At 45.8% G+C, this 55,670-nt stretch overlaps 7 protein-coding genes across 7 annotated transcripts; 3 read left to right on the top strand and 4 right to left on the bottom strand.

The window, feature by feature from the left end:
* The first annotated feature begins 2,974 nt into the window (after positions 1-2,974).
* Positions 2,975-21,537, top strand: LOC108125205 (uncharacterized). The gene is made up of 8 exons (XM_017241318.3): positions 2,975-2,984; positions 4,206-4,501; positions 4,626-4,769; positions 8,507-8,613; positions 10,030-10,203; positions 13,620-13,774; positions 13,834-14,113; positions 19,971-21,537. Exons 1-8 carry the CDS (start codon positions 2,975-2,977, stop codon positions 21,535-21,537), a joined length of 2,733 nt encoding a protein of 910 aa, XP_017096807.3.
* A 1,685-nt stretch (positions 21,538-23,222) lies between these two features.
* Positions 23,223-24,317, top strand: dany (distal antenna-young). Its single transcript, XM_017241321.3, has 2 exons — positions 23,223-23,427; positions 23,500-24,317. The coding sequence occupies exons 1-2, from the start codon at positions 23,223-23,225 to the stop codon at positions 24,162-24,164; spliced, it is 870 nt and encodes a 289-aa protein (XP_017096810.2). The 3' UTR covers positions 24,165-24,317.
* Positions 24,318-30,945: 6,628 nt separating this feature from the next.
* Positions 30,946-32,168, bottom strand: Gr58a (Gustatory receptor 58a). Its single transcript, XM_017240935.2, has 2 exons — positions 31,155-32,168; positions 30,946-31,098 (listed from the first exon to the last, which is right to left on the bottom strand). Exons 1-2 carry the CDS (start codon positions 32,166-32,168, stop codon positions 30,946-30,948), a joined length of 1,167 nt encoding a protein of 388 aa, XP_017096424.2.
* A 185-nt stretch (positions 32,169-32,353) lies between these two features.
* On the top strand, positions 32,354-33,625 carry Gr58b (Gustatory receptor 58b). Its single transcript, XM_017240936.2, has 2 exons — positions 32,354-33,367; positions 33,419-33,625. The coding sequence occupies exons 1-2, from the start codon at positions 32,354-32,356 to the stop codon at positions 33,623-33,625; spliced, it is 1,221 nt and encodes a 406-aa protein (XP_017096425.2).
* Positions 33,626-33,835: 210 nt separating this feature from the next.
* On the bottom strand, positions 33,836-35,174 carry Gr58c (Gustatory receptor 58c). The gene is made up of 2 exons (XM_017240937.3): positions 34,113-35,174; positions 33,836-34,056 (listed from the first exon to the last, which is right to left on the bottom strand). The coding sequence occupies exons 1-2, from the start codon at positions 35,172-35,174 to the stop codon at positions 33,880-33,882; spliced, it is 1,239 nt and encodes a 412-aa protein (XP_017096426.2). The 3' UTR covers positions 33,836-33,879.
* A 207-nt stretch (positions 35,175-35,381) lies between these two features.
* On the bottom strand, positions 35,382-38,348 carry LOC108125242 (uncharacterized). Its single transcript, XM_017241369.3, has 5 exons — positions 37,593-38,348; positions 36,958-37,534; positions 36,827-36,897; positions 36,473-36,762; positions 35,382-36,414 (listed from the first exon to the last, which is right to left on the bottom strand). Exons 1-5 carry the CDS (start codon positions 38,216-38,218, stop codon positions 36,173-36,175), a joined length of 1,806 nt encoding a protein of 601 aa, XP_017096858.2. The 5' UTR covers positions 38,219-38,348; the 3' UTR covers positions 35,382-36,172.
* Positions 38,349-39,916: 1,568 nt separating this feature from the next.
* Positions 39,917-45,972, bottom strand: ppk9 (pickpocket 9). Its single transcript, XM_017241072.3, has 9 exons — positions 45,434-45,972; positions 42,362-42,559; positions 42,017-42,301; positions 41,713-41,949; positions 41,507-41,661; positions 41,198-41,263; positions 40,830-40,921; positions 40,114-40,219; positions 39,917-40,049 (listed from the first exon to the last, which is right to left on the bottom strand). Exons 1-9 carry the CDS (start codon positions 45,970-45,972, stop codon positions 39,940-39,942), a joined length of 1,788 nt encoding a protein of 595 aa, XP_017096561.2. The 3' UTR covers positions 39,917-39,939.
* Positions 45,973-55,670: the final 9,698 nt, after the last annotated feature.

Here is a 55,670-nt window from a genome sequence, read left to right as displayed (position 1 = left end):
ATACTCTAAGGTTATGTTTAAGAAAAAAGGGTGTTAAAGACCATATACTATACTTTCCTTGGTCGGTAGACAGCTCTCCTCCCATCAATCGGGCATTCAATCAGCCTGTCAGTGAAACAGTGAATCATTTAAGGATGCTGGCGGCGGGGCTCTCCATTTGTGTGTGAAATTTGAGTAGGCAATTTTAATAATTTAAGTAAATGATCCATCACCGTTACAGTTAATCTATCAACGACAGCCGGAGGAGCATCCTGGAGGATGGAAGTCTACACTGGCTTTCCTTTTTAACAAATTGTCTTGTTCGAAAGTTTTTTTTTTTCATTTGCACGAAGGAATCCAAAAGAAAAACATCGAACGAGATAAAAAGTGACAGGAAGAATGTTGAGAAATGTTTTTGCTCCGATAAGAGGGAATTTGCTGGCTATTAGTATTTAAAGCGTCAGGTCATTTATATTCATTTGATTTTGGATTTTTCGGTGGGAGGTGGTTGCCGGCTCCAAGTGCTGATGGATAATCTTAATGTCCTTGAAGTGGACAAGCCAGAAAAGAATCCTTGAAAGCCAAAGCTTTCAATAGGAGTTCTGTATTGAGATTAAAGACATGGCAAGTGTTTAATATGTGAGGTTTGAAAAGGAAAAAGGACCTCCTTCCTTTTAATTTAATCTGTCGATGTGTATCCCTTGACAGTGAGTCCTATCAAACCTCACGAAGGACCCACTTCAACCAATTCAGCTTTTGATGGCCATCTATCTTCGGAAAAGTTTCCTACCTATTTTTGAGTACTGCCGCTTGGCAGTTCCTTTTCCAATTTTATGCAAATGCCTTGTTGTCTGAATTTTACGAGTTTCGGGTCCTCTCGTAGCCGTTGTTGTTGCCGTTGTCCTCAAGTGCTAAATCACTTATTTGAATAAGTCAATTTCATTTCATTCGTGTCCCTTTTCGGGCGCCTCCTTCACATTAAACATCAATCTTTGCGCGGGTCTGGGAGCCGGCTCAGCTGCAAAATAGTGAAAGCCGCTTTGGGGACTGAAATTCTATTAAAATATTTATGCAAATGCAAAAAAGAAAAGCGGAGCCAGTGACTCGGTTCTCGATCTGTTTTCCCACTTTGGCTGCTTCCATTTTTCTCTCAGGAAAAGCAACAGCAACAGCAACGGCAGCTTCTGCTGCGTATCTGCGTGAAAAATGTTGAACAAACGATTTTCATAATCGATTTTCATGTCTGCCACGGCAGGGCCTGCTCAATGGCTGTTGACAAGGACGAGGACTGCGATAGGGGCGGTTGGGGGCCACTGGCTTGTCAACCTTTATCAAAAAAAGGGACAAGCCAGAATCGAGGGGGCGGGAAATCCCAACCAGATCCCCCATTCCCAACCCAAACCGCTCCCCTCCTCCGAAAACCAAAGAGGAAAAGCCGAGACAAATGCGATGTGCGTCTGTTGACAATATATCAACATGTGGGCAGCAGAACAGGGCCCAGAAATCGCAAAGGAAGTGACGGGGATATGCAAAGGACCAGCGACTTTCAGCATTTTTCCAGCTTGACTTTCAGCTGCCCCAGGATCTGAAAAAAAAAACAGAAAAGGAGCTTGAAGTCCACTGGTTGTTGCAACTTCTCTGTTCGCCCCAACGCATCTAATCGATTCACTGAAAACCTATTGAGGAACAGGCTTCACAGGAACGATAACCCAGGGTCCTGGCCTCTCTGCAACAGCCCCTTCTTTCCCTCAGTGTACTGTCTTCTATATGTACTAGTTGTTGCTCCTCAATAGTCTTCTTGTAGCCCATTGAGTGGGTGTATCGCATGTGACAATAGTTGTGTGAACTTTCCGGGACGAAGATTAAGAACCAAGGCAGCACGGAGGATGAGGCGTGGAAGGAGTCACAGGACTTAAGGCTTAGCAAGTGAGTGAGTGCCACCAGTTGGACTTTGCCGTCTGGCACTTGGCGAGTGTTTTAATCATGGCTCTCGAGTCCCTCGGTCCTCCAGTCTGCTCTCCTTCGCAGCTGCAACTGCTGACGAGGCCAAAGGCCCCGGGCTGAGTGATGCTTTTCCTTTTTTTGTGGAAGACTCTCCTTCAGAAAGAGTCGGAAATGCTTTAAAGCCTCCTTTCATCAACGTTTGGCAATCGACTTGATTTATTTATGGCATGTTTCAGGCTCCCAAGAAGCAGTTTTATTCCATTTGCTGGGGACTCTCCAGGCCGTATACCTTTCGGGGCTTCTCCCTCTGACCGCTAATTACCAAAAGCTGTGTTTTGGAGCTACAATTTCGGCGTTTATCTTTGACAGGCGACCGCAGGAGGGCGCCCAGTGGGCGGCATTTCCATAGAACGGGTATTACATAATGAAACGGGCTGATAAATTAAACAGATTTGTTAGACGCCATAGCGCCTGTCGCCTTCGGCGATATCCATCGGAGGCCACCACCACCACCACCTCCCATCCGAGGAGATGCCCCCTAATCCTTCTTGATTTCAGCTTAAGAAACCCACAGGACAGGATGGGTAGCCTTGTTAAGCTCCATGGACCACATGCCGCGCTTTTGGCGGTGGCGATATTGGCTGGTGGTTTCAGTGGTTCCGGGTGGGTGGTTCGCCATTGGAGTGGGGTGGTTGGGCGGCGGGGTGGCTCGCTGTGATTGCCTGCAGCTAAGCTGATTGCGTTTCGTCAAAATTCTGATGTACGTTCGCGTATATCGATTTGCACAAAGGCGTCCCTTCCTTTGAAGCGCCATCCGCAGCTACATCCCTTCCGCCGCTTGCGGTTCCCACCCATCAGGACTCGGCTAAAGGAAAGTGTATGATATTTCATTTAATTAAATCCTTTTTGATGTTGCTGTGAGCTCTTTTTGCAAAGCAAAAGCTTTTCTCGTATTAATTAAGTCACCGATTCAATTAGGGGGGCTGCCAGAGATATCCTTGACGTGGATATCCCTTCCTTTTGGCTTGTAATTATGCTAAGCATTCCGAGAATGCTTACGGGTAAGGAGCGGAACAGCACATCGTTGCCCCAATAAGTAGGCAGCGATTCTGTACACTCGATTATCAGAAGTTCAGCATTCGCGGCACATAAACCGAACAAGATTTGTCATTCATAATTCAACTAAGCAAGGCAGAAACGCAAAAAAATTTAAAGAACAGAGGAAAACAATCAGAGAAACACAAAGTGGCAGCCGAAAAAATAAAAGGAATTATTTTGGTCACGTAACCTCCTTGTTTGCGGAGCCAGGCGACCCAACAAACCGCAAACCCAACAAGTTCGCTCTTCTCTGATTAAAAAGTTGGGCGCAAGAATATTTTTGCATTATAGGCGAAAAGATCCCCGGCGAGGCCTTGCACTCGCCTTTGGGGCAATTTATAAGGAAGGCATAAGGGGGAGGCATGCCACACAAACACTCGTCGCGAAACTCGACGCAACTCTCGACGAGGTTCGCTCCTCCGCTTCTCTAACGCTCCGGCCCTCGGTTCTGTCCTCAAAATTTTACGCGCGTTGACTGCTAAAGTGGGCGCTGGCAGAGGGGGGCGGGGCTGTGGCAGGACCTTCTCTCTTTTGGTCTTTGTCACAGTCAGGGGCAGCGACGTCTGCGTCTTTTGCATCAGAGGGGATGTCCTTACACTATTCAAAACCCCTAGAAGCTTTCTTCGAGCTTGAACCTCTCTATATCCTTTTTGAACAAATATTTAGGTATCCAATTATTCTCTCAGTGCATTCCGTAAATACTAAAATTAAAGTGCGAGTGCGGGGGCCACCAAAGCGAGGCATTGTCGACAGCCAGACTTGAATTACAAATTCAGCACAATGTCCTTTTGTCATTTATGCATTTCGCTGTATAAATTAAGGACAATGAATAGAAACGGCCGCAGGAGCTTTGTGCGAGCGTCGTTTTTTGCCTTCAGACAGAGGCGGAGGTGAGCCGGTCCAGAGATTAATAAGCTGGCTGGCTTCTGGGCCAGATTTGTGGCCAGATACACCCACATGGAGGTACGTTTTGGAGATGCCTTTAAGCGATAGTGGCAGCTCGTGTATCCTAGGAGTATATCAAGAAGATTCCTTGGCACAGATAGGACATAACTTGAGAGACTACATACATGTGGCAATTCTAAAATAATTGGTTTACAAATAGGACCCATAAGCTTCAATCTTAAAGTACATCTTTGCAGAGGACTACAAGCATTCAAGTAAACTTATTCTCTTCTTTCCAGGTGGAAGTGGCAGTGGCGGCGGCGGAGGCGGCGGCGGAGGAGGAGGCGGTGGAGGCGGTGGCGGAGGCAGCTCCTCGGACATCTCGAGAGACCACTGCAACAAGACGGTGGACATCTTCGAAGACATCAGCTCCCCAGAGGTCACCAACCAGAACATGGGCCGCCCGCTGACCTGCTGGTACCGATTCCGGACCCTGAAGGGGGCGCCGCGCGACTTTGTGCTGCGTCTGCGGTTCAAGAAGTTCAAAGTGGGTCAACTGCTGAACGCGACCCACTGCGATGGCGGCTACTTGCAGGTGGGTGTGGCTGTGAGATTTATCTCCGCCCAGTCGGAGCTAATTTATATGACTAAGCGATGACATATGGCGACATCCTTGGCCGAATTGAGTTTGCAGCTCTCCTGTTGTTGTGTCCTTGCAGATTGTCGATGGCAACGCCAAGACGGATGTCTCAAATCGCCGGGAACCGGGTATGTTCTGCGGGGAGGCGGAGCAGCCGCAGACATTCATCAGCGAGACCAGCTACGTGAAGGTGCTCTTCCACACGGACAACTTTACGGATCAGGTGAGTCCTCCCTGGACACCTTTGTGAGTCTCTGTCCTCCCACCATTCCCTGGGGATCTCTTGGCGGGACTTTTCATTTTTGTGAAACAGCCAGGAGAGAATTCCAATTACTGTTACGGCAACAAAAGCAGGCATCCTTGAGGTCCTGCCGCTGCCGCCTCTTCTGTCGCCAGAGCCTTGCCACTTACACTAATAAACAAAAGTCTCCTCTCGTCCTGGATCCTTGCATATTTCCAGGCGTTTGCAGATATAACTTATACACTGGGAGAACTCTCTCCCTCTAATTCTATAGTCTGACTAGTTAGTAGTCTGGCTTTTTCTCAGTGTGCCTGTACAAATGTCTGTATATTTATATTTATCACATAATTTAAGGAAAATATTACAGTACACAAGTCCTGGCTGGCTGTCTTCGCCGCTTTCACTCCAGCCCCAACTGGAGCTCCTCGTCCAGGACACCCCTGCTGCCATGTCCTGACCCATGTTGCTCTATCTGCTTGGCTGCATCTATGCAACTCACTTTCGCACTTAGCGAGAGTTATACACACTCACACACCCTGCCACACGGCATCCTGCTGCATATATTTTATTTTTTTTTTGAATATATATATTTTCCCCTTTTTGTGTTGCTTTTTCCCTTTTTTGTGTTTTTGCATGCATTATTCAGGAGTGGGCGACTGCCCCGCCCCGTGTCTGGCCTCCGTCTGTCGGCGTGTCCTGTCTCCTGCATCCTTTTTGGCTGGCTGGCGCCGTCAGTCTCCTTGCTGCACATACACACCCCAGATTCCTGCTATATGTATAGCGACGCGTATCTCTCTGAATTTTCAGTTCACAACTTGAATTCTATTTAGCTTTCGTTGCCCCGTACTGCCTGCCACTCTCTCCCGGATTTTGCCCCACCAGTTTTTGTGAATTATTTTTCGTTTTTTTGCCAACTGCTTGGATGCTTGGATGTTGCGTTTTTGATGCGGTATTTGCATTTATAAAATGAAAGATAAGTTCTTTATGTCACATAAAGAATTTCAATATTTATAATGGGGATTTTTTTTGTTTTTTTTCTTCCGTGGCGGGCAGAAGGACCCTTGAACGGCAACAGATGGGGGAAATTATACGATGAGGCGGGGAAGCACATTATTAGATGGATGAGGTCCTGAAAGGATTTCTGATGATTAACATTTTTTTGGAGGGGAGATGTGATATGCAAATCCGATTTCGCCATGCGAGATGGAGAAAGTTCTGACTGCCAACTCGAATGCCGGCATTTTTCGCAACGATTTCGCATTTTGCAAAACCAATTCCCAATCCCCAGCGTTCCATCATAATCACGTCGTTGTATATCCATAACTCTATTCGGGGCGGAGGTACTGATTCCATTCAATCCCAAAGTCAAATAGTTACCCTCCTCTACTGGAGGCTGCCATCCCACCCATCCTGGCTGGCGTGTCCTTGTGCGTAGTCGATGCAGGCGATTGGCTTTATGGCCCGGCTTACAACAAGTTGCAGGGATGCGCAAACACAAACAACCGACTAAAGCCATGAATGAGTGCTCCAGGAGCAGACGCACACGGGGCAGGGGCAGGACTAGAGGAGCAGGAGTCGGAGCTGGAGGAGGAGCAGTCCTCTGGCAGGGCACCCGCCGGAGTGTGTCTTATGCACACCTTAATGGAGTCATAAATATTTATGAAAACTCTCCAAGCTCGCCGGGAAGTTGCAAGTTGAAAGTTGGCGGATGCTGCGCTTTGTCGTCCTTTTTCCATCTTCCATGTTTTTTTTTTGTTTTCTGGTCCTGCCACACGGACGAAGAGTTTTTGCCACTTATTCGGCGCGAGTGCGTCGGATCGAGAACTGGCACGGGGACGGGACCGGGCACGGGCATTATTCAGTAATAAATAAAAATAAGCGACAGCTCTCTGGCAATGTAATAACGCGATTTAATGAGGGCCGGAGCCGGCGCAAAAACGGAACAAAATAACGAAATAATTTCGCATTCGCATTAACATAAATTCAATGCGAAATAAATCAAAAATAATTTCGCAAAAACGCCGCGAACGCCAAAGAGCAGGCGGCAACAAATCAGTTTGAAATTTTAATTTATTCGAGCGCAAATTTGTCAGGACATTAACAGGAGTCGGCCCAGGGCATCAGCAGCATACTCTGTCCCGAGGACCAGGACAGGACAGGACCAACGCCACAGCCATAATCATCATCGTCATCATAACATCATCGTTAAAATCAGGATCTGCCCTGCCCTGTCGCTGGTCTTGGTCCTTTAGGAAAATATTCGTTGCATTCTGATGATACACTGAGGGAATATTGGATCATATATGAGATTTCTCTTTAGAGAGTATGGATAGATTGTCCTTAAATTCTTGTTCCCTTAATCCGTTGTTTTTATTTAGAACTAAGTCTTTAAAATCTAAAGACAGAGTTCCTTTATATAGCTCTTTAATCCTTTAAATATCAAAAAGATTTTATAAAGTATTACTTTAAATCAGAATCGAAAATGGTATCTCTCTGTGCACTTTACCAGTTATATCGGCCAGGATATTTTGGGATGAGGTGGATCCCCGGGGCATCCGGTGCGACCGGGACAACCGGAGAGGCATCCACGTGAGCAGCATCTGGATAAATCGAACCGAGCCTGCGTCTGCCATTGTTCACATCGTTAAGTGGCGCTAACGTCATTGACGCCGGTAACGCATTTAATATTGACATGTGCATTACGTTCCTCCTGCCTCATCCGCCCACCTGACAACCCCTCCACCACCTGATGGAAAGCGGCCAGCAGGGTTTATGTGGCCATCACGGCAGAGCGAATTGATAACCATGACGTTGACTTTGCGGCATGGCTGAAACTGCGGGGCACGGAGAGGCGGCACGGATCGGAGGTAGACCCAATAAGGAAATCGCTTTGTGGGTGTCTGTTCGATAATTCCGACTTTGATAGCCGTAATTGAAATGAATGTTTTTGGCCAAATCGATTGCCAGCGCAAATGGAGTTGAATCAATTCCGCAAATTGGCTGAAATTATTGCATTTGTTCAGTGCCGGAGCCTGAAATGCATTATCTCTGGCCATAATAGAGGATTTATGTTTCTGATTATGAACCAATAAACCACCATAATCCAGAAGGATACGCCCCTTCCCAATCCAAACTTTTTCTGTTTAAATTAAATGATTTTTTCCCGAAATCCCATCTCCTTTAAAGGGTAAGACCCATTCTTGTTTTGAGTTTTTCCCTTCCAACCGAAACCTTATTTCTTCGGGCCCCAAAAAAAGGGGTGCACTGCCAATGGGCAAAGGGCGGCGTGGGCGTGGCAGCTGCCTACGTCACTGCAGCACGTCATTAGCGCTGATGAGGCAACGGCAACCGTTGCAAGGGAGCCGAGAACAACAAAAACAGCCAACAGGAAAGGCAGCAGGGGCACACGGAAAAACAGAGTGTCTTCAGTGGGAGGGGGTGTCAGGGAGTGTGTCCTTGTGTGTGTTCCGGGTGGCAGGGCAAATGACATTGCACATTTCCATGCGGCAAGCCGTGGCATGGAAAGGAGGTGCGGCAAATGGGGGCGTCGGGGCTTATGCCGGCGAAACACGCAGTTCCCTGCCAGCCGGGAAATTGACAAAATTCATCAGCAACAATGGCAGGCACACAGTGGCACACACACACCCGCACACATGGCGTATACGTGATTTTCTGGCATTGTCCACTCATCCCGCGATTCTGTTCTCTTCCCGTTCCAGACCTACTTCACATTCGATTCACGCGCCGAGCAGCAAACCGAAGTCTATCTGCGATATGGACAGCATCCGGAATTATATCCAAATCGTCGCGGCGAGGTTGTCCAGGGGTAAGTAAGTGGCTTACGAAGAATGTCGGTAATCGAATGGTTTTTTGTATCAGCGCAGGGCCTTTGGCAGATCCTTGCGTTTTACAGCCCGGGCGTTAATTCAATTCTACGACTAGGGCATTGACTGTTTGACGAGGTCCTTGTGTCGGCTGCGTTATCCCCATCATAATCATATGCGAGTCGGAGCCGAAAACAGCCGAAAAATCCAGGCAGCGGCAACAGAAGGTCGCATTAAATTGAATTACTTGTGCTTTCTGCACTGCGGCAAGCATAAAAATTCGCGAGGGCTCGGCGAGGACGAGGAAATCCTCCAGAAAGATGGCTGAAAAAGTCAGCAATTGAAAGCAGGGCCCAAGGACTCCCACTCAGCCTCTGACTCTGACAAAAATGAAACTTTGCAGACATTAAATTTTATTTGATTCTCGTTTTGGAGTTGCTGCCTCTTCCCTGCCTGTCTAACTTTTATCTTAATAAAATAAGTTGCGAGCTTTAAGTAAAGTCCTGGCAGCGAATCCTGCAGGTAGCAGAGGGAGTATGTGGAGGTCCCATAACTTGAAAGGCAGATAAAACTTGGAATAGATAGGGAACTATCCAGCCAGGTAGGGAGTATTCCTTAGAGGAGAAACTCAAAGTAAAAATCCAGCGAATTGATTCAGCTATTAGGGGCTCTTCAGTCGCCGTTTTGGCCAATTCGCTCCTCAATCTTTTTCAAGTTTAAACAAAATCAAGAGCCAGGCCCCAACTCTGGTGGGACTCCCCCCCTGGCCGCACCCACATGGCCAATATGATTTTTATGCTAATTTTGCGGTCACGCGCGCATCCATCGACACCGAAGCCAACGCCAGAGCCAGGGGTAGAGACCCAAACCCAATTGAGGAGCAAAGCAAATTGGCAAAGACAAAGGAAGGAGCAGGGGCAGGGGCATGGAAAGAGGTCCTGGGAGTATCCTAGTAACCCAAGAGAAAAAAAGAAATAAAAATGGTAATCATATTTACGCTGGCTTCGCCTTTGAATGATTTTCCGTTTGTTTTACTTAAACAAATTGAAAATTATACGCAGAGGCTCCCAAAGAACGGGGGTTTTACACAATTGTTCCTGTTGCTGTAATTTAACAACAATTTTACAAGCTCGAAAAAAAGTCCTATACATTAGGCTACGTCCGGGATTCGGGGCTGTCGTGGCCCGAAGGGGGAGCACAAATTTCCAAATCAGTGAACACAATTTTCTGGCTTCCTTGTTCCAGTTAGAAGAGGAGGCTGCGAACCCGAAAAGTCTTGGGGATCATTTAGGACGCCTTCTGGTGAAAACATTTATCGAGGCCTGGCCTGAGTGATACAACCAATTCGAAACAAATGAAATTAAATATTTCCAAGCCTATAATTCAATGATTTTCTACAAACATTCCTCCATCCCTAGATCCTATTGTGAGCGGGAGTATCGGGACTGCCGCCTGCAAACCTGCTACGTCCAGAGTCCCGCCTACCCCGGCCTATATCCCCGGGCCCTGAACTGCCGCTACAAGCTCCACACCCGCCAGCCCTACATAAAGCTGTATCTGCAGAACGAGCAGTTCGCCGTGGACGGTCAGAGGTAAGTTTTTCAAAAAAATAACCAATTAAATCGAATTGAATTAGTTTCTGGCTTTGGTTTTTGGTTTCTGGGCGATAATGTGTTTCTGGTTCGCGTCGCCCGGAGCCAGTAATTCAGCAATTATCGAATCGAATTACATTTTGGTTTCTCTTCCAGTTTAAAAAAGATACGATTCATTTATGCAAATTCATGTCCTCGATTTTTTGCACGTTCCACGTCCGTTCACTTTCCTTTTGATCCGAAATTAGTGTTGGGCCCGACACCCTGTAATTTGTCATTTTGGCACGCCGATTGCACAATCCACAAAATTCCCCGACATCTCGCCCCAAAATGCTGGTTGTTGTCGTCCTTTTATTGTTGTAATGCATTTGGCATGCTGACAATGACAATTTGACAGAGCGCTCGTCGCAAAAATTGGCACCAATTTGCTGGAAAACGTTGGCGACATGTCCTCGGCTTGCAGTTCTCGCCGTGTCTGTATGCGTCACTATCCTCCGCATCCATATCTGTGTCTGTGTCTGTCCCAGTCCTTGTATCTGGCGAAATTGGCTAAAGGATTACGTTTTGAGTGAGGTTGCCCCCACTTGCCGCAGTGAGCTGCAGCCAGGGCCCTCCTTGGATTATTAATGCCAGACGGAGAGGGCTTCTATTGGCTTTTAAAAACCACAGACATCCAGGTTTCCATAATTTGTCAACCCTTTTAGGTCCAGGTCCGTTAATGTAACTACATTTGTTTCTCATTTAAGAGCTCTCTGCCGGCAGTTTGGCCAGCTCTCCGACCTCCCACCTGGCGACCGTTTTCGGCTTAAATCAGTACTTTAATATTTCATGGAAGAGCTCCGGCCTGGGCCGCGACAAATACAATTTACATTTGCTTAACCGGAATGACCTTTTACAAAATATTTGCTTTATCATGGGGACCTTTGGGACATTGAGGGTAGGTCAGAGGTCCTTGCTCCGCCAGCTCCCCCAGGCCGGTGGGGATTTTATGGCTGGGTGGCGAAAACCTTCAGCTTTTAACACTTTGCACTCTCCTGGCCGACGGAGAATGGACAGGCACGAGGATCTTAAAGCCTGTTTGATGTGCAAATTGTGGGAGTCAGCATATTTCCAGCTCCCACCCAGCTACATCCACCCACACCCAGAGTGCCCGCCCAGCACGTGCACATCAAGCAACAGCAAGTCAGAATTAGATAAGCAACATTCAATTTATTTTTATAGATTCAATTTGAATATTTACCTTTGGAAGTCCAAAGGCAGGCAGGACGACAGACGACAGGACGTCAAAGTTGGCAACTTTGAGATGGGTTCTCGACTCGGCAAAGGGTTCAGCAAAGTGGGGCAGCCTCCCCCACTTAAGTACGTATTAATTTGCAAGTCAAAGTTACTCTCTGGCAGGCTGCAGGAAAGGATTAGACAAACAGACCTTCGGTAGAGAGCTAATGATGGTGGCAGACTTTAGTGGCACATGGCTTATATTTAATTAGAGCACTTTATTGCCTCAATTCCAATAATCGAATGGTGGGAAACCACCTAGGCTCAGCCTCTAATCCGGACGAGTCCTGCATGAATCCGCCATAAATCCAGTTCATAAAACCCGACCTGCTTCGCAGCTCCGAATGGATGTGCCGACTCAGCAGAAAAGCACAAAGTTTCCCCTGTGTGGCTGTTGTGTTATTTTATAAATCACTTCATTTTATTGCAGAGCTCCTTTGGCTGTCAAGCCGGCTCCTCCTGGCTGCGAAAAAATGAAATACCCCCAAAGGGAGAAGTACTATACAGACCCCACAACATTCCTAATTTCTTGCGCTTTACCAAAAATATTTTGTGCCCTCCCAGCAGAAAAATTCAGACGGCGAAACTTCGACGGCCGGATGCCAAACAAATGCAAAAGTCATCGAGTAAAAAAGTTTTTTAATATGCCAAAATTATTACCAGTCAGTAGATGTTTTTTTCCCAGCTCGTCCTTTCTGCTTTCTGTGATGATATGTGTGCTGTGTTTGGGGATCTGGGCTTCGCTAAGGAAAAAATAAATGGCAGGAAAAGTTTGGGCCCAGACTAAACAGTCATTTGGATTGCCCCCCCCCCCCTAGCCTTCTTTGTAATCAACTTTCTGGCCAACAACGCATTTATTATCAATAAGTTGGATTAGCTCTTGGCAGAGTCGGTAGAATCGGCAGAAGAAAAACTTGCTGACAAAGTGATTAAATTGACTGAAACGAACTGACTAGCTAATAGAAATCTATCTATCCGCCGGCTACACACAGATATAGATACAAAAGTTGCCAGAACTTTGTTGCCCAACTTTCCGGATTGGCCTGGACAGTGAGCCAAGAAAAAAGACTGCCGATAAAGTGAGAGGCTCAATGGAACTGTCAATTAAATTGCTATTTTTGTTCCACTGGCCAAGTCACACTCGGCCTGCGACCTCTTGCCCTACCACCCTCTCGGACTGTCTGTCGGATGCACTGTCTATTTGATTAAAGTTCAGTTGGTAATTGCCAAAGTTAGCTTTCAATTAGAAAGTTCACACATACACAGGCACCCAGGCACATGGCCAGGTGAGAGGCATTTCATTTGCCTTTTGAACGGAATTGAGGCTCCCCCGCCAATCAGTACGTCCCTCAGGGGCAGGTTTACCTCGGTGGGGCACAAAGGTCACTTTGTCCGGCCGCTGCCCCGCAGGACTCCCGCAGGTCATTCAGGCCTAGGTTATGCCGGCCAGCCAGACAGCCGGCAAAAAATTAAAAGCATCCTCGACTCCTCGTCTGACGCAAGAAATTAGAAAAGGCTTCAAAACAGACGCTTTGGATTCTGCCTGTCTGTCTGTTTGCTTTTTCCACATTTTTTCCTTTTCTGGGAAAGCTGGGAAACTTTTTCCAATGGCCGTCCCTTACCCCGCCGCCGGAAAGTGCAAATGAATGTCATGGCCATGGGCGGCCGCCAGGGGGCTTGGCTTATGAAGCTTGCCAATCACTTATTCATGTTCATTTAAAAGCATTTTAAATCCAAAGAATATTCTTAACTTGTAGTTGAATTTTTGATTCTGTGATTGTGTTATTGGAAAATGAATTATTCTCAGTGATACCTTGAGCTCCGGCTTAGCAAAAACTAAGGTCTGCCCCTTTCGGCCACACCACTGACCGCCCCAACATTTTTTCACGGATTTCCGCCAGACACTAAAAGCTTCAGCACTCAGTCAGTTATTCAATTGCCAGCCCGGCTCTTTATGCATTCCTTTTATCCTTTTATTTTCCTCGTTATTTGTGGAACGTGAGTTTTTTAATTGTTCAGTTTTTCACAATTCCTCAGTCCAGTTTATTGAGTTGTCAGGCGGCGAATGAATTGGATTCATCCCTTTCAACGCCTTCCGCGGCAAATAGAGAGTCTCGACTGACCTCCCGATTGCATTGCAGGTGCGAGAATGTGATGACCTGCCCCATCCGGCCCATCGGATCCGGCAATGAGCACTGCCCCTTCGACTGGCTGGCGGTCTACGATGGCCGGGACGAGCACTCGCCCCTGATTGGAAAGTTCTGCGGCCTGGGCAAGTTCCCCTTCAGCATAATTGGTGAGTGTATTGGCCACTTTAGGCCATGAAGTGCCTTATTAACTATGGTTCTCTTGCAGGCACATCCCAGTACATGTACGTAGAGTTCGTCACCTCGCCGGCGGGTCCTCTCCTAAACACAGGCTTCCATTTCAACGTCGGGAACTGGCCGGGCCACGTGGAGACCGCCGGCATCAAGCATGGCGTGTGCGACTGGCTGCTCAGCTCCGACTCTCTCAAGGACAGCAGTGCCAGCGAGGGCATATTCCTGAGCATTGCCCACTGGTATCCGCCGAACACCTCCTGCAGCTACCACATCAAAGGGCATGTCGGTGAAATCGTTCGCCTCTACTTCCCCAGGTAGGCGCTTGTAACAGTCCGGCATGGTAATGTTTTGTTTCCGGATCCTTAAAATTCCAGGAAGAAAACAATAAATTAGAAAACAAAAAACATAGGCCCCTTCCAGGTCCCTGATCTTTGGTCGCACGTCTCAAGAACAAAGTTTCGGACAACAAAGTTTCAGTTCTAATCAAAAATCAAATAACTTTCAACTTCCTTTGGCTGTACTTTTTAAATTATCCTGTCGGTGTCTCCTGAAAACATCCGCCAGCCCGTCTCAAGATCGGGGTCACCAGCGCCTGCAATCGCTGTGCGTGGCGCAAGTTTTTCCATTAAAATTTCCATTTTTGAACCAGTTATCCCGACAAGAAGCATCCCAAGTTGATCCCTCACCAAGTCCGAAATCCGTTGGCCAGTCCTTGGCTAAAAGTGCAAAGTTTTGCGGCTTTGTGGGAGGACTCCCATCCCATTCCGAAGTCCAAGGACCAAAAACCCATTGCCTTCTATGCTGTAAGCGTATTTTAATGAAATTTTCCGCAAAGATTTATGTGACATTTTAATTTAACGTGTCGAGTTGGAGTTGTCCTTTGTATACAGACCAGTATATATGTAGAAAGGATATATGTATGTAGATTTTTACTTTGTCGCCGGGGCGTTGTTTTCCGTCTGGAATGCCGGCGAGCAGTCTCCGGGCTCCGAACTCTTCGGCCAAGTGTCGCATTGATTGTGCATTTCATTTTGAGTGTTTTCCACTGCATTTTCCCAATGCCCTGCGAAATATTTTATTGTGCTGCGGTTTTCGGCTTCCAGAGACAATGGCAAAGTTTTCCCTTCGCCCTCTGCCCTCTGACACATTGGGGGCGATGGCGTCGGCGTCGGCTATGGCGATGGCAGGAAGTTTTAAACTCGAATTGTGAATAAAATCTCGCATTGAGAGTCGGAGCCGCAGTCGTTGTCGGATTTAAGCTGGCTGAGCGGTAAACGAGCGGAAATAAATAGGAAATCAAAACCCTTGCAGCTCCCATTAAGGAATAAATTTATTAAGAGTTCTTGGCCTTAGTTTTTATTCCGGAAGAGCAATAATAATACTGCTTTATACTGAAGTAAGTAGTTACTAGTAGGGGTTACTTAATACCATCTACTTGGCAGGACAAAAAAAATTTATATTTCCAAGCCGTTTTGCGATCATATCTTAGCTAATAGAAGTCTGATCCAGGAATGGCATGCATTCCCTATTTCAGCTCTTCAAGTACTTACTTTTACTATCAAAAACTACCATACGATAATTTGGTTGATTTTTCGAAATTTTTTCAAGGGGTACCATCATAAAATTGTATCGAAAATCGACCAAAAAATTTTTATTCAGATTTTAATGAAGATAAGTAGGGATTTTTAATGCGATTTCATCGGTGTATCCCTCGGAAGAATCGTTCCAAAACTGACAAAGATATGGCCTTCGGTAGGGGTCGAAATACCCGATCCGGGAAATTCCAGGTCATCAAACAATCTACACATAAAAATGTCATATTTCCTAGCCTTTCCATTACAATATCTTAGCCATTAGAAGTCTGATCCAAGAATGGAATGTACTCCCGATTTCAGCTCTTCAAGTACTTACATTTTCAATCAAAAACTACCATTCGAAAATTTGGTAGATTTTTCGAAATTTTTGCAAGGGGTACCATCATAAAATTTTATTGAAAATTGACCAAAAATTTGTTATCCAGATTTTAATGTAGATAAGTAGGGATTTTTAATACAATTTTATCGGTGTATCCCTCAGAAGAATTGTTCCAAAACTGACAAAGATATGGCCTTTGGTAGGGGTCGAAATACCCCATCCGGGAAATTCCAGGTCATCAATTAATCTATACACTAGAAAGTCATATTTCCAAGCCTTTCCATTACCATATCTTAGCTAATAGAAGTCTGATCAAGGAATGGAATGTACTCCCGATTTCAGCTCTTTGAGTATTTACTTTTACAACCAAAAACTACTAATCGAAAATTTGGTCGAATTTTCGTCATTTTTTCAAGGGGTACCATCATAAAATTTTTTCGAAAATCGACAAAAAATTTGTTGTTCAGATTTTGATGCAGATTAGTGGGTATTTTTAATCTGATATGATTGGTGTATTCCTTAGAAGGATCTCTTAAAAATTGGCAATGATGTGGCATTCCTAAGGGGTCGGAATGGCTGATACAGGGATTTTTTGAACACCTACTAGGCAGGACATAGGAAGTCATTTCTTCAAGCCTTCTCATGATTATAGGGATTATAGGTCATCTAATAGAAGTCTCATTCGGGAATGACACAGAATAAATGAGTGGAAATAAGTTGAAAATAAAAACCATTGCAGTTGGCATTAATGTTTAAGGATTGAATAAAACATCAAACGATTTCTTGGCTTTAGTTTTTATTCTGGATGCTGCTTTGGGTAGATCCTGTAGAGCTCCTCCTCCGAAGAAGGCAAACAACCGCTCTGTAATTTATGCAGAAATTGTTGCCGAACATTGCCAAGTTTTTGCCAAGAAGCGACCAAAGAAAACCAAGTACACATGGTGGATGTACACGATCGGAGGTGCGGGAGGAAGGCTAAAATATCAAACAAGTTTTTGCCAAAAGATAAATATTTATGTCCACCTACAGGACGAGGCAAAGCCGTGCAGCACCCATTGCAGACTCATTGTTGGCCCGGAAAATGGGGAAAAGCGAACGGAGAAGCCGGGGTGGGGCTGGAAAAGTTGTGCGCACGTTTACACCGATTGCCATTAAGAGTTCAGAAGTGGGCAACATGATTGCGTGATTACAGTGCACAAAATGCAACCGAACAGGGTAAACGTAATCGAGAAAGAGAGGGCTGTACCCCATGCGAAAGAGACGGGTAGGCCAGGACTATGCTTTTTTTTTTTTGGGGAGCAGAAAAGTTCAAAGTAAACGAAAAATTCTATGGGAAATTCTGCGTTCGACTTGGCTCACAAACACACACTCATGTTCTGGTGCTTTTTCTAGCCAAGTTTCTGCCACTGTGGTTGTTGTTATGGCCGTTGTTGTTGTGGTTGTTTGGGTGGTTGTTGCGTTGTGTTGTTTCTGCCAACTTCGCTCAAGTTGTAGCTAACGCCCACAATAACAACAGAGAAAGTAGCAATAAGTAGAGGTGGTTCGAAAGGATCCGAAGGTGAAGATACTCTTGGCTTGGTTTTCACAAAATGTGCATTTTTTTTTTTGAATATTCAGAATATAAAGTAGGAACAAACTCAGTTAGGTCATATATTTTGTGTGTTTTAAAGTCGCAACCTTAAATGGGAAATCTAAACTACCTTCTGCCGGAATACATCAACAATTGCAGCCCATTAGGATGGTTTTCTCGCAGTCCTGGCTGTCAGTTTACGTTTGCCTTGCCCTCCACCGAGGACCTCAAGAGTCCCCCCTTTACGTGTGTAGGAGGCTGGCTGTTGTCCTGCCACCGCTCCTGTCGCAGGAGTCTCGAGCTCTAGTCTAGAGTCTAGACGCTGTCGACATTGTTTCCAACAAAGTTGCTCATTTAAGTAACATGTCATGGCTTTGCTTTTGGCTGCTTTCTCGTTTTTTGTTTGCCCGGGCTTTGTCTTCCACAGACTACTGCTCCTGGTCCTGCTACTGCTCCTGCTCCACCTCCCACCACCTATCTCCTGCGATTTTTTCCGAGTGAGATGACCAGATGTTGAACTACTCCTTGAGTATATTGCACTTAAGTTTTCGTGCCAGGAGTGGCGGAGCTGGAGGAAGCAATCCATTTGCTTGTGCTGGGCACACACTTTTCCCAATAATGTTGTGAATGGTCGAGTGGGTGGGTCGCCTGTGTACTATGTAGGTTTACTAGCTACTAACAACTCATCAGCGTCTGCTTCAGGGCCCCATTATCCGATAGATTGTGTTACTACTCTGGATTAATGTCCACTATCGTTTCATTCTCCTTCCCCCCTTGCTCGCTTAAATGTCGCAGCATGAAATCAGGTTTAAAGGATGGCCAACATGTACATTTGCTTTATCTACTCTTACCCAATAATGACTAATAAAAGCAAGCCCTGTACCATTTCTGGCTGGATTCCCCATCCCTCCATGTAGGCCATCTTCCAAATAACCTAAATAAAATCAATTGTATCCATCCAAACTACCTTTTCCCGCCCTGCTCCGCTCCAAGTGCCATTCGGAGCCCCGAAAACGTACCAAAAATCCGCTTGAAATGCGCAAGACATGGCCTATACTTGGGCTATTTATAAGCCTTATGGCCACATAAACTGACGCCCTGGGCTGTGGGCTTTGGGTTTTTGGCCACGGCACCAATCGACTCCCATATGCACATAACCGGGCTAACCAGTTGACAACAATCCCCGCGCGGCCCAGGATTCACTTCCTCTGTCCCCTTGGCTCGTGGCAACCCCACCCACTGAGTCAGCAAAACGGGAAGTTTGGACCGCTAGTTCGAAACTGTGAGATACAGAGAGGAAAATTAATAGAATTTTCAATAAAAGATATCAATAATAAACCTCTAAACCACTAAAACCATGTACCAGTTTTCTGCCCAAAAAAGTATGCTATGGATTTTTCTTTGCTAGGTTTAAAGCCCCTGACCTATACCAATGTTGTATTATTAATATTTTCTCTCTCTGCATCAACTGTAACTGGGCTAGGCAGCAAACGGATTACGAGGACATGCCGCAGGGTGTCGGAGCTTACTTTTCGACAACGCGTACGTGAATAACGGTATGGGCACGTCGAGAGGCGCCATGGGGTGGCCAGGGGCTAGTAGGTTTGGGGCTAGGGGGTGAGCTGGTAAAAAAAAAAAGTAGGAAAATAGTAACTCTGCTCTATTATGAATAGTGAGGGGGAGACTCACGGGCATAAAAAACAAGAACGAAACCAAATGAAATTTGTGCCACACTGCTGCCTGCCAGCAACGTAGATTAGGGGGCGTGCCAGTAGGCCCTCCCCATGCCGCTGGCCCCTTCAAACTGCTGATGATGGTGATTTCGCTTCGTGCCCCCTTCACTGTCCCCGTTTTTGGGCCAACTTTGTGTGAGTTAATAAAATGTTGTATTATGTCATATTTTTGGAGAGAGCCAAATGTAATTGCATAGAATGTATTCACCGCACTCTGAAAAGGATATGCGGCTTTATGGACATGGGAGGCTAAACAGGACTCGAGTTATATAACAATTTGTGGTAAGGCTCGGAAGGCCCCTCGATGGTTATGACTACAATTTCATAAAATGGAATATCCATTTCCAGATACATGCCTGGCTCCCCTTTGTTTGAAAAAATTTGATTTGAATTTTGGAAATATTTGAAAATATTTCGCAACAATGTCCTCTGCCGTTTTCCTTTCATGAGTTTGATCTTTCTATTTCCGCCGAGCCAGCGCGACTGTTTGCGCCCCAGAGTCGAACGGTCGTAATGCAGGAAAACTGCAGAAAATTGGCCTTCCACATCAACTCCTTTCAAATATCCTTGAACCGCCCCAGCTCCCTGCTCCACTCCTGACACAGCCGCAAATAGTTTGGGAATGCAATTTGATGGAGGAAAATGCAACTCACATCGCGACCCCAAAAACCCTAACGAGGCTACGTGTGTGCGACGGAGACGGGGCCGATGGAGCCTTAGAAAGCCAGAGGGGCGGCCAGGATTTACCTGTTGGCAGGCGGAATTTTTATTAAATTGTAGAATGCGGCAGAGCCGGCAGAACGGCCAGAATTGTGGCCGGAAACCTGGCAAAGAGCCAGACGAAGAGTGGAGTGTTATTTCAAAAGAAAATACATATTTCTTTGCAAATTAAGCCCGAATGGATGTTGAATTTTTAAAGTAATAGTCTCCCCCCCAATATCCTTATCTTTTCAGTTTCCGCATCAATCGGATCGAGTCGCCAATCCTTAAGTACGAGGGTGACTGCGGCGAGTCCTTGACCATCTACGACTCGGATCACGCTGACCCCGCCCGCATCATCAAGACCTTCTGTGACACCTTCTCGCGGCCCATGGAGAAGGTGGACTTTGTGAGTACCAGCCCTTCGCTGTACGTTCAGTTTGACTCCAAGACGGGCAGCTACAGCGGCAGCTCACTGTACTACTGGGCGCACTACGACTTCTTTAACAACACCCGCTTCGGTGATCCCGTTCCCAACACCCTCTGCGACGAGGTGATGTACGCCTGGAAGCACCCTGGCGGCCGGTTGCGGTCGCCCCTTAACTCGCTGATCTTCAAGCGCACCGGCGGCAGCGACGTGAGGTGCCAGTACAAGTTCGTGACTGATAAGAGGCTTTACGCCCGGGCCATCATCGAGGTGAACGCCGTGTCCTTCAAGGAGCTGCCATACAACAGCAACGCCTGCACCCGCTGCCACGAGGAGCGCGTCGACAAGCTGGTGATCTGGGAGGAGCGGGACAAGTATCAGAATAACCTGGCCTGCTTCTGCGACAACATCCCCAGGGCGGTACGAGTCATCTCCTCGGCGGACCAGATGAACCTCGAAATGATCGTGCAGGGCCAGCACGCCATCACGTCCTACTTCAAGAATCCCAATCCCCTGTTCGAAGCCACCTACGAGTTCGCCCACGGGCCTCTGTGTGGTCCCATCACCCTGGGTCCTTCGCCAGACGGCGAACTGGTCTTCCCGTACAAGAAGGCTCTGGCCATGGTGGCCGGCCCGATGGCGCCTCCAGAGCACCACTACCGCCGCGAGAAGTGCATTTGGGAGCTGAAGGTGGCCGCCCAGCGAGACCTGTGGCTGAATTTGGAGAAGGCCCGCTTTGCCGACCGCAGCTGCGAGAGCGCCAAGATTGAGGTGTATTTGGCCGGGCGTCTGGAGCCCCGGTTTGTGGTCTGTCCGGAGAACATATCGCTGGCCCGGGACCTGCCCATTCTGACCACAGCAGAGTTGGGAGCTACTGGCGCCGATCAGGAGCCCCTGCCCGTGCTCATCCAGTACACCGGAGACGGCCAGCCAGGTCGCAACATCTTCCGGTTGGTGTGGACGGAGCTCTTCCATCTGCCCCGCAACCCCGACGGCAGCCTGGCCGCCTCTTTGCTCCAGGATGGTGGCTGCGACTTCCGCTGCCCCGGCGACACCGAGGTCTGCATCCCCCGGCACCTGCTCTGCAACGGAGTCGCCAACTGCCCGAATGTAACGCACACCTCGACGCTGGCGCAGCTCACCCGACACATTGAGTGGAATCTGGAGCAGCTGGGGCTGCTGCACCACGCCGGGGAGTACCGGCAGCTGGTGCTGCACGACGAGTCGCCGGAGATCTGCCTGCGGCGGGACCTTAGCGAGCTGCCGTACGGAAAACTGGCTCTAATCACCGTGGGACTGTGTCTCATGTTCGCCCTGCTCTTCGCTATCCTGCGGAGGATGTGCAGGAGGTCGCCCAGCCACCAGGGAAGGCACCACCTAGAGGAGGACTACTAGGGAGAGGTTCACCTGTAAGAGGGATTAATTTGGTATTATTTTGGCGACAATTCATCCCAAGGATTCTGTTGAGTTTGGAACTAGTTCTCCCATAATGCACTGCCAGGCTAAGCAACAATCTCCCTTCTTCACTAAAAGCTATTCCCCCTTTCCCGCATTCAGAGTTCGATATCCTTAATATCCCTATAACTATGTAAGTAGCTCTGCCGGTTGAGTCTATAACTTTTGCTCTACGTGACAGCTAATGAATATTAATTGAAAACCAATGTACGATAAAAACTACGAGGGGAAAAAAAACTGAAACACAAGCCCACAAAACATATAGAGTTTGAAAAACAAATCCAAAAAAAAAAACCAAAAATAAAAAAAAACACAAAGGAAAGAAATTAAAACTGCCCTGCATAAATTAATTAAAGCATAAATTGTCACGTGATAATTGTTGAAATGAAAAAGGAATACTTTAAAAAGGCATAAAGAAACTAGATTTTAATTAAGGTAAACAGGTAGACAGGACGTTGGTCGAGTGGAAAACGCAACCAGAAACCAGAAAAAAGAAAATACACATTCAATTCACAGTAATAGGAGTAATATTGATAAAGAAAATTGTTGGTGGTTTTATTAGTTAATATTATTGATAAACTACAATATGAATACATTGTACTATTATTGGCAAATTGTCAAGCAAATCCAGGCATATATGCGTACACAGACACGTTCATGTGTATATAATGTACGATATACAATACAATACATAGGGTATATTTTTTGCACATAGTTTTACCTAGACCTTAACTGAAATGGAACTTCCCCCGGATTGCGACAAATGCGGCATTTGCGGCAGGACTTTTAGAGCGAGGCATCCCTCGAGCAAGCCCCAGGATAAAATTGTAAATTGCAGCCCTAATGGGGCTCATAGATCGTAAGTCAAGATAGAAACAGATTCTTAAGGACATAGAAGATCCTAATAGGAGCAATTCTTAGTTCCTCCTAGTCCCAGCCCTAGTCCCAGCCCTAACCTCAAAATTTGTGACCCCTACCCAGAGAGTGCTCCACCCTGGAAGGTACAGTAGAGTCCCGAGTTGCAATGAGCTATGTAAAAACCCAATAGAGAGTGGTACGCCACAGATCGTATTTCCAGTCAAATACCCACAAATTGAAATAAAAAGAAAAAAGGAAATTAGGACACATATTTTAGTGTACGTCAGAAATAAATGTATAAATAAAAGTACGAAAATAAACATGATGATGAATAAAAAGTGAAAACTGAAAGCTTCGGGTTTCGATGGGCATGCTACCGCCACTGCGTCGAGTTGGCAGGCCGGAGGGGAAAGCATCCCTGCCGCTCTGCAGAAAGGGTCCAGACCGAAAGAAGGCCGAAAAGAAAGTAAAAAGAATGGAGAGAAACGGTGTAGAAAGAGGCATGTGGCGAACGCGAAGAAAACGGAGATGCCGATGACATCGCCGATTTAAATGTCAGCTGGCCCTGAACCCCGAACAGAACCCTTCGAACCGAGGCGCTGTCAAAAACAGTGTGTCGAGCAAATCAGACCGTCCGGCATAAGGCGACGCGAGTGAAATTGTGAAAAGCCCTTGATTGTAGACTTCCCGAAACCAGTCGAAAGTTCTTCATCGCTTCTTCGTTCGTTCTCCATTTTCGTGCTCTCTTCTTCGCGTTTCTACCGACAATGGAAAGATTCGGCGTGCCACGTGGCAAGCGTCCTCGGGTGCAAGTTTCCATGGACGATAAAGAACGTGCCATAGCCCGTATTCGAGGCGGCGAGACCAAGGCCGGCATCTCACGGGAGCTGGGCGTCCCGGAGTCCACCGTCCGGGGCTGGGTGAAACGGGCCGAGCAGCGGATGACCCGCGACGCGGCTGTGGGGCAGCAAGGTAAGTTTACTTGATGATTAGAATCTCATGTGGGCACCTTCTAACTCCAATGGTGGATCCTTCCTCCTTTAGGTAGCAGCAGTTATCCCTCGATCCTGGCCATGGCCATGGCGAAGCCCCAGATCAGCATCACCCCAGCCAGCGCCACCTCAAATGGCTTCACCCCATCGACGGTCTCCGCGCCAACCCCGAAGCCGCCCCAGAAGCGCACTAGTAACGGTCATCCTGTGCCGCGCCCACTGCCGACTCCAATGCCGCTGACCACCGGTCTCCAGAACCAGATGGCACCTGTGCAGCTGCCGCTACCGCTGGCGCTGCCCGTGCCACTGCCGCTGCCCATGCCAGTGCCCTTCCCTGTGCCGCCGCATAGTGACGACTCGTCGGACAGCCAGCTTCGGATCAACGCCTGGCTGCACATCTTCAACGCAGGCGTCCTGAACTTTACTATGATTACCACCGCTGCCCTATTGCAAGCTCGTGCCCGCGGCGTGGCGGATCGCTTGCCGTTGTGGCAAATCATCACAGACTTCGTGGAGGAAGCGGGTCGCAATGTGGCCGCCAACGGGGGCCGGTACGTGCTGGAGGCTCCACCATCGCCGACCGCCTCTACATCAGTGGCGGCTACGAGTCCACGACATAGGCAGAGCAACAGCTTTTCGGCGCCACGCCTTCACATCACGGCCGAGGACGACGAGGACGACGAGGACGCATCTACGGAGTCCGATGTGGATCCGTGATGACTCTTGGCATCCAGCGACTTAGATTTAGATTCATTACAAGATTAACAACATTTATAAAACACAAGCAACGCAGCTAGTCATAACACACAAAGCTTTCCAATCAGGATGTGATCCTTTTTTTTAAATCTTTAAGACTGCTCCTAATTAAATAAAGTTTTGAGGTAAATAATCTGAGGACACCTTTTCGATATGCAAATAAATCGAAATGCCAGTCAGTGGGATTATATTGTTTAAAGCAAATAATTGCATTTTAATTAGCAGCGAAATAAGTGCGATAATTGGCCTGGAGCCGGATTCTGGATTCAGGATTTCTGGCCGGGAATTGGTGGGGGAGCGGCTGAGCTGTGGCATGGTGTCGGCGGCTAGTGAATGAATCAGATGCGGCTGGCTTTATTAACCATATTATTATTTCATTTCGATGCGTGTCATGCAAATTTTACCTCTTTGGCCACCTCGTCCCTGGCCTGGTCCGGCAGTCGGGCTTCCACACTGCCGGACTGCCAGACTGCCAGCCTCCCAGGCTGTCTGCCTTTTGGCCGTGTCACGTAATTAAGCGGTTTTATTTGCGGCTTTGCCGCACATTAATTGGTCATGTTAAATGTAAAATTTCATTTAAGAAAAAAGTCAACGAAACATTCCATAAATGAAATATATTTGCCTTTTTTTTGCACATATTTGGCCATTTATGAAAATCATTTTGTAGTGGATTATGGATGAACTGGACTACGAACTGTTGTATTTTGTCGGTCGGAGGGGTGTAGGGTTAGGGCGAGAGGTCCTGGTCTGGGTGGGTGCCTGGTATTGCCGCCTCTTTGTGGATTTATCCTTTCGCGACCTGGCCAATTAGTGTGTTGTGACAAAAGCCCTGACAAAATGGCACTCGTTGCCCGGCCGAAAGTTATTCGGTTAGACAGGAATTTAATATGTATTTTTAAGTGATTGCTTTTTATTAGGAATGTTACTTTTCATTAGGGCCATAGAGTTGACAGCTATGTTGGCGTATGGGTTATGGCAATAAAAACAGCCTCCATATAGCCGTGTTTCCTATTTTCAAATTAGCCTCCGAAAAAAAAAACAACTTCAATCGGCAGGACCCTGTGGCTTTGGGCCAGCTCTCACCGATACCGGAACCGTATTAACTTGGCCCACAAACACCACCACAGCTAACGGGCCGAACTAAGCCACTGGAAATGGCCGAGCAGAAGGCCCCGCGATTATCCGCACAGTTCATCGGCGAAGGCGAGAGTGGCTTTAACATAAACTTTTTCCATTTTCCTCCCTGGGCCATAAAAAATATGGATAAGGGACACAGAGGTTCTCGCCGAGGCGCTCGCCTTGGCCCCGTTGATGTTGGCCGGAGATTTGTGCGGCTGCCTTTTCCGGATTTCTTTCGCCTTTTTGCGATTTTCCCAATCATTTTCGGCATTTTAATGCATGGCAGGGCGAAAAAGCCTACAAGGCACAAGAAAGGCCAGGACGAGGGCGATGAGGATGAGGACTCTCGCAAACGTGTACCAAGTTGATTATCGTGGAATATTTTTCAGCATGGATTGAGCCAGAGATTTGTGGTTGTGGCCTGACCTGATTTGCGCCCCAAAATCCTAAGCCCAGGGCTTTGCGCCTAGATTGCCCTTCGAATCCCACCTGCTGTTTGTGTGCTATAACTTTGATGATGAACTTGTTGAGGAAAACTTTTCGTGTTTGTTTCGTTTCTTTTTTTATTGGGTGGCAGTGCCATGGGGTGGCTGGGGTGTTAGTGTTAGTGGCAGTGGGAAAATGCAACTTTAATGGCCACGAAAACAATAAACGCTTAATGGAATGCTCCGGCCAAAGATGCGACGCTAGCAAGGTGCTGGAAATTGTGTGTTGAAACGGAAGCGGAAACGGAAATCATATGGCACATGGCACTCACACACGTGCACCCCCACACACCCACACAACTGCAGGTGCCATAAAGGCTCCTGGTTTTCGGGTCCGGCGTGGAAAAGCGCGGAAAAGCGGCAAACTTTCGGTCTATTCCTCTGTGGAGGAGGACACGAGCTAAAATAAAAGCATTAGGTTTTTGGAATTGGAATTGCGGTTGCAGCTGCCGACTGCCCAGAAAGTCATAAATCAAACACGTTTAATTAAACTTTACGCACAGGACCCCATCCACCCACAGCTCCTGCTCCCCTCCGGCCATTGCCAAGTCAAAGAAACTTTTCGACTCGGCACTAAGTAAAAATGCAATTAGAAATGCCGAGTCCTGAGCCAGAGGACTCGCATGGAAAGCGCTGCTCCTCCTCCCGCAACACCTAGTCACGTGGCAGAACGTGCATAACGGTTACTGGCAATGGCGGAATTGTAAACTTGGCCCAAGTACCCTTAAAGTTGAAGCACCATCGAATGGGATGCTATCTCCTAAATGGATGCAACGGCCACCAGCTGCGGCAGGTTCCCTCAATGCCAAAAATAAGTCGAAGATGCCACTTCAGTTTTTGACTACAGGGGAGGACCCGTAACCCGTAGAAACTATAAATCAGGTTTAAGGAGCTCAATAAAAACCAAAATATTATTCGGTACGAAATGAAATCCCATCAGTTTATTCAGAAGCCAGCTTTTCTTAAATTCCTGCAGCATCCGTTTCGTTCGGCGATCTTTTTTCCCCAAAAAGGAAGCCACAACTTGTTAAAAGCCACACAAATACACTGGCAGAAACTGAATTATGTGGCTGAATGTTTTTTCGCCACCTTCTCGCCTGCTCCTTGCAGTTATCACTCTGCCACTCAGACCGCACGACCCCCCACCACCCACTAAGCCGCCCAGCGCCTGTCATTGCGAAGGAAATCACGCAATAAACTAGCGGCGAAAACAAAACTTTAACTACTTTTTCCGCTGGCCGCAGAACTCTCAGGGAAAACTTTTTTTTGAAACAATACAATTTATATTTATGCGCCGAGGCGACGGGAGCAGCGATGACAACGGGGGGCTAAGGGTGGGGGTGTGGATATTTAGGGGGTGGTGATGACCCAGAAAACGGGCGGCGAAAGAAAGACCCAGGCTTTTGGCAAAGAACTGGAGACTGTGGGCAGGAGTTTATTTTAAGTGTTGAAAATAACTTGACCCACTTCTATGTGGTTCCCCCTGAGCCTCCACCGGGCGACGCCCTCAGTCCCCTGGTGTTGATAACTGTTTTTCCGGTCCCCCACCACCAGTCTCGGAAAACTTATCCATGTCCATTTCGAGGGCTCAATGCTGGGCGAAGCTTAGTCCGAAACTATTGCCAAAAGTTTATAACAAATTAATTGCATTTTAAGGGCATGCAAAAACCAGGGATGCAAAAAGTATTCAGTATCCCATTCAGTTCACTGGCCTGTGATGAAGTCTCCGGGAATCGGATGGGGCACCCGTCTTGCCAGGACGCCAGCGACATTGTCAAACTCTCGTTAAAGTCTGGCTTCTGAAATGATGCTGAAATTACAAAAACATTTCCAACTCAAAGGATATTGATTTTTGAAAAGTTTCAATTTCAAATTATGTATATATTTCTGTGCAAAAGGACTAGTTCATCGGACGAGGTTGCCAGTTAATTGCAATTTCAGAGCTTGATGACTTGGCACTATTTTCGGGACACAAATTTTCATAATTTCCATTTCAGTTTATTAGTGTCAAAGGACTAATTATATTGGTCCAAGGGGGAGGAGGCGTGTTTGCAGGATAAACTTGCCCAGTTTTCTAATTAGTTACCAAAAGAAATCTTATTTGTTCTCGTTTTGTGGTTTCGGCCATGTCACAAGAACAGCTTGCTGCAATCGATACACAAAACCTTGGCCAATTAACCCCATCCCGTCCGTCGGGCCATCCTTTTCCCAATTGGGCCGAGGATGGACGTGGGCTGGAGACCAGGGCTGGGGGCCGGGGGCTGACCTGAACTAGTTCGGAGCCGAAAACAATGGAAACAGAAGGGGCGGCTGGAGAACAGACGAAGAATGATGAAGTAGCAGCTCATAATGACCCAAAATCCTTTCAGTCCAAATGAAAATTCCCCAGTCGTGCGTATAATTGGAATTAATACAAAAAGCAGCTGGCGAATATCGAACCGGGACAGGAGAGTGCGAGAGTGGGTTAAGCAATCGGATAGATGATAGTTTGAGCCCCGCAGGTCAGATTTAATGGCCAAATCCTGCTCGGGGGCCCTGACTTCCTGGCTGCAAGCTTGATTAAATTTGATTTGTCAGCCGACAAAGAGGCACCAGTGTTTCAGGATTAGGACACAGTAGAACCAAGGAGGCAATGTCACCACGCTTCATAAACCTACATTTCCTCACAAGAACCTTATACACTCTTGCAGGTAATGTTTCTTCCAGTGCATGCTCATGTAGGTGATGTATTTTGTCGATATCTGGCTGAATTAATTGGCTCCGGCTGGGGGCGGGTAAATATATTATGATTTTTGGCCCAGGCACACAAACATGCACATATTTATTTATTTATAATCAATGAATCACCTTTCTCCATTTCCTTAGAAGAGTCCACCAGCCCCTCTTGCTCTTCTTCATCCGGGTCTTCCCCGTGAAATGCCTTTGGGGTTTTTGTAGTGGCACGAAAATACATTTGATTAATGGCTTTTAATATTTGATAACCTATGGTATGTGCTGAGCAATACAACAGGAGACAGGAAACAGCCAGAATATTTGGCGAGGTATTATTCCTATCAAGAAATTTTAATAAACCGCCAATAAAGCCAAATAATTAAACAGCATTAAAATGGCTGATTTTCCTTAATTTCCAATATCTCAATAATAAATTTTTTTCTTTTGAAACAAATTTATCTTTTTGGTTGCTTTTTAGTGAATATTTTAGCTAATTCGCAACCGATTCAAAAACGGAATACCATTTATGAATCAGGATTCTAGTCGCCTCCAATCTGCATTTGAATATTATAAAAAATGATAAATAAAATTGTTCACCAATTTTTGGTCAAAATCATGATGTTACCCCTTTGAAAAATTGCAAAAAATGGGCTCAAATTTTTGTTCCCAGGTTTTAATAGAAAAGGATCCCGCCAGAAGAGCTGAGATCGGGAGTGTATAACATTTGTGAATCTGCCAAGTATTAGTCGAGCTATGAACAATTTTCCTCTCAGAAATGCCTAAAATTGGAATAAAGCTTAACATATTTTTTCGGAAAAAAAATTTACCTTTTTAGTCACTTTTTAGTGAATATTTTAGCAAATTCGCAACCGATTCAAAAACGGAATACCATCCCTGAATCAGGGTTTTAGTCGCCTTCAATCTGCATTTAAATAGTGTCAAAGTTAATGAATAAAATTTTTGACCAATTTTTGGCCAAAATCATGATGTTACCCCTTTGAAAAATTGCAAAAACTGGGTCCAAATTTCTTTTTCCAGGTTTTAATAAAAAAGGATCCCGCCAGAAGAGCTGAGATCAGGAGTGTATAACATTTGTGAATCTGCCAAGTATTAGTCGAGCTATGAACAATTTTCCTCTCAGAAATGCCTAAAATTGGAATAAAGCTTAACATATTTTTTCGGAAAAAAAATTTACCTTTTTAGTCACTTTTTAGTGAATATTTTAGCTAATTCGCAACCGATTCAAAAACGGAATACCATCCCTGAATCAGGGTTTTAGTCGCCTTCAATCTGCATTTAAATAGTGTCAAAGTTGATGAATAAAATTTTTGACCATTTTTTGGCCAAAATCATGATGTTACCCCTTTGAAAAATTGCAAAAACTGGGTCAAAATTTCTTTATCCAGGTTTTAATTAAAAAGGATCCCGCCAGAAGAGCTGAGATCGGGAGTGTATAACATTTGTGAATCTGCCAAGTATTAGTCGAGCTATGAACAATTTTCCTCTCAGAAATGCAAAAAATTGGAATAAAGCTTAACATATTTTTTATTGGAAAAAAATGTACCTTTTTAGTCACTTTTTAGTGAATATTTCAATTAATTCGCAACCAATTCAAAAACGGAATACCATTCATGAATCAGGGATCTAGTCGCCTCGAATCTGCATTTAAATAATATAAAAGTTGATGAATAAAATTTTTGACCAATTTTTGCCCAAAATCATGATGTTACCCCTTTGAAAAATTGCAAAAAATGGGCTCAAATTTTTGTTCCCAGGTTTTAATAGAAAAGGATCCCGCCAGAAGAGCTGAGATCGGGAGTGTATTACATTTGTGAATCTGCCAAGTATTAGTCGAGCAACAATTTTCCTCTCAGAAATGCCTAAAATTGGAATAAAGCTTAACATATTTTTTCGGAAAAAAAATTTACCTTTTTAGTCACTTTTTAGTGAATATTTTAGCTAATTCGCAACCGATTCAAAAACGGAATACCATCCCTGAATCAGGGATTTAGTCGCCTTCAATCTGCATTTAAATAGTGTCAAAGTTGATGAATAAAATTTTTGACCAATTTTTGGCCAAAATCATGATGTTACCCCTTTGAAAAATTGCAAAAAATGGGTCCAAATTTTTTTCTTAGGTTTTGGTTGAAAGGGATGCTGCCAGAAGAGCTAAGATCGGGAAAGTATAACATTTGTGGATCTGCCAAGTATTAGTCGAGTTTTGAACATTTTTCCATTAAGAAATGGGAAAAAGTAAAAATGTATTTTCTGAATATTTTTATTGGAAAAATCGTCTAGATCTAGTCTTATTTAAATGGAACATCTTGCGTTGAGGCAGCTTATCAGGTTGCCATGGTGAGTTTCTTTTCCATTGTTCCTCCCAATAAGTGTTGGTAAATATTCCCAATGCACTTTACTAATGTTCTTTACTTGGTCTTCATATCAAATTGAATTAAAACCAAAACCTGCACTAAAACAAAGAAAAAGTAGACCAGGCTTGTCTGCTTGCTGAGCACAAATAGGCCACAGACCTTGTAAGTGGCGGGATGACAACGCAAATGATCCGAAAAGAGTTCCAGCTGAAAGATACTGCAGTGGTGAAAAATGTTGATTCAAATTGTGGCGAAAAGCTTACCTCTAATTGGAAATCGCGTTTGACTAACTCAAGGTGGCTAAATTGTTTTAAAATGTGGCCCGTTTTGGGGCCACTGGCTTGCGTGACATTATTCACAATGTTCATCAGCAATACGGCGCTCCAGTAATGTGAAACCACAACCAGTTGTCCCAAGATTTTGGTCAGGATGGTGGTTTCTATGGAGTGATTCCCGAATTGCACACCATGGTAAACCAGGTTGATGTTGGTCACAAACATTTTCAAGAGCAGCATGGCAATGGGAATGTCCAGCTCCTTGAGAATCTGTCGCAGCAGTCTCCGGTTTTCCGAGTGCAACTGAAGGAGATTCCGCATGACTTGCACTGATTCTGTGGCTATGGTTCTGGACAGGCATAGGGAGTTTCGCTCCTCGTGGTTCAGCGCAGAGTAGAGATCCTGGAGAGCCAAGTTTACCCGCTCCTGCTGCCAGAAGAGCAGCGAAAGGATCACATGCAGAGCTGCCGTCATGATGACAATGTATGTAAACTGCAGGACGTGGACCAATATCATCAGGAGATAGTTGAATTCCTGATCCGTATCTATCCGCATAAGCAGAAGAGTACACACCACAAGCGTGAAGTTCAAGAGAATAAATTGATGAAGCAGCAGGCCGCGAATTCTCCGCCTAAGATTGGAGAAACCAGAAGAATCGTCTTCCAGTTCCCTGACTTCCAGACAGTGGGCTAAGAAAGCCTTTTCCAAAGCTATTAGCTTCTTTCTCTTTCCCCAAGTAAGAAAAAAGCCAGAAAACATGGCCATGATCCTTGTGATGTTGGTGAGGCTGAAGGCCCACTGAAGGACTAGATTCCGTCTCATGTAGCTGGCATCGTACATATATCTGGGAAATGTAAACGGCAGAAGGATCAGGAGCAGTCCATGCAGGCAGGCGGTGTAAATAAGGTAGGTCCTAGAAGCCTTGGAGAACTGCTTATTGTTGATAGGAGCAGGTACGAGTCCACAGGCTAGACCGCAAATATAAAAGTATTTTAGCAGCATTTCGTCCAACTTTCACCGGCAAGCGACGAATGGCAACTGACCGGCAATCGATGGAAGCGCGGGTTATCCTCCCGGAAATCGCACAACCTGTCAACTCATTATCCTTCTAATGGAGCTTGACGGTCGACTTTTTCCTAATGAGTATATTATACAACCAGTTAACCGGCTGCCTTTACCCAAACAACATGTTGCATCCGAAACTGGGTCGCGCGATGAACTTGGTCTACTTTCACGCCCTTGTCTTCGCTCTGCTGGGCACTACCTTGAGGATACGTTCTTGGCGGAGAACTGTTCGCCTGGAGAAGCTTTCCTGGAAATACTTGCTCTACAGTGTCTTCCTGAGCAGCACCCTTTTCCTTAACATCTACTTCCTGTTTCCCAAAGCCATACTCGATGGCTACATTAAGTCCAACATCATACTGCAAGGGAACTTCTTCATGATGACTGGACTCCGGGTAATGGCTCTTCTGGGCTGCTACGGTACCATTTGGGTGAAACGCAAGGAAATCATTGGACTGTACGAGGATGCAATAGATTATTGGAAAAAACACAGAAGCCTTTTGAGGGCCCAAGTGGACAGGAACGACCTTAAGGAGCTTCAACTATCACTAGCCCAGAAGATTCTGACGCAGATACTAGTGAGCTATGCCACAACCATGTTCTCCACGGTAATCCAGTACCAACTCCTCGGAGTTGTCAATAAGTTCAGCCTAATGGCGTTGGCGGCTAGGATATCGCATTTCTTTCACTTTGTTGCCTTCAAAGTGGCCTTCTATGGAGTCCTCATACTGTTGGAGAATCAGTTTGGGGTCGTCCACCTGGCACTGGATGGTCTGCACAACCGGAAGGACAAAAAGCGAGTGAGTGCCCTCCGTTGCATAGCTTCAATGCACTGGGAAACATTTCAGCTGGCCAGGAGAATCTTTGCCCTCTGCGACATAGCCAATGCTGCACTGTTCACCAACATGTTCATGACCACCGTAAATATCCTATACCATGCTGTCCAGTTCAGCAATGAAACCATAAAGTCCAGCATCTGGGGCATGCTCTTTGGAAACGGCTTGATTATTTTCAACTTCTGGGGCACTATGATGATGATGAATATGCTGGACAAGGTGGTCACTTCGTGCAACAATGTCGGTCAGCATCTAAAACAGTTCAGCGATCTGCCACGCGTCAGCAAGTCCTTTCAGAAGGAGGTAAGTGAGTTGTTTAAATCATGATTCAATACTTTAGATTCTTCCCTGAAGCTGGACATTTTTACGATGGAGGTGAGGCGCAATCGACTGGTATACAAGATCTGCGGTCTTGTGGAGCTGGACAAGCCGGCTTGCCTCAGCTATATTGGCTCGGTCCTGACCCAAGTTATTATCCTGATGCAGTTCGACTTGAGGCAGAACAACCAGCCACACGAACATACATATCTCACACAATTGAGCAGAAACACCAGTGAATAGATTCAAGATTCCCAAACTAAGTTTGTGTCCTCAATAAACCATTTATAGTAGCTTTTAGCTTTTCGAAAATAAGGATATTTTATGGCATAAAGCTTTATTTTATGGTGGATAAAGTTACAAAGTCTCCAACAGGAATTTATGGCTTGAGGTCTGTGAAATAAAAAGGACACAAAGTTAATCGAAAAGGATACCCCAGCTCTGATTTTGAAGCTTTTACAAAGCTTTGGGGTGAGTTCGAAATAAAGTTTTGGTCCTTAGCCATAAATCTTGTACGCAATCTGACAAAGCACCAGGACATTGCTCAGGACCGATCGGGTCATTTTATGAACTGAAGAATTGCTCAAATCAAACAATCCTGCTATGTGAAGACGCCGCACCCTCTGAGGTTGCCTCTGAAGTTTCCGGTTTAAATATAAAAGGGAAAACTCCAGCTGAAAAGTTGAAAAAAACAGGGTTTTTAAAAACACCGATATTTCTTAATACCTACCTTCCTGGAGAACACCAATTCCAGTCGGTTTTCATACTGGGTATCAGAATAAGTCACAAACCAAAGTCTTTCTATGGAGTCACAAAGCTCCTTCCATTTTTTCTGATTAATTTCAAAAACGGAAAACTGCATCATGAGCTCAACGTGGTGGACGAGGAACATAACCGCAGAAAGGATGCCTTTCCACAAATGGAAGTTCTGATCGTACTCCAGGTAGATCCACAACCGGAACAGGATGGCTATGTTGAAGATGTAGGTGGTTAGCAGGTTGAAGAGCAGCTGCCACTGAAAGATCTCCAAGAGCTGCTGGAGAACTCTATCCAAACGCAGGCATCTATTCCAAACACGCTGCCAGGCGCCCATCACTTGCTTCAACCCTATTTTCCGGATGCGACCATTCCGCTTGGGAAAAGTTTTCAGGTCCTGGACCATTTCGCGGACATTCTGAGACATATTCTCCAGCAGCCAGTTCCCGCTGACCTGGATCATGTACACCGTGAGGTCCACATAGCTTACGAGGAGGAGCATCAGAAGGGCGAAGACCATGGCAGCCGAAAATAGTGGAGCCATAGCTCTTAGGAGCTTTGAACTGATTTTACATTTGATGAGGGAGTCCCGAAGCATCAGCTGCTGCGCCACCACAACAAACCGGGAGCTTGTAAGCAGGAGCTTCCACAGGCAACGGTTACGGCAATCATTTCCCAACGAGAAGCTGAACCTGCGGAGCATGGCCAGGAGCTCATTGCCCAGGCACTGTAATCGGCGCCTCTGGATCCATACACTGCCCATGAGGAGGACGACGGTTACCAGCTTCGCCAAGCCCACCACATTGTAGACGATTCCAAACATGCCCGTGTCCGGACACTTGTAGATATTGCCTGTCAGAATGACTGTGGCGAAGGGCAGGACCAAAACGTAGGCCACATCCAGGAGCAGACAGTAGGCAATGGTGGGCACATGGTCATGCCTGAAGTACTGCTTCCGGGGATCGTAGTGCAGGTTGCTCAGTCCAATCAGGCGACTGACTTCAAAGAAAATCCGTAGGAGAGTCAAGCCACCCATGCTGCGGAAGGATTAGGTCTCAACTGAATCCTGAAATCAATATCAGCTTATTTGTTTGGCCAAGGGTCACTACAGGACTCCCACGGGAATCTGGGAAGTGTTAATACTGCCAGGACATGCAATAGGAAATAGAGATTAAATACTACAAGAGTCAAGGATTTTCAAACTAAAAATAGGCGACTAGTACGAGGACAAAAAGGGTAAAACTATAATCAAAGTAGACTTTTATTACAAGTAGTATAGTACAATCTCCAAAAAAATAAAGAATTTCGAGCCTAAAATAACTAATACATTTCAGATAAAGTCAATAAATTCATAATAAACAAAAATCAACATAATTTCAATTTTGAAAGGTTCTAATACCAAATAATTAAATGCAACTAATATTTGGGTACAAGAGTATTTAAAGTTCCAACTCACAAAACCCGTTTGATAAGCGATAAGAAGTTGCGCCACTAATCAGTAGCACAACCTGGGAAACAAATCAAAGACCCTAGTGTTGTACTTATCTAAAACTTAGTTATTTATTTCACTATCTTCGCTTCGTCGTTTCATGTTTTATTTTTTCTTGTTTGGTTTGTTCTTATCGAATACCGCTTGGTTTTTGTTGGATGCGCTTATCTTTATAGGTAGAGTCGGTGATCGATTAAAATGTAAGCCTAAGCAACCGAATGATGATGCTGAAGCGTATCGAATCGAATCGTTGTCCTATGCATTACCATAACACTAGAAACTAATTATAAATTCAAGCATATTACAATAAGAATCACACAACAATCTTCGCTAGACTTCGTTGTAGGTGGCTACTAACTATGTGGAATATACACGCAGATAACTAGCGCAGAGTGGTTACAGTGTAGATGTGTAGATGACCCTCTGTAAAACCAATCTACTCTTACTCTGCTATATCTATGGTTATGTGACAGGATGACTAACAATCCCTGCTTCATTTTAGCACAATTGACTACTACAAATAGTGTTTAACCCGTGGGTTGCATCTACGCTATAATGTGGCTGTTTTTGTTAAGATCGGTGAGCAGCTCTGCGTCCAGATCCTCGGCCTCCAGCAGATCGTTGCACGCGTCACCGTTGAGGGAGTGTGGAATGCTAGTGGACAAGACCATGCCCCGGCCTCCACTCCCAGTGCCAATGGAAATATCATCGGGTGGCGAGTTCCGCCGCCTCTCACGCTCCCTGACGATGTGCGGCGCTTCGTTGAACTCGTCTAGTTCATCCATGCCTGCAATGTAAAAGATCCATTAAAGTAAAATCTTTTTCCATTTACTATCCATACCTACCGGCATATTTGGTGCCCGCTAAGAGCAGGTATTGACCCGCCCGGTGTGGCCACAGTAAGCCAGTCATCACACAGTAGGCCATGCAGTCGGCCGAGTTGGTGATACCTTGCAGCAGCTTGTAGCGCCACATGGGACTGACCTGCAGCGCCACAATGGCCACGATGGGCAGGTAAATAAACCATACCAAGCTGGAGGCGCCCAGGTGCAAAAGGAAGTCCAGTTTTTTACTGGAGTGCTCGTACTTCATGGTGTTGCGCAGCTCGTACAGGAACCACATCATAAAGGAGGTGCTAGAAATGGGCAAAAGCCGTCAGAATAGTGAGCGTACTTTGTAGAAATACTCTCTAAACTTACCGGAGTATGAGCACAATCCATCCCGGCCAGGTCTGGTACTCGTCTATATCGGAAACAACATCAACTTCCGTCTGAAAACATACCAAAGGTTATAGTTGCCACATTTACATGGAAGGAGGTGCTGGACTCACCCTATCCCAGATGTATAGGAACACATGAAACGCGCAATATGGCACCCAGATAGACATGAGAATGATCCAGCCCGTTCGGCTGATCTGCTGCCATGTCACCGCCCAGCCTTTGGCCAACAACAGCAGAATAAGCATGAAACTGGTGCGACTGAGAATATCTAGCACATCTCCCGCCGCCTGCAGTCGCGGCTCGCCCACTCCGTTCGCCGCGTAACGTATCAGGTGGGCAGTTATCAGAGCCAAGCTGACAAACTCGCTTAGCAGACTTAGGGTGAACAGCTTCGTTACCGGATGCTTCTGGCGTCTAACTGCGTAGATTTGGAGGGGCAGCAGAACAATGTAAACCAGAAGGAAAACGAGGTACATCTCCAGCAGATTTTGCTGATCATAGGGGAACTGGTAGGTCAAGGGATGTGCGGCTGAGTTGTTGGGATGAATGTTAACCAGGTGGATGTCGTAGCTTATTGTGTTTAGCAGCTTGCTACTCAGGTTGCTCAGCCGAGGGATGCTTTCGTGCGCGTGCCACTGGCAAGTGCTTTGGTTCTGGTAGCAGGCTACTAAGGAGACGTACCAGAATCTAGCAAAGGATGGGTTATAAGAAAGTTACACAAAAAGGAAAGTTCTCTCCAGCTCACCTGGGCTCCGCCTCCAAGTTAATAACGTAGGTAAACTGGAAACCGGGTATAACGTTGCTCGGCGCATCCTCGTCGCTGCAGAGTTCGCCCTTCGGACAGGGTATGTGCCTAAGGAAGTCCCTCTTGGCGTGTGGATTACACCTGGCATCGTAAGCTATGTGCTGCAGTCGCGAAAACATCCCCGCGCAGGCTGCTTCCCTGCTCCGCTGACTACGATTGCTATAAAAATCTACGAAAGTACTCCTATCCAAAACAGCCAGCGTCAGTGGGGCCGCATAGTGGTCCGTGGAGGTTATATTTCCATATATGTATCCGTAGGGATTTCTCCTCTGGGGGTCCGCCTTGTTGAAGCCGAATTTTACCAGGAACTGGAAAAAGTCTGCGGTCTGGAACCTCCCACTGATGTGCGTAGCTTGGCATGACGGCAGTGGAATCGTATAGGCCAACAGGAAAAGTCCCAAGAGTAATAGCCGCTTGGGATTTCCAGAGATTTCTTGTCTTATCAGTTGTGTTGATGCTGTTCCTGCTTCTTCTTCCACTACCTTGTTTCTTCCTTTCACCTCCATGGCCACTGCTTCGTTGGCATTGTGGAGGCTCTTTTGCCAGGGTGGCGCACCTTTGTGCATTGCTCTGCAGTTTGCACTGGCCCTTGTTTTCGGTCTATGCTATTTTTATTTTGTTTTGCGGAAATTTCCACAATCCCCCGTCTCCAGAAATGGTTGTTGTTGTTTTTGTCCAGTCCCTTAGAGGTGGTTGAATGCTGACTCTGATATCGATAAGAATTATCGATAGTTTCAGAGCTTCGAAAAAGTACCCAAAGATGGCGCTACAGTGCACACGGTTAACAGATTTGATTTTAAAATTTTAGAAGAATAAACAGTACAACATACATTTTCTTGTTCTATATGCATTCTTGATTTTAATTTAAAAAAGAACCATGAGAAGTACCAGTTGAAATATTTACCTTAAATTTTAAGTATTTCTTTTTTACACAACTTCCGAACTTTACAAGATAATTGATTAGATCTCCGGTGACACCCCATTTTTTAGGACTATCGAACAATGAAAGTGGTTAGCTTTTCCCAGAATGACGTCCCAACTCTCATTTTCTTTACAATTTTTTAAGCTGCCATTGCCAATGGCAATTCTGAACAATAAATTTCAATAATTCGCAAATTTATGCGGCGAAGAGTCTTTCTACCCTTTTTGAACCTGAGACTTCAAAGTGCCAAGTCTAGGGGGCCGCGTAACCCCCATGTCCTGCCAGGACAGAGCATCCCTTTCGCTTATTCATTTAAAATGCAGCCGGCGGTGGCGAGAAAATTCTCGTATGGATTGTGGTTGCCCCGCCCACTTTCCTTATCCCCTTTGGCAAAGGTGCAAAAAAAAAAAATTGCACACACTCTGACAATTCCTTTGAGCTTTGATTGTGCGAAAATATTGCCGGCTGTGGTTTGCATAAAAAAATATGAGAAGCCATTGAGATGTAGATTTTTTGCATTGTGTTTTTGTGGAAAAATAAAGACTGTTCGATTCTCGGAATCAAGGAGTCGGAGTACCCCATTCCGTTGACCCACTTACTCGACCATTACTCACTCATTTATTGATGATGCGGCACAAACCCAAAAAAAATCGGAGAAAAGCTAGCATAAATTCATGAGCCCTTTCCAAAAGCATAGTTTTTGGGCCAAGTCTCGGCATTCTTGTTGACAGTCACAGTTCACTCAGCTGGGCAAAAGTCAAGACAAATACAAGAAACATGATTGCTGTGGAGATTTTCGTTACTTCCTCCCAAATAAACAATGGCCGGAGCAAAATAACTTGCCACTACAAATTATTCGGCAAATATTAAGCACACACAACAACATGTGAACAAGACGAAAAGTTCATTTCAATGTCTGCCAAGGACTATGGCGACGCCGACCAAGACGAAGACGACCCCAATAATAAAAATCGACAAGGTTAGCAGAAACACAAAAGGAGACCAATTTGGCGGCCCTTTCTGACGGGCTGGCGCTATCCTCCGTTGGACTGCAGGATCAAATAGTTCATTGAAATGCCAGCGACGAAACATGGACAATGAAGGTTCAATGATGATGAGGTGGAAAATCCAGAGGAGGGCTCGGCTGTGAAGTTTTTCGGGTGTGTTTTCCGCCAACTTTGCACAAAATGTATTTTATTATTGATTAGGCGCTCGGCGATGTTTTTGTTTGGATAATAAAAAGATGGTCCTGCTGGGGGCATGATTGGGCAGAGAGCCCTTTAATGATGTCTGGCTGTAGCTATAGGTTTTGAAAATATGTATGTATTTACTTTATTTATTAAAATGGTTAGCCAACCGACAGAGTTAATTAAAAAACATTCGACGCACAAATCTGGCAGTGAAGTAGTAGACTATTTCAGTAAAGCTCAAGGCACTGCAGCCCAAGAAGAAACCAACCAGGCCTCCTATATAGACTGAAACAAGAAAGAGAGGCTTTTAAAGAGGCTTCGAAAGTAATATCAGTTGGAAAGGACTCACCCAAAACATCGGCAAAGGAGAAGAGGACGTCCCGGCGCAGTTGCATTTTCGGATAATCAATTATGCCCCATTGCAGATTAGCTCCCAGGAACCAGACACGCGAACGCTGAAGAAGTTCCCGGAAAATGGGTAGCACAATGAAAATAAAGAAAGTGGAGGATACAGATATAAGCAGATAAAAGGCGCAAAAGCTGAATAAGAACAACATCATTATCGTCAATGCCGCACTGGCAACAAGGCAAGTAAGCAAAAATTATTATTAAATGTAAAAACTTTCGCCGCACACAGCGCGAAAAAAAGTTAAACAAAACTTTGGTTTCCGCCCGCGACTTTCCCTCTGCCCAAAATAATTGCATATTTCAAGGCGCCCAGTTCCTGCAACTTCTGCGCTTATTATTTTTTATAGCCCCGGACTACAATTTTGATGTTTGTTTAAGGCAAATGCTCCCGAAATGCTCGGGCAGCTTTACCTCCCCTCCGAGCTCCACCACCACCTCTGTGGCCCGGCGGATTTTTCACAGTTTTCCGGGCAGTTTTCCACTTGAAATGCGCGACGCAACGGCATCTGCAGTTGCCACTTAACGAGCACTAGATGGCGCTTCTGTTTGCCATAAACCTTTTTACAGTTAAAGTTTACTTTATATTTTTAAAAGCGGATTCCCCAATTTTTTCATTTATTTTTACGACTATTATTATGAGGGTGCGTTTGTACTTACATAGGATTGGACGAAGAAGTTGGAGTCATCGCAGTTGGCCAAGCAGTTGCAATTGATTTTGTACTTGTCCGACTTCAAGGAGATTATCTCGCCTGCGAAATAGAAATTCCAGTTTGAAATTCAGTCCATATGGGGCAAGTCCATATCTGGTAATATCCTGCTATCGTAAATATTTAAGCATCTTGTCAAAGTCAACCTGTCCGAAATATTTCCCAATTACTCGTCAAATATTCAACAGGTTGTCAATCGTCCTTCCCTCAACAAATTAAATTATGGTCACGTTGGATGGAAATGCAAATCGAATTTTAGGGTCCTAGAGAATATTTGCATGTCCTAGGAGTGACCTAGAGGGGGCTAGAGTTACTCACGTTTAACTTTGACCAGGCATCCGATACCCTCGAGTCCGCAAACCGGCAGCTTCCGTCCATTTCGCACTGGCCAAGAAAAAAAGGTACGATTAAGCTTAGAGGGGCCACGAGATGGATAATCGTGCAAAATTTGCCACTTAAACAACCAAGGGTTTAAACATTTTACGACCGAATTTGCGCTATAAACCGGACAGCTTTGATGCATCCTGGTGCAGGACACCGGACACTCGGGAAACCGGGGCGTAAAAGTTAACTTTAATGGTGGCCAATTAAGTGCAACTCTGTGTCCGAAAATATGATTATACCCACAGCGGTTCCGGTAGAAGTGTGGAATGCAGCCGCAGACACGGAGGGCGAAGAAGAGCCGGCATTCGGAGAGACAGAGCCCGAAGCTGTAGATGGGCACCGTCAGCATGTCCTCCGCCTCGTAGTTGAAGCGGCAGCTCCTCTGCTTGGTGTTGAAACTAAAAAACACACATAAAATAAATGAAACACTCCCGAGTACCACAACTCACGCTCTGGCCTCCTCGTTGGTGTAGATCTCCAGGGCTATTAGCTCCACCGTGGTGTAGTCACTCTCCGGAAAGGTGTACCGCTGCTTGGATATGCTGGGGACATCGCCGGCTCCGTGGAAGTACACGTCGTAGGCTGTTGAAAGGTTGATAATCTGGGCGTAGATCTCGCCGTCCAGGGGATGCACCGTGACCCGATCCCCGTGGTCCATCAGGCTCCAATCGCCGGAGCGCCAGTAGCTGTCAAAGAGTCGTAAAATCAGTGCCACTTCCTTTTGGCAGTGGGGATAAAAGGGTCCTGGCTCACTCAAAGGAATTGTAGCGCGCCACCAACGAGTTGACGGAGTGGCAAATGCCAAACTCCGTTTGCGTCTCGTATATGAACATTTTGACGGCGGCGCCGCTGCTGATTTCCGGTTCGAAGGGCCACTTCAGTTCGTAGAGCAGATCCAAGTACTTGGAGCTGGGTATCCCATACGACTTGTTCAGCGGCAAGGTCTCCAAGTTGTCGTATGTGAGGCTGGCAAGTTTCACAATAAAATCACGGAAATCCTCTTGATCCTCCTCGGACTCAAACTGCTCCGGATGGGTGCTGCAAGAGGGTGCACCATGAATGTTTAGGCAAACTAGCAAAGGGAAGGGGAAAACTCACAGGATATACTCCTCGACCTTCAGTTCGTCGATTCTCTTGTGCGGACACACCGTCAGCGAGGGAAAGCTAGTGTTCCACACCAGCTTGTTCCGATCCATGGATATGACCATGGGAGAGGTCTGGAAGCGATGCCAAGTCCGTTTGCTCAAGGATATGATGCTGAAGAGAGCCACGCAGATAAAGGCAAACCAAAGCATCCTGAAAACAAAGGTTGCATTATATTTTTGAATAAAAAACAAATGCCTGGAGGTCCGAAATGATATATGGAAATCGGCTCAGTAATTCGCAGAGCTGTTGTGTGCTCAGTCTGGCAGAGAACATAAAAATCTATCGCGTGTAAATTTTTAGGAGAAAAATTCGCCGGAAAAGAATTATGGCTGGGAGTCAATGAACGCATCTATGCCGTTGCAACCCTTTCCTTCTTGTCCTTTTTGTCTTTTTTTTGTTTGGTCCTGCTAACTGGCGAGGACACAGACAGAAGTCGCCAAAAATCCTTTGGAGAATTTCCCATTTCCCCGACAATGACACTTTGATGCCAGCAATGGTTCATAAAGCTTTCGGCGCACACCCGAACTTGGCTTTTAATTTCCCGCCCCAAGCATTTTCCAGCTCTTTATTATTTCTCTTCCTCTGACAGCCGAGTGCTGTGTACTTTGTCTAACACCACAAATTCCTTTCGGACGTCACACATATGACAGCCTCATTGTCATTTCCACACAGCCATTTTTCCATTTTCCTCCAACCACTTTTCCGCTTTTCCCCACTCACCGACTCGAATCTGACTCGTGTCTGGCCTGCAATTTATGTATTTGCTTTGTTTCATCATCTCGACACTCATATGCATAAAATTTGTGCGTGAATAAGGCTCAGTGATGCATAGTTGATGCCCGACAAATATGTCCTGATGCCCGAGGAGGCTGAGTCCTGGAGAGATCGCCCCAGAGGGTTGTTTCCCTTCTTATTTTTAAGGGGGGGCAGGCAGGAGGCTGATTTTCCGATTAGAGCACTTCTCACATACTTTCTTGCAGAGCTATGTGATTGAAGAGCATGTGATATAACACTATATATGTCAAAGCCATCCAATTGTGATTCCTTGGGAATTCAATTAGAAAAAGTCTAAGGGGGGCTCGGCTTTTAAATATTTCAAACATCACTTCGAATTCCCTAGTTTTTTTTTTGAAATTTGGAAGACAGTTCAAATAGCTGCTTATATTTATGTAAATTTTCCGATTTCCAAATATCTGAATTACCACCGATGAAGGATTTAAGCTGCACCACATTTAAGGACACTCGAAAGCTCGATGCCCTGCCATGGATTTCAGGACCCCGACCAAAACCATGCAAATCCTGTGCGTCCTGGGCCGCTGCGTGTTTTGCATTTGCATTTGCAGTTTTCGGTTGTGGATTATGCAATCGTGCACCTGTCGCAGCCACCCGGAAACTGAAGGGTGGGTGGTTGGTGTGTTGGTGGGTCGGTGGGTCGGTGGCTCGTGCTAAGCCCTCATAGTTACCATATCAACGCTAGTGAAATTGAGGTTATCACATGTCAGCGACACAGACTCTTTCTCTCAGGTTTATGCATATCTCCTCCCTGTTTTTTTTCTGTCCCCAGCTTGTTTTCATACACCTATGTATATTTTTTCCTAAAAATACTTTAGTTCCGAGGACGAGCAAGGGTGGCCGGGCGAAGCTTAAGCCTGGTCGGGCATAGAGTTCTGCATAATCCAGAAATTTGTGCGTCACAAGCTGATTTTTCGCCATGGTGAAGCATATTTGGGCGTTCTGTTCACGGGGTTCTCGGGGCGGAGGCCCAAATAAATCTAAATTGTGCCAAGTGGAATCGGTCGGAGAAATAAATTTCCGAGAAGAATGTGCTCTTCGACTGCCCAACAAATCATTAGCAGGAAGGCTTTTGGGGGAAAGTGTATTAATTAAAGCAGAGCTTTGCGTGACCTCCTATACACCTTTCACACGCTTCACCTTCGCTTTCTTCTGGCCACCCCCTGAGCAACACCTGTCAGTTCTGTTTCAGGTATTGCAGAAAAACTAACAATAATTGTAATTGAGCTTCATGATTTCGAAGGGGGGTAACTACACTGAAAGAAAACTAATAAAAATTGATGTAAGCACTACAATCATACACATCATTATTGTAGAAATTCTATTAACCTTTTTCCTCAGTGCCTTCTTGGCCCTGTCCTTGGCCTGGCTGTTATCCACTAATTAACCCTCAGCCGGCAGTCCTGACAGATTTTCCACCCTTCGCCCACCTTGGCCGCCCTTTCCTGTCGGCCATTACGTGGAGTGTTGCCAATTTAAGCCTTGCCAGGGCCAGACTGGGCCGAAAGCGAGGGAGACTCCTGCCCTCCTTGGCGAGTGTGTAATCCTGTTTGTCATGTCATGTCAGTTTTAAGGATTTATTGCACCGCACAAAAATACAAATTTCAGCAACAAAATTATTACTACAGTTCCTTCCCCCACAAGATATGTAGAAAAATAGATTTCTCCTCCGAAAAGGGGACTCGACACGCACTTCCCTTTTCCCTGTGAGGTTTCCCTGCTCCAGGACTCGTATCGGAATCTCTGCACGTGGCCGCGTCCTATTTTAAGTCCTCGACTTATAGTTTCCCACTTTATGGATGCCAGAAGGGGTTAGTTCCCGGCGTAATCCTGTGTAAAAGTTTAACTTGCGGTCTCCGCTGGCTCGGGTTTGGTTCTGGTTTGGTTATGGCCCGTAATGAGGCTTTGCTTTAATTTCCCTGGCAATTAATTGAGTGGAAATGTTGACTGAGTTGTTGCGGCCGCTTAGCCCAATATTTGGTTAGTAAGATCAAGGCTGAAGGAGCTCTGACATTTTGGGTAGAGAGCTGGGGTCATTTTCGGCGGAGCTGGGGAAGGTGTATCTTGAATTTTAATTTTCGAGTCCCATGCTTGAAAGTGGAAAATAGAGAGCTATTGTTCCCCCTACAGGTTCTATTACGCTCATGCCCATCATGTGTGCAATTCCATTAACCAATCCCATCCAGCGGGCCAGGAAAAGCCCTCCATCGCAAACTGCAAATCACAACTCACCGTTCGATGAAATTCAGGCCTAGTTTGGCCAAATAAATGAAGCCGTGTATGGAGGAGCCCTGCAGGAACTCGATTATAAAGGCCTGCACTTTGGCCAGGCAGGCCCCTCGACGATCCCTCGCCGTCTCATCGGGGCGTTCGTCCTGCTCCTCCGGCCCTTTCCCCACGTGGCGCGGATCCTTTGACGGCGGCTGCCACAAGGGTGGTCGCCGAAAACTGCGAATGCTCCGGACGGGAGCCGTCTGATTAATGGTTCCGTTGTCGTCATTAGCTTTTGCAATTGTTTTGCCAGTGGTATTATGCGGATTTCTTTGCGCGGTACCCGGGAAGAGCAGCAGTCCGGGTCCCGACCTCCGGGAGTATTCCTCCGGCTCTTGCGGTTGCAGCGATGCTGTCGAGGATGTTAGCAGTGAGTCGGGTCTGGATCCCGATCCGGATCCGCTGCCATCGTTGCCATCCCAACTGCTTCGTCCCGATGTCGTTGCCGTTGTCCCTGCCACCGTTGACGGCGAGCTTTCATCGTTGAGTTTCAAGTGCATTTTGTGTCCTGTGAAAAGACAGGATTGGTTAGTAAAGCGAAATGCCATTAAAGTAATGAATAGATAGACTAAAGAAAGAAAGAAAGGTTTTAGAAATTCATAAAGATAATCCAAGTCCACGAATAACTGAAAAGATTCGTAGGACGATTCACTATCAAAAACCAGTACAGAAAATAGTATCCTGCCGCATAATGAAGACACAATAAGCCCTGCAATCACACACCAGTTTACAACATTTTTTGACTCTGATTTGTGTTCCCAAAATGCATATGTTTGGCCGCCATTAAGCCATATCGTAGTTCTTGAACATGCACATATGGCACCGCAAAGTCCCACTTCCGGGAAAACCTCGGACAGTAATCGTCTGTCGATGGCACTCGCCAAACACTACAACACACCCCCCATACACACAGTCTGGGGGAGAACAGAAACGCACTCCCGCGCACACTGATTACCGAGGAAACTTCATAATTTGTCCGACTCCCGAGCATTGTAACATGGTTAAGCTCTGATTTTTTATCCACCCCTTTGCTGTTCATTAAATATAAATACGTTGGTTTTAAATATGTTTTTGCGGTGGAGCGGCAGGTCGCAGGACACGGCCGAACAAGGACAACAATAAATCATCATCGGCGGGGGCTTTAATGCGCTGTAAATTATGCCTGATGGTGGACACAGCTCCGCGAGAGTAAATCCATTGAATGACACAAAATGCAATCAGTGTACGCACGGGGGGAACCCGATGATGACGATGCTCCCAGGGATCGAAAGTCTATATCCCGCTGATGCAGGTGCGGCAGCATCGTCATCATCCGCGTCATTATAGCGGAATTGTGGTCGGGCATTAACTTAGTTAAGGATTTCCATTCACGAGTGGCTGGCGTTGAAGAGATTGCGATTAAATGGTAATTGGATGGACCAGATATTAAGAAGATTTTCGCTCCGATCAGAGGGGCTTTTGTATTATTTTTTTTAAATAAAAAAATTAACTTCCAGTCTTCAGCTAGTCTTGCTAGTTCTGAAGTCTATCGATCAGCGGGGTCTCCAGAAGGTTCTACAATCGAACATCCTTCCGATAAACTCCCCCAAGGCAATCAGCGAGATGAGCTGTAACATCAAAGGCTTGGGCCTCGGCCGAGTGTCCAACTGGGTCCTTAAAACCGGATTAAAATTTCATTTAAATTTGCATTTAAATGAGCGTCGAACACTCAAAGTAAATGACCCCATTCGAGTCACAGTCGTCCCAAGTCCCCAGTCCCGGGCGCAGGCTGGAATCCACTCGGCTCTTGGCAAAGGACAAAGGTCCAGACGCGAACTTGTGTTTCCCAGACCCAGACAAGGGCGGCGGCCCCCAGACTTTTCCCACAACGCACATGGACAGCATTAAAAGGATTTCTCTGCTTTTTTTCCAACATTTTCGTTGCGAATGCGACTTTCTCCCGGTAGTTGATTACCTTTGGCAGTTGATACGGGGGGTCGGGGTTGGGTGGGAAATGCAACTGCAACTTAAGCAGCAACTGCCACTTTTAATGGATATTGTTTAAAAATGTAATATTTTGCAATTAAATAAAGGCATTTGCCCGAACCATGGCTTCGACCCGGGGCCGTCTCAATTAAAGTCGATTGCCAAACATTGCATACAGTACACTTTCCCGTGAATACTTAATTTTTTGTAACTCCCGGGTGCGTATGCCCTGTGCATGTTAATTAATATTGCAGAAACGCTTAAAGGACATTTTAATTGGCCTTCGCTTTGTGGGCCAGGCGAATTGTTATTGAGAACAGGAAAAAGGCGATTGAGGTGGAAATGGGAGAGCTGCAGGCCATGGGAATGCATTTAACCCGGCACTTAACCTTAAAGAGGGAGCACAGGAAGCTCTTGAGAGGGAAGGAAAAATCCATAAAATAAGATTGTGGAAGAAGGAACTGTTGCCTTGAAGAATATCTTATCACTTTATATAGTTTATAGGTGCACTTAAATATTAAGAAATGGGGGTATCTCCGATCAAATTAAAAGATATCCTGTCACAGTAATGGAACAAGTAACCGCCCCCCAAAAACCTCAACCGATTCCGATCAATTTATTCGCCAGCAAATCGAATCCTTTTAGCATTGTCTGAACTAACATTTGCCTGCAAACTATTCCTGTTCACTCGTTGAAATAACAAATTTTCCAATTTATTTCTTGATTTATTTTCACGCCAATTTCTTGGCTTTCGTGTCCGCCCCCTGCAACATGGCTTGACATTTGTTTATTTATTTGGCTTCATGTTTTGTCTTGCCATTCCTCTTCATTGTTTTCCGCAGCGTCTTTGGAAGGATGCTGTTCCCCAGCTCCTGGCCAGCCTGCCAGCATCGCAGCTCCCCAGTTCGTCGGTTGCGTGAAATCACGAATGAATGAATGACTGCCCCGGCAAACGCCATGAATATTCATGGGCCCTGCCACCAGACAGACTCCTAAAGACAACAACAACAACATTCTCAGGTCCGGGCAGAGCAGGAATAGGAGCAGCAGGAGCATCGGCAAGGACTACAACATATAGCCGACACAGCTTGCATTTCCGCTGAATGTGGCAACAATTCGCAGAGCCATTTTGCTGTCCACGAACAGCAGTTTCTCACAATACCCTAACCAGAAACGTTTGCTTTTTGAATAGATTTTGGAAAGAAATAAATGGGGCGATTTCTAGAAATTCTAGAATATTAAAAGTGGTTTTTAAGCAAGTGATTATTAAGGATTTAAGGATCTTGAAAGATATTCTAAAAGCACAGAGCTTTCTTCTCTTCAGGCTTCTTCCTTAAGTCCTAGTTCACTTAAGAGTCTTTCCTATTCGATATTCGATTTGCCAGGACATTGCTTACACTCCTAGTTTGTGTTTTCGGTGTGTGTGTGTATTCCAGTGTGTTTCTTGGCAAGATGCTGCAAATTGTTTGGGTTTAGTTGTTCTTGTCCCCGGCCGTAGATGTAGCTGATGTTATTGCTATTTGCGCTATTTGTGCAGCAGTGGCTCCGAGTGGCTCCCAGCGGCTCCCCGGTCGGCGGTGGTTGGCGGCTGCTTTCTGGCGGTGTCAGCAGCAGCCAACATTTTGTGGCTGCATGTGCAACAGTTTCAGTTCCTTGCCTCGCCCCACTAAGTAGGCAATGCTTTCTGCTGCGCACCCCCGCCCCTCACACAGGAAATTTAATTAAATGCACTTTTCTTTTGTATTTTGCCTTTCGTATCGGCGATACCGAAATGTTGCGGATACTTTTTGGTGAGACCACAGATTTACCTTTACCGTAACCGTTACCGTTACTTTAACTGTTACTGCTCAATGCGATCTGGTCAGTGACGACGGTTAACTGTTCGCCGTTCGCCGTTGGCCAGCCAAGCGTTTTTTGGTAACTGTAATCAGCCAACTACCAGCACTTGACTTTTGTCAGGATTTTACACAGGAAGGAAAATCTGTTGACCTATACCATGATTTTGTAGAATATCCTCAATGACATGCAACAATTGGTCTTGAATTTCTGTCAGTGCACTTGCCATGGGAGACTTGGCAGCTGGACGACTGGTAGATTTTGATTTTTGTACTTGGCCACTAGCTCTTGGCTTGATTACCCTTTGGACAATTTGGCATTTGTGGCCCGCAACACGTAACTTGGTCCGGATTTTGATTCGGACTCGTTTCGGCCTGCGCTTGTTGATTGTTCCAGATCAGATTGTATTGATTTTCCTCAAACGCTAATTACTTCGGTAAGGCCAGAGGGCGAAGGCTTGGGGTGCGTAATTGTGGTCAGATAACATTCGGGGCTGATTAGGGACACAAAACGGTTCTTAACAACTAATGCCAAGCGGTATTCTAGACCATTTAAAATGTTTTTTATTCGCCGCCATGTATCACAGCCCAAGCCTGTCCTCTCAACATTAATCCAATCAATTCGATTACAGAAAATTAATCATATCCCTGCTTTCATCGGAAGCTGCGCCCCACTTTGAAATCCCACCACTTCAGGGTTCGATAATGTGGCTGGCTGGCAGGGCCACCCCCGGTCTTTGATTCTGCATTCCAGTGGCCCTGCTTTCTCTGGGCACTGCAGCTGTATAAATTTTACATTTGTTTCCTTTCAATTTAACAATGTGTACTTTTGGTATTGTTTTGCTTTTTAGCGTGAAAAAGTAGTGGGTGGGGAGGGAGCTTCGCACTGCTAGCCATTTCTCTCCTCGTTCGGTTTTTTCGCCTGATTTCGCAATATTTATGATTAGCGATTTATTATTCATCATTTTCGAGTGTGCAAACAGCGCAGGATCCTGATGGAAGGTAATAACTCTTGTAAAAAGATATTTGGGGCGGCGGTGGGTGCTGGGAGTGGATGGGCCTGTGCCCCTCCATTAACTTGCACTTAATTTGATTAACAAAAGCCGATGTTTACATGCGCTGAATGCGATGGGAATCTATCATCTACGGAGCCAAGGATTTCTTCGAGGGCGGAAATAAAATAAGAAGAGTCTTTGCTGGGTGTGCTTGGGCATTCCTGGTGCGGGCTTAGTTGCATTATTTATGGGGAGTAGTAGATAGAAGAGAAATCTAGAATGTATACTTAATCATTCATATAGAATTCACAGTCCAGAAGTTTCAATAAGTTTGGCATTCAATTGTGATTTTTTTTTCAGAACTCCTTCCTGATCTGTCAGACGCAAGTGTCCCACCGAAAATAAGGAAATGACTAATAGGAATCTAAGGACAAAGATGTCGAACAAGTGGCGGGAAAGGAGTGGCAGGACAAATCGCAGCACATGTTGGCATTAGCTTCAAATTACGCACAAGTGCAGCAGCAAGACACCAGGGCGTCCAGGACACCCCGGAAGAAAGAGTCCAGCCGGGGAGGGCCTCTGGCCCGCAGAGGCAACATTTTATTGATGTTAATTTAATGCAGAACAAATAAAAAAGCCAACGGCGGCGGCCATGCAACGGAAATAAGAAATGAAACGGAGGCAACGGCGAAATAAAAGATTTGCATATAAACAGTAACTCGCACAGACACAAGCAAAGGACTACACAGGGAGAAACGGGTAATCGCTACGATAATAAAAATGCAAGATTAAAAAAACCTTAAAATGCGTATTTTTTGAAGCAACAAGGATCATAGGAATATACAGAATCCTTTTTTGGTCTGTACTGTATATCATTTTTTCACAGTGAGCACATATTTTTATATATAAGGACATTTGCATAACAGACGTAGTCCGGATCCGAGCCCAAAAACTGTCATTGCCAAGGTTTTTACATCCGCTTGCCGCAATCATCGTCTGTTGCTGTTGCAAAGAGGGCGGACACTTGAGCCTGGTGCAGGGAACAGAAGGCGGAGCAGTCGGGGGGTTGGAACAATTCAATAATATTTATAGCATCGTCTCATTCTCGAAATGTCCGCGGCAACATATGCAAGTGGATATTGCTCTATTTTCAAGTGGGATTCCATTATAATATTGTTGTAAGTAGCGGAAAGAAAGGTCCCACAATATTGCCAAAAGGGTGGAGGGTATGGCATATATATGTGTATGCAAATAAGTGGAGGGCTCGGCCCAGTTGACACTTTGTGCCTCGAAATTTATTGGCATGTGCGAGAACAGACAGAGCCGGCTCCGGCTCTGGGCGAGGAAGCCGCTGAATGCAAGGATATTTTCGCAGACACCTCCCACACAGTGGCCCGCCTGAGTGGCTGAGCGACTCAATCCGATGTCAAAGCCGAGTCGTCGGCATTCGAAATCGAAATCCACACATGGCCAAACATTTAAATGTAATTGCAAATATTTAAATTCAATGCGCCCCATTCCAAATATTGGGGCATTCAATTTATTACCGCCATCGGGCGATTGGGCGATTCGGGAGATCGGGAACGGGATGGGCGATTGATGGGCTTTTATGAGCGCATGAGCGCTGCCGGAATTCGTTTAATGGCTCCTAAAAGGCGCTAATTATTTAGCCACATAAATCAGGGCGAATTTATTTGCCAAAGTTGAGCAAAGGACGCACTGCCGAAGAGATAATTAAATTAAATCATTTGGCACTCGGATCGGATAAATACCTGGAGGGCGGAATTAATTGGCAATCGACAGGCGTCACATTTGCGGAGAATCATCGTCAGTAGGCCCTTTCCTTTAACTCGTTAGTTTTTGGAATTATTGCTTTACTTTTTGTAGTTGTTTGTAGCTAAATTGTTAGTTGTTTTTTCTTAGCCTGCACACACCTTAAACTGTAAGAAATATCGCCGCTTGTTTTGAAGATGGAAAGAGAATTTGCTATACACTATCAACCTCAAAACCAAACTTATCACCGTCCACCGGAGGAGGAAACCAATTGGATGTCTATATACTTCGCCCTGGGCATTACAATCTTCGCCCTCCTGTTCATCACTTTATGTTGCATCTTGGTTTTATGCGGCTGCGGGTGGTGGTGCTGCTGCGACGAAGAAGGACTTGGTAACTTTCGGAATCTTCGACGAAGATGAAAAAAAAACAACTTTTTTCGAACTGAAAAACTGTCACTGTCTGTATTTATGTCAGTAAATTTGCTAACAAATTCTTCTGTGTTCACTGTCTAATAAATTAGTGGCTTTTTGTTAAATAGTCCACAGGATTTTTCACGAACTTTAATCGCACCTTCTTATCGCCTTCAGGTTCAGGGATTCGGGCCTGGGATCTGGTCTGGTCAGGGTGCTGGAAAACAAATAAAAATGGCCCTGCAATATTAATATTTATGCACAAATATCGAGCAGGGCACACAAGTTTGCTTTATCTAAGTGAAATGGGGAAAGATTGATGACTTTGCCGCCCGGGTGCGCTGCCGACACGCTTATAAGAATTTATGGCAATCGAGGGCGAGGCAACGCTGCGTATACGCAATATTTATATTTATGTATTATGAATCAATGCGAAAAAAGGGCCAGACTGCCAACCACCCAGCTAGGCAGTCGGGCAGCCAGCTAGAAAGGGCAATAATATCAAGTATAAAGGATGCGCACTAAAACAAAAGGATAACAATAACTTTTCTCAGCACGCGTGACGTAGCTGGCTGTTGGGAAGGATAATCGAAGGAAAAAGGGGGCGATTCCTGGCCAAGAAAGTAAATGGTTCTGCGGATGGTCCATTGGGGCGGATTATGAGTGAGATTCTCGTTTGGCTTCTTGAGGAAAAAAGAACCCGTAGCCGGCATAGCGCCGAGTCATAAAAATTGCATGAAAATGGGGCAAGAAATTCGACCGGCTCTTCCACTGACTCATATGGGCAGGATAATCCAGGCAAGGCGCCCTTGTCCTTTCGGCTTGTTTATTTGTTTGGCTTTTACGCCAAAAATTATACTATTACAATCAAGTTTACGATTGCAATTCGCTGTCTTGCTGTTGAGTGGCAATGAAGGCGACGATGGGCCAGGAACGAACCGGATTCAGGATCATTGCCGCTGTGTTTATCCCCCATGATGATGATGGTGATTGGCCGGCGGGGGAAGATATCTATTTAGGAATAGGAAATTGGTAGAGGAAGGACCAGGAACTAAAGTCCCAAAAAATATTGCCAGTGTAGGCTTAGCTACCTATTCGGCCGACCTCTCCCCAATCTCATCCCTCGTCGCATTCTAATGTGCAAGTTGACTTTGTGCATCCGCGCGTTGCCTGCCACGCATTTACCCCTGCCCCGGCTAAGTCCTCCTCCCAGGAGATGCAGCAACTACAGCCACCACAACAACAAGGACAACACGGCAGCGACAGGATGTGGCAAGTGGGCAACTTTGGAGCGGCAAGGTTTAAATTGCCAGAGCTAAAAGGGTTGCCAACAACAACGTCGGGGCAAACGTAACTTTTTTCTTGGCTTTTGCTGTTTTTTTTTACTTCGACAAGCGGCGCTTTTGACTGCCATTACACCAGTGCAAGCCCCTCCCCACCTCCCGTCTGTGCAGTTTTTTTTGTGGCACAAAACTTTGCACTTTGACATGCAGCCACGTGTGGCACGATGCTGAGAATCGAGAATTGAGGGGGTGCGAGGATGTGTGCATGAATGAATGAGTGTCTGGGTGTTGGTGCGGCGTGGGTGGCTGCTGTAGGATTGAATGGGCTTTCAATGTTGCCTCGGAATTGGCTGGAAAACGTGTCTAATAGTTCCCGATTCCAATCAATGACTTTCGAGGCGACTAGAGGAGAATTCTCAATGCTCGGCCGAAAATATGAGAAAGCTAATTGGTAAACAGGAAGCGGAAATATATTTCAGGATAACGCGGCAATCAGGCTGCTGCACAAATTCAGTCCTAAATCCTTTCCCTTTCCTGGCCTCTCACGTATTGTCGATTCATTGTCCCTGTTTTCTCTGTGGAGTAATCAGCCCACAAAATACAGTCATTATAATCAGCAGTGCGATGTTCTCCTGGTACAGTAAGCACCTCCGCATAATGAACCCTTGCGCACACGTGTGCACACTTAAAAAAACTGACTCTACTCGCATGAATATTTTAAAGCTCGCATTCAAATTATGATAATGATGCGAAGCGGCGAGTGTTTTTTAACGCAGCGTTGCAGGTCTTTGAGGCAGGGCTTTGAGTGGTTGGCTGGATGGATGGGTGGGGTGGTTGCATAAGCGCTAACGAGCACTGGTACCCTCGGCAGCTCAGGGACATGCAGATTCCCAGATTTGTAGCCCTCCTCCATGGTCCTCCAGCCGGAATCGCTTTCGATAATGCATTTCATTAAATTTTATACAATTCAAATGGGCATTGTGTGTGCCGGGGTGTGGGTGCGTGTGTTTAATGAGCACTGTTGTGCCAAGGACCAAAGGAGACGATCATTAGAAGTCACTTGATGTGGCAATCCTCAGAAGGGTTATGCGTTGATGAATCCTGGAGTGATTGCCAATCTAGAAGTAAAGGAAAAAATTCCACCTATGTATCTAAGTCTCGGACTACAAAGGTGAAATCTAAACAATTAAAACACACGTTTCTATAAAAAGTGAAAAACAAAAGCGCTAACTACAAAACGGGGAGAAAGACTGAGGTATTAGGTAAATAAATCTGAATGCTTTCTAAATAATTAACATGCCGGCAGCTCACTTTCATTTGAACTGGGTCTCCGCCACTCATTGAGTTGTTCAACTCGACTCAACGCGCGGCTTAGACGGCGACAAATCCCCCGTGTCTGCTTTTGAATGATAGCAGAGCATTTGTTGGGCGCCACCACCCACTAACAGAGCCACCACCCACCAAAACCACCCCATGAAAATCCCGAAGAATCAAGGAAACACCTGAGTCTGCCTCTGGAGCGAGTCCCATGGGCGTGTGTAGGCGTGTGAATAATGGCGAGTAATTAATATTTCGACATTACTTTTGGAGGATGCCGAAAAAAGAAACAGCGACACTGCCGCTGGTCTCCCGCTTAATTGGCCCGGGAAAGTGTTTCGGAAACCTCGAACCGGAGCGAGCGAAACCATAAGTCATAAAGTGCAGGACACCGAGGGCGGGGGTGGTTGGTTTTCTTTTCCATTAAATGCAGCTAGAAGCCATCTGAATAACGATTGCCAGAAGCATTTTAATTGCCCGAGCCAAATGAAATTTCGTTATTCGGATACAGATGCCATTAAACGGATACAGATACAAATAAAGATGCCGGAGATGCTCGCATACAAACATGGCCAAGTGGCACATAAAAACTTAATGTCCTGCAATTTGTTAAAAGA

This window comes from Drosophila bipectinata, chromosome 2R (assembly GCF_030179905.1).
Source record: "Drosophila bipectinata strain 14024-0381.07 chromosome 2R, DbipHiC1v2, whole genome shotgun sequence".
In the NCBI taxonomy this organism is placed as follows: domain Eukaryota; kingdom Metazoa; phylum Arthropoda; class Insecta; order Diptera; family Drosophilidae; genus Drosophila; species Drosophila bipectinata.
The sequence above is the reverse complement of the archived record's forward strand: the minus strand, read 5'-3'. Positions and strand labels throughout refer to the sequence as shown.

Excerpts from the sequence above, each read along its gene's own strand:
- LOC108125205 (XM_017241318.3), top strand. Across the intron at positions 8,614-10,029 it reads CGCGGCGAGGTTGTCCAGGG|ATCCTATTGTGAGCGGGAGT; the intron begins GTAAGTAAGTGG and ends CTCCATCCCTAG. Across the intron at positions 13,775-13,833 it reads GTTCCCCTTCAGCATAATTG|GCACATCCCAGTACATGTAC; the intron begins GTGAGTGTATTG and ends GTTCTCTTGCAG.
- dany (XM_017241321.3), top strand. The coding sequence starts at position 23,223 with ATGGAAAGATTCGGCGTGCCACGTGGCAAGCGTCCTCGGGTGCAAGTT. Across the intron at positions 23,428-23,499 it reads CGCGGCTGTGGGGCAGCAAG|GTAGCAGCAGTTATCCCTCG; the intron begins GTAAGTTTACTT and ends TTCCTCCTTTAG.
- Gr58a (XM_017240935.2), bottom strand. The coding sequence starts at position 32,168 with ATGCTGCTAAAATACTTTTATATTTGCGGTCTAGCCTGTGGACTCGTA. Across the intron at positions 31,099-31,154 it reads AACGCGATTTCCAATTAGAG|CTGGAACTCTTTTCGGATCA; the intron begins GTAAGCTTTTCG and ends AGTATCTTTCAG.
- Gr58b (XM_017240936.2), top strand. The coding sequence starts at position 32,354 with ATGTTGCATCCGAAACTGGGTCGCGCGATGAACTTGGTCTACTTTCAC. Across the intron at positions 33,368-33,418 it reads GCAAGTCCTTTCAGAAGGAG|CTGGACATTTTTACGATGGA; the intron begins GTAAGTGAGTTG and ends TCTTCCCTGAAG.
- Gr58c (XM_017240937.3), bottom strand. The coding sequence starts at position 35,174 with ATGGGTGGCTTGACTCTCCTACGGATTTTCTTTGAAGTCAGTCGCCTG. Across the intron at positions 34,057-34,112 it reads AATTGGTGTTCTCCAGGAAG|CTGGAGTTTTCCCTTTTATA; the intron begins GTAGGTATTAAG and ends TCAACTTTTCAG.
- LOC108125242 (XM_017241369.3), bottom strand. The coding sequence starts at position 38,218 with ATGCACAAAGGTGCGCCACCCTGGCAAAAGAGCCTCCACAATGCCAAC. Across the intron at positions 37,535-37,592 it reads AACTTGGAGGCGGAGCCCAG|ATTCTGGTACGTCTCCTTAG; the intron begins GTGAGCTGGAGA and ends ATCCTTTGCTAG. Across the intron at positions 36,898-36,957 it reads TCCTATACATCTGGGATAGG|ACGGAAGTTGATGTTGTTTC; the intron begins GTGAGTCCAGCA and ends GTATGTTTTCAG.
- ppk9 (XM_017241072.3), bottom strand. The coding sequence starts at position 45,972 with ATGCACTTGAAACTCAACGATGAAAGCTCGCCGTCAACGGTGGCAGGG. Across the intron at positions 41,950-42,016 it reads GCGCGCTACAATTCCTTTGA|CTACTGGCGCTCCGGCGATT; the intron begins GTGAGCCAGGAC and ends ACTCTTTGACAG. Across the intron at positions 41,662-41,712 it reads ACCAACGAGGAGGCCAGAGC|TTTCAACACCAAGCAGAGGA; the intron begins GTGAGTTGTGGT and ends TGTGTTTTTTAG.